This window comes from Thalassophryne amazonica, chromosome 6, assembly GCF_902500255.1.
Source record: "Thalassophryne amazonica chromosome 6, fThaAma1.1, whole genome shotgun sequence".
Lineage (NCBI taxonomy): Eukaryota > Metazoa > Chordata > Actinopteri > Batrachoidiformes > Batrachoididae > Thalassophryne > Thalassophryne amazonica.
Window position 1 is genome coordinate 20,697,791 of NC_047108.1, and position 72,089 is coordinate 20,769,879.

At 43.3% G+C, this 72,089-nt stretch overlaps 1 protein-coding gene and 1 long non-coding RNA gene across 2 annotated transcripts; both read right to left on the minus strand.

Annotated features, from left to right (window-relative positions):
• Positions 1–1,866: 1,866 nt before the first annotated feature.
• Positions 1,867–3,126, minus strand: LOC117511583. The gene is made up of 3 exons (XR_004560976.1): positions 3,111–3,126; positions 2,959–2,965; positions 1,867–2,538 (listed from the first exon to the last, which is right to left on the minus strand). It is a non-coding gene; the product is annotated as an uncharacterized LOC117511583 (long non-coding RNA).
• Positions 3,127–10,501: 7,375 nt separating this feature from the next.
• On the minus strand, positions 10,502–42,357 carry LOC117511424 (G-protein coupled receptor 37-like 1). Its single transcript, XM_034171452.1, is given in 5 exon segments — positions 10,502–10,669; positions 10,672–10,687; positions 36,682–37,047; positions 37,125–37,433; positions 41,716–42,357. Coding segments are annotated over 5 exon segments (1,479 nt in total). The 3' UTR covers positions 10,502–10,523.
• Between the last annotated feature and the right edge of the window lie 29,732 nt (positions 42,358–72,089).

The window sequence follows — 72,089 nt, forward strand, 5'->3', positions numbered from 1 at the left end:
ACACCCATTGTGCCATGATACTTGCTTTGTTTTGTTGTTTTTTGTTTTGTTTTTTGCAAAATTCCAAAATATGCCAAATAGGCTGACGTGAACTAGTCTGAATTTTTGAGACAGAAAGGCCAGATTGGTGTCAAAATGTTCTCTGCTTCATGACTGAAAAACGTTTTCGCTCTGTTTTCAAGTTTTTGTTCTTTGACTTTGACCATGTTCACAGCTGTTTCCTTTATGATGGTTTTTTTTTTTTTAATTAACGTGATAACTGAATAGAAAGACATTTGGTAGATGTATGGGTGGCCTCTGTTAGAACCACAGTGCCATAGACATTTGGTGGAACTGTGCCAGTACATGGCGCTGCAAAGCATTTTTTTTTTCATGAATTTCAGCACTATAACATGTTCCAGAATTCATTCATTCATTCTTAGTCTTACCAGTCTTATCCATTGTCCAAGCTTGGGGCAGGCCTGGATTCATGGTGGCGCCAGGGGTGCTTGGACCCTTACTGTTTGTTTGCAAATCTAGTTTATATTTTAATTTTTGCAGAAGCCTAAACAAGTGAGACTGAGATGGTTTGGACATGTGCAGAGGAGGGACTCAGGGTATATAGGGAGAAGGATGCTGAGGATGGAGCTGCCAGGCAGGAGGAGAAGAGGGAGGACAAAGAGGGGGTTTATTGATGAGATGGAGACAGTGGACTTGCTGTAGCGCCCCCTAACAGGAGCAGCTGAAAGAAGACGAATTATGTCCAGAATTGAATTTATTGCCAAGTAAATTCTCAAATACAAGGAGTTGGATTCTGGTGTCATTTGTGCAGAACAATACAAAGAAAAAAAAGAAGCCTTTGTAAGAAGCAAAGAAGTCAAATAGACAAATGGGCAAAGCTACGTTTACTGCCAGATAGATATGGTGGAATGGGGCTGTGCAGACAAGCAGATGAACAGGTGATCAGCCTGTACTGGGGTAGGGTAAATGGGGTCTCTGGCATTATTTATAGGTCTAGTTCCTGATTTGGCACATTTACGCCGGATTCCCTTCCTGATGCAACTCCAACATTACATGGAGAAATGTGACGGGGTGGGCGTTGAAACCGTGGTTTCTGCACTGAAACAAGTGCACTAACCACTTGGCCACCACCCCTGCTTCTAGTCTAATTCCTACGTTTTGGAGGTGGTTCTGTTCAACGTAAACATTCAGGCTCGTGCTCAGTCACAGTTTTGTCACCTGCTAACGTGAATAAAACCAGAACCAGGTTCACGTCCAGCACGTCCTTTGACAGTGTCTCTGTCCACCTCCCGGAGATTGTGAGTTCACACCCCGTGTGGAGCGAGTGGGAGGAGTCAAAAACACAAATCGTTGAACTGCGCCATTCACACGTCGACACTGTCAACGCCGACTGACATGTGGACACCATCAGTGTATTTAAAAAATAAAGTCTGAGCGACGATGGCTACACTGATGGTGCCGAAAGAAGACACACGATTTCTTCAGAATGCAAAAACTTGCCTGGCGCTGGCATTAGTGCATGGAAAGTGAAGGTCAGTGTGTGAAAAAGTAAGGACACTGCCTGATGAGAACATCCCCATCTTGAACCGCTTATCTGGGATCGGGTCGTGGGGGCAACAGCTCCAGCAGGGGACACCAGACTTCCCTTTCCCAGAGATCCTGAGGCATTCCCAGGCCAATGTGGAGACATAATCTCTCCACTTAGTCCTGGGTCTTCCCTGGGGTCTCCTCCCAGGTGGACGTGCCTGGAACACTTCCCTAGGGAGGCACCCAGGGGACATCCTTACCAGATGCTCAAACCACCTCAGCTGGCTCCTTTCAACGTCAAGGAGCAGCGGCTCTACTCCGAGCTCCCCACGGATGGCAGAGCTTCTCACCCTGTCTCTAAGGGAGACACCAGCCACCCTCCTGAGGAAGCCCATTTCAGCCGCTTGTACCTGTGATCAAGTTCTTTCAGTCACAGAGAACACTTTGAACTTTAATGAGCGTCACATGAGGATCTGGCTTGTTATTGAAATCATGATGTGGGAGGCAGAACCTTTCAGCCAGCGCTCATGACAAGAAGTCGTCAACTTTTCAAACTGAAAGTCAGACTGTTTCCATTGTGTGGCGTTTCATGGTGCAGTTACAGGCAGGAAGACGGCAGAGTTTGGGGAATGTCTGCAGCACGCCGTCCACAAACACCAGGTGTGTGTGCACAAAGCAGACAAATGAGGGAAGCCACCAGGGTGGGAGGATTAACCTGTTTGTCTGTGTGACTTCACTGATCACAGCTTTATGTTTAAATTAAAATCAGAAGTCATACGGCTGTTTGTGTAAATGATCTGTGCCACATGAGGCTGTGAGCAGTTGGACTCAGGACACTCTTACAGGACAAGAGTGGGGTTTGAACCTGTGACCTTTGAGTTGCGTAAGAGTTGGTTGGTGTCCCAGCTGAAACATTGTCTGTTTGTTCATTAGTGAACACAGACGGTTTGTTCACAGCGCTGAGCTCTCGGTACTACTAATGAGGACAACATGACCACCCAGAACCCCCCACTCACCCCATCCTACCCGCCTGAACCACCACAAAGTCTCTGAACCACCACAAACCCCAGAGCTACTACATCCCTGAACCACCACAAAACTGTAGAACCACCACAAAACCTCTGCACCACCAAAAAGCCCGTGAACCTCCACAAAACCCATGAACCTCCAGAAAACCCCAGAACCACCACAAACCCCAGAGCTACTACATCCCTGAACCACCACAAAATCCCTGAACCACCACAAAACTGCAGAACCACCACAAAACCTCTGCACCACCACAAAGCCCGTGAACCTCCACAAAACCCATGAACCTCCAGAAAACCCCAGAACCACCACACAACCCAGAAACACCACAAAGCTCCAGAACCACCAAAAAAAAAAAAAAAAAACAACCACCACAAAGCTCCAGAACCACCAAAAAAAAAAAACCCAGGACCTCCACAAAACTCCAGAACTGCCACAAAACCCCTGAACCACCACAAAACCTCACAATCACCACAAATCCCCAGAACCACCACAAAACCCAGAAACACCACAAAGCTCCAGAACCACCAAAAAAAAAACCAGGACCTCCACAAAACCCCAGAACCACCACAAAACCTCACAATCACCACAAATCCCCAGAACAACCACAAAACCTCTGAACAATCACAAAACCCCAGAGCACCACAAAGCCCCTCAACCACCACAAAGCCCCACAACCACCACAAAACCCTGAGGGTGAGGTTGTGATGTCACATAAGTTGTTAAATGTTATTTTTGTGCTTGGAGGTTTGAAGCTGTCAGCCAATGCCATTAAATGCATGTAGTTAATTTTCACCTCACCGAGGTCACGCTCACATTTCACCTCACTGAGGACATGCTCACGTTTCAGGTGTGACCTTGACTTCATAAGATCTTCTCAGGTGTCTCTGCATCTCAAAGACCATGGACCCAGAGACATGAACGTCGCTGCTTAGATCAGTGAATGTCTCCACAAGTTCAACACTTTGACCACATACAGAGTCACTTCTGATTGATGAGTCCAGGTGGTGACCGAAAGCCTGGATCTTGGTCTGTCCTGGATCTTAGTCTGGATCCAGGACCGTTACAAACCCAGACACTCTGGTTCTTCCATAATTTTATACTCTGTGTTGATCCTTGATATTAAAGGACTTTATCAAATTTTAAAATGATTTTGTTCTTTTTGTCACTTTTTAACTCATGACTGTCGTGTTTTCTTAATTTTTTCTTGTCATTTGTTTCTTTTCTAGCTGTTTGACAGAAAACAGAATCTTGTCTCCTTGAAATTTGTGAGGCCTCCACACAGGTTGCCGGGGGCAACCAGACCAAGGTGGGGGAGCGGTGGGCCGGCTTTGATGGGACTCTGTGGTTGGTGAATTTGTTCACGTATCCCGTGACGACGGCTCGTTGATATTCAGAGCAGCGTAACAAACACTTTTAGCTTCTTTTTCTTCTGTGAGTCAAACAGGATTTAACATCAGCTGGGCTTTAAACTGCTGTGAGGGGCGTGGCTTCCTGGAGAACCACAGTGATTGGCAGCTGGACACGCCCCTGTGTTCACCTGCTGTCAGACGAGCCTCCAAATGTACTTATTAAAGACATTTAAATTGTCAGTATAAGAAAATAAAACTGATCAGTTCTGCAGACGAACGTGATGAGAAAATCTTTAGTCACTATGGAAGTGGGCGGAGCCAGAGCACCCAGAGGGAACCCACACGGACAGGGGGGGAACACGCAAAGTTCACATAGAAAGAACCAGGCAGGAAGAGAACCTGGAACCTTCAGCAGTGCTAACTGCTTATACACCGTGCCGGGTCAAAGGATTTCAGACCAAAAGCGTCTGAAACGAGCAGTCCGAGATTTCTGACATCCACCAATCTGGATCTGGTGTCGCCAACCGAACAGTCCCTCCCTAAAAATCGGCCCGTCCTGCCTTCACTGCGCATGCGTCATCAGCCGCAGTTCACTGATTATCACCTCATTTCTGCTTCAAACTGCCTCCAGTCATCATCTGTCTCAGCCACAGAAGCTTTTGTACAACAATCATTTCCACATAAATTCAGCATTATTTCATCATAAGAGACAGAGGAAGCGATCAGACCGCCAAAGATACACAAACTGCTAGTTGATGCATTCACTGCCCATCGGTCATTTCAAGGCATCAGTTTCGCCGAGTTTCTGCTTCAAACTTTTCTGGGGGGGACTGTTCGGTTTGCGACAGTGGATTTCTCCAAAATTTGGCCTAATATCTATTTGTGGTGAAAATTTGGTGAGAATCAGTGAAGTAGTTTTGATGTAATCCTGCTAAAAGACAGACAAATGAACGCTGATGATAGTATGTTTTTGACAGGTGTAAGAAGAAGAAAAAAACTGAATTTTCCCATCAGCTGTTTTATTCACTTTATCTACACATGAAACCTTTTAGTGACACAAAGATGCACAATTAGTTTAACAAACGCCTTAACAAGGAAAACAGTTTGTGCACAAAAAGGAGCTTCGGTCTTTATACAAACCGATCAATCAATCAGTTCTCTGTCAGTAACGTCAGAGTTTAAAAAAGAAGCAGGAAGTCGTGTTTGAACCATAAAATTTACAGCATTTCTCTTACAAGCATGAAAATGTAGCAAATACATTTCAACAAACTGCCAGGTGGTGGCGCTATACACAGTCAACCTCAGATAGAGGACAGCTAGAGTTGGAATCTAAATTCTGTCAAATATTAACTAATGTTTAGGTGCACTTACAGCAAACTGCCAGGTGGTGGTGATCAACAGAAAAATACCCAAAGTTAGTGACTGTACTGATCTTCATACATCCAGCAGGAAGCAGTAAATCTCATCCTCAGGTTGCCTTTGTAAAATTTAATGGCCATAATTGGACAGTTTGTTTACGTTATGATATCACAGCATAAACGATTCAAAAATTCTCCGACTGTTTGCTGACATGCGTCTGGACAGATGGATTCTCTGTCATTGTGCTCATAAAGACTCCGTCCCATCCAAACCCCCTGGTGGTGGCCGTTACCACCAGATTCATTCATGTGTATCAGATTCTACAACTCCCCCTGGAGATGAGGATGACCCATCACCAGCTGGATAGACCGAGGCAAAGGGGATGAAGTGTCTGACTGGAAATCGAACCCAGGTCTACAGTCCAGCTCCTGATCCCGCTGAGCTAGCTGCTGCTCCACGCAAAGAATATTTGTCTTCAACGTTCCTTTTCTTCATGCCTTTTTCACACGTGACCAAATCAGAATTTTTTTTCTTTAAGTTGTACACTTTAATGGCAAACAAAATGAAATGAAAATCTGCAAACTGCGATTTTTCTTTTTCTTCATGTGTTTAGCTGCTCACTTGTGACGTTTTTAAAGGCACATAATTTGAGAAGCAGTTACATTACCGAACGGTGTTTTAACTCTAACTCATTTGTTGCACAGTTCATGTTTTTTATCTTAAGCAGGAAACATTAAAGGACCTGTCGCATGTTTTTTAACATCCCCGTTAGCAACACGTCAAAGTATTATTCATGATTGTAGGTCTCTCCGCGCACATGTGCTCATAATGAGTGATTGCTGATGGTTTTTATTGCTCTCCCTGAGTTAACAGGTGCCTCTCCGGAAAACGTCTCACTCTGAATTTTTCGGCGTGTGACGTACATTTTAGAATGAACACAAACATCTGATGGCTGACAGAGTGAAACGAATGCAGTTTTGTCCTATAACAAAACTTGAAAGCTTTTATGTGAAAGCGATGGCTCGGATTTACAGAGGAGATGACACACTTCACCCCAAAACTCAACTTTTTCAGAGTCTTTTGGATTTTGGAACCTAATTGTGGTGACACTGCTGTTTGTGTCACAGGATGCTGGTTTACTGCCGCCATAATCACCTGTTTCCACCAACCTGTTTTTACAGGCTGCCTGGACACGCAAATGTCTCATATTGGAAAAACTCAGAAGACACTATTTTCAGGAGGTAATGGACTCAATATCTAACATGCCACAATCGTGACAGAAGTTGAGCTGAGGGCACAGCTACGACTGGCGATCATGTGTGTGTGCTCGCGATGCATGTGTGGGGGTTTCTTTGATGTTGTGGACTTTTTATTTGGAAATTTTTACAACTAGGTGAGTAACACATAAACATTATTTTTTTTTTCTTCTTTTGCTTTGTGTTCCTTTCAATGGAGCTTTCAGTGAAAGTAAAATTTTATTTTTACTTTGAGAGTCTGTGGGAATTTGGACAAGGATGTGTGTGCAGCACGCTGTTTTAATGCACAGCTCAGCTGTTCATTGCTGCTTTCTACAACCCCTGGCAAAAATAATGGAATCACCGGCCTCGGCGGATGTTCATTCAGTTGTTTAATTTTGTAGAAAAAAAGCAGATCACAGACATGACACAAAACTAAAGTCATTTCAAATGGCAACTTTCTGGCATTAAGAAACTATAAGAAATCAGGAAACAAATTGTGGCAGTCAGTAACGGTTACTTTTTTAGACCAAGCAGAGGGAAAAAAATATGGACTCACTCAATTCTGAGGAATAAATTATGGAATCACCCTGTAAATTTTCATCCCCAAAACTAACACCTGCATCAAATCAGATCTGCTCGTTAGTCTGCATCTTAAAAGGAGTGATCACACCTTGGAGAGCTGTTGCACCAAGTGGACTGACATGAATCATGGCTCCAACACGAGAGATGTCAATTGAAACAAAGGAGAGGATTATCAAACTCTTAAAAGAGGGTAAATCATCACGCAATGTTGCAAAAGATATTGGTTGTTCACAGTCAGCTGTGTCTAAACTCTGGACCAAATACAAACAACATGGGAAGGTTGTTAAAGGCAAACATACTGGTAGACCAAGGAAGACATCAAAGCGTCAAGACAGAAAACTTAAAGCAATATGTCTCAAAAATCGAAAATGCACAACAAAACAAATGAGGAACGAATGCAAGGAAACTGGAGTCAATGTCTGTGACCGAACTGTAAGAAACCGCCTAAAGGAAATGGGATTTACATACAGAAAAGCTAAACAAAAGCCATCATTAACACCTAAACAGAAAAAAACAAGGTTACAATGGGCTAAGGAAAAGCAATCGTGGACTGTGGATGACCGGATGAAAGTCATATTCAGTGATGAATCTCGAATCTGCATTGGGCAAGGTGATGATGCTGGAACTTTTGTTTGGTGCCGTTCCAATGAGATTTATAAAGATGACTGCCTGAAGAGAACATGTAAATTTCCACAGTCATTGATGATATGGGGCTGCATGTCAGGTAAAGGCACTGGGGAGATGGCTGTCATTACATCATCAATAAATGCACAAGTTTACGTTGATATTTTGGACACTTTTCTTATCCCATCAATTGAAAGGATGTTTGGGGATGATGAAATCATTTTTCAAGATGATAATGCATCTTGCCATAGAGCAAAAACTGTGAAAACATTCCTTGCAAAAAGACACATAGGGTCAATGTCATGGCCTGCAAATAGTCCGGATCTTAATCCAACTGAAAATCTTTGGTGGAAGTTGAAGAAAATGGTCCATGACAAGGCTCCAACCTGCAAAGCTGATCTGGCAACAGCAATCACAGAAAGTTGGAGCCAGATTGATGAAGAGTACTGTTTGTCACTCATTAAGTCCATGCCTCAGAGACTGCAAGCTGTTATAAAAGCCAGAGGTGGTGCAATAAAATACTAGTGATGTGTTGGAGTGTTCTTTTGTTTTTCATGATTCCATAATTTATTCCTCAGAATTGAGTGATTCCATATTTTTTTCCCTCTGCTTGGTCTAAAAAAGTAACCATTACTGACTGCCACAATTTTTTTTTCCTGATTTCTTATAGTGTTTCTTAAAGCCAGAAAGTTGCCATTTGAAATGACTTTAGTTTTGTGTCATGTCTGTGATCTGCTTTTTTCTACAAAATTAAACAACTGAATGAACATCCTCCGAGGCCGGTGATTCCATAATTTTTGCCAGGGGTTGTACATGGACGTGAAATGTTTCCATGACATTGTTTGTCACAGGTAACATGATGACACAGCTATTTGTCTTTCTTTATTACATTTTTCAGTTTTATAAGCATTTTGTTTTGATTTTAACAGGCTGCGTTTCTGACTCGTGGCCGTGCAGGTACACTAAACCTCGCAGCTGCTGCTTTTACTGTGACTGCATCAAAATGAACAGTTATCACTTAAAAACGAGTCGTCAGAACATGACATCACACTTATGTCAACTTTGGAATTAATCTGTGCCTCAGTTCTTAATGTTAGCAGCTACACTCCATTCAATCGCACGCTGGGACACTTCCAATAGTCACCGCTGTCGGAAACATACAAGTACTTTGTTTTCGGAAGTCTCCGTAGTTGTTTGCTAAGAACGCCGTACACTTTGAAATCGGTCACGGAAGTGCACAAAGTAATCCCGCTGAATCATCGGATGGTCACGAACAGCCTAACTCTTAATTGCTATAATTTTGGTGGGACATGTCCTTTAAAAATCTCCCGTGAGGCCACCCCCTGTTGTCCTCTCACATGTTTTACATAATAACCACTTTGGCTTTGACTTAAATGCCTCATCTTCATTTGTCCACCGAAACTAACAAGCTAGAAAATTAGTAGTAAACTCTGAGGACATCGGGTGCAAAAGTCAGCATGGTATGTTGCCAGGGGAGACCGTGGGACACAGGAAGTCCACCCTTAAGTCTGGCCTCCTAAAAAGTTAATGTTATTAGATTTGGGTTGTGTCTAACGTGACGTACAAACAAGGATGATGAAAAGCTGATGACAAAAACGTTGCAGCAGATACGCTACACGAAAACTGCAGGAGGGCGGGACCCAGCAGAACTACCAGGGCAAGGGGAGGAGTCCAGATCACATCACATGCCTGGCTGTTAATGACTCCGCCTCCTGCCTACCGATTGGTTTTGTCTTTTCAGTTTTTTTGAAACAGATTAAAATATTCAGAATGGATAGTGTGTGTGTGTGTGTATATATACAAGGTCTGTTAGAAAAGTATCTGACCTTTTTATTTTTTTTCAAAAACCATATGGAGTGCTCCAGCTGGTTTAAAGACCGCCCACAGCTGCTGAGAGCGCGCTGCGCTCCGAGCAACGATCGACAGGCTGAAACAACCAGATCATTTCCAACGTGAAGGCTTTGTTTGTCACTCCTTAATCTGTGTAATCCCCATAAAATCATCCCTCAAAGCCATTTGAATTTTCCAAATGGTGTCCACCTGGAGATCTCTCACAGTTTCTGGAAAAAAATGATGCAGCAAAGCTCCAAATCGTTCAGACATTTATTCGCAATAAAAATCCGACGAGAGGGGTGGACCACTGCTCACACAAAGCCTGCTCGCAGGCGAATGACGCAACCGACAGACGTGAAAAAACTCACGCATGCGCACGAAGGTTCAAGCTTGGTCGTAAAAAGAGTTGACAGAACATAAAGTGATTCCAGCTTGGCACTGTCTGGACCAAAACATGTTCTAGATCTGAACAGGATATCTGCTGACCTTAAACCTGACTTACTGGTGGATAATGCTGATCCAGAACACAGGATGGAGGTGACCTTTGATCTGACCTGTCCCTGAAGGATGGATTGATCCTGTCCACATCACATGTCAAAATGCATGTTAGCATTGTGCTAATGCTAGTTAGCATGGATGCTAACTGACCTCGAGTTAAGCATTTTTCTGTCACCACCAGATGTTTTTCTTTTATTTGAAGTGTAAAATGTTTGAATGTTGATGTTGGTCTTCGTTGATTTGAAACACAGAGAACTTGTTTGGTTTTCTGGCTTCCTGCAGTGGAGCATCATGGGAGTCTGAATCAAAATGTGTTTTTTTACATGTTAACTTGTTAGAATTAAGCGTGTGAGGGACACAAACATCCATCGGTCCTCTGATGACTGAGAAATGACAAGAAAACAAGTTGATGGTGAAACAAAGAAAAAAAGATGAGCTGATGTCAGGATGAGAAGAAGAGGCTCTAGCTGGAGATGGCTGACGTGTCCTTCGCCTTGTCAAAGTTGATGGTCGTCTCATTGGCTGGTCTGCGGCATGGTGTAGGTGGAGTCCGCTGAGTGGACAGTCCGGGTTGACTGACACTCCTGCAGCAGCAGCAGCAGCAGTCACAAAGGTTTGACGCAAAGCCTGAAACACAAGAGACAACTGACATTGTCACTGTTATGCAGCACCGCCAAAAACTATCCACCATCCAAAACTGACTGCCATCCACAACCAACCTCCGTCCAAAACTACCCACCGTTCAAAACCATGGATCGTCCAAAACCATGCACCTCCCAAACTATCCACCATCCAAAACTATCCACCGTCCAAAACCATCCACCGTCCAAAACCATGCACCGTCCAAAACCAACTGCCATCCAAAACTATCCACCGCCCAAAACCATGTCCAAAACCGACTGCCATCCAAAACCGTGCACCGTCCAAAACTATCCACCGTCCAAAACCATGCACTATCCAAAACCGACCGCCATCCAAAACTATCCACCGTCCAAAACCATGCACTGTCTAAACCGACCGCCATCCAGAACTATCCACCGCCCAAAACATGCACTGTCCAAAACCGATTGCCATCCAAAACCGGTGCACCATCCAAAACTATCCACCGTCCAAAAACCATGCACTGGCCAAAACTGACCACCATCCAAAACTATCCACCATCCAAACCATGGCACTGTCTAAAACCGACTGTCATCCAAAACCATCCACCGCCCAAAACTATCCACCATCCAAAACCATGCACCGTCCAAAACTATCCACCGCCCAAAACCATCCACCTTCCAAAATCATGTACTATCCAAAACCATCCATAGTGGGGCGGCATAGCAAAACAATTGTTCATTTTGTGATTAAAAACATGGAATTTGGCACACATACTCTAAATTAACTGATGTTTATTTTCAGATATGGGAGCCATCCTGGAGCTGAACTCGAATGAGCTACAGGGGTCAAAATAAAAGAAAAAAAAATGCTCCAATCATGTTGAGAAACTATACCACATTGTCTGATCATAATGATTCCAAAAAGGTACAACTTGGACTATCTGTGACTAAATGTTATGGGGTAAAATGGCAAAAATGGTGACAAAGGTCAATTTCAGTTGTACAGGGGTCAAAGTTAAAGTTGCGCTGCATTTTGGTTTGTGGATTACAAATGGTAAAAAGAATGGTCCAAAATATCTTCAACCAGAATCCAGACTCTCATTGGAAGCTATAGGAAGCGTTTAGAGGCAGAGGATCTACTAAATATTGATGTATTTTTTTTTCTGTTGGGGGTGCCCAGATTTATGCACCTGCCTAATTTAGTTTAAAGAATTATTGCACAGTTTCTGTAAATCTTATCAACTTCATTTCATTTCTCAAATATCAGTGTGTTCATCTACTATATGATATATTTAACTGAAATTGCTGATCCAAACCACCAATGATTTATAAAGGAAAATCATGAAAATCATCAGAGGTGCCCAAACTTTTACATACAACTGTATATCAAATTGTGATTGTGTGTATGCATTTCTTAATTTTATAGTATAAGGGGTGGGTATTTATGGCAAGGGTGGTGGCCAAGTGGTTAATGCGCTTGGTTTCAGTGCAGAAGGTTCCGGGTTCAAATCCCATCCCTGCCACATTTCTCCATTCATGTGGAGTTGCATCAGTAAGGGCATCCGGGTAAAACCTAAGCCAATTCAGATGTAGATCCACCTTGGATGTTGCTGTGGTGACCCTGAGTGCAAGCAGGGAGTAGCCGAGGGACTTACCTAAGGGTGTGAGTATTTATCAGATTTGTTTGCTGTTTGTTATTGAATTTTTTTTTTATATTGTTGATTGTGTGTGCCAATTAAATTCATTCATACACCACCATCCAAAAGCCACGTGCCATCCAAACTAGTGCCCCACCATCCCAAACCATGTGCCATCCAAAACCATGCACCACCATCCAAAACATGCACCATCCAAAACCATGTGCCATCTGAAAGCTTAAACCATCTAAAGGCCGTGTCACACCTTAACGATTAACCAGCGTATGCTGACAGCCCTGTTTCCACAGAGTGGTTCGGGTCGGTACTACATGGTGTAGTGCGGGTCAGAAACAGAGTAATTTAACATTATTTTATTTTTATCTTGGTGAAATATTTTCACTGTGTACAGAATGCTGATGAGTTGAGTGGCTGTGGGAAACATTGAGGTGAATGAATGGAACGCTGTGACTCTTTAAATGTTTAAAGCGCCGGTTGTTTTCTGATCAGGTCTGTCTGATCAGATCTGAATAAAGTGATCTAGTGATCTGGTCAGTGTGATCACAATGACAGATCACACAGACAATTGACGGCACTTTAAAGTTTAAATCATCGCAGCACTTCTGTGTGTTCAGAGCACGACACCGACATCATCTGAGAGATGTGCACCTGGAGCAGAAAAACCACAGAGGGACTTGCTTTAAATGTTATGTTATTCAGCCACGACCGTAAGTATTTTTAGACATTTTCGAAAATCAGGAGCTTTTATGTGGATACATGATGGATCAGGCTGAAACGAACAGGTCAGACTTGGTAGTTTACTCCGTGTATGAATGAAAAGTCCTGTCCACATGAGGACTGCAGCTTTCAGCCAATCAGTGGCCGTGGCCAGCATTAATGGACAGGTTTAGACTATGAGGTCTGTGAGAAAAGTATCGACCTTTAGTTTTATGCAAAATATATATGGATTTGATCATATGTTTTTACGTCAGCCAAGCTTGACTTCGTGCGGCATGCGTGAGTTTTTCACGCCTGTCGGTTGCGTCATTCGCCTGTGGGCAGGCTTTGAGTGAGCACTGGTCCACCCCTCTCGTCGTTTTTTCATTGTTAGGAAATGGCGGAATGATTTGGGCTTTGTTCCATCATAGAATTTTTTTCAGAAACTGTTAGAAACAGGCAACTGGAAACCATTTGGAACAATTCACATGCGCTTTCGGTGAAAATTTTATGGGCTTCACAGAGATAACGAGTGTTACTACCGCTTTGGCCTCCCTTCATTGGCTTCCTGTTAATTGCTAGATAGAATTTAAAATTCTTCTTCTTACTTATAAGGTTTGAATAATCAGGTCCCATCTTATCTTAGGACCTCGTAGTACCATATACCACCATTAGAGCGCTTCGCTCTCAGACTGCGGGCTACTTGTAGTTCCTAGGGTTTGTAAGAGTAGAATGGGAGGCAGAGCCTTCAGCTTTCAGGCTCCTCTCCTGTGGAACCAGCTCCCAATTCAGATCAGGGAGACAGATACCCTCTCTACTTTTAAGATTAGGCTTAAAACTTTCCTTTTCGCTAAGGCTTATAGTTAGGGCTGGATCGGGTGACCCTGGACCATCCTTGGTTATGTTGCTTTAGACGTAGGACTGTGGGGGGGTTCCCATGATGCACTGTTTCTTTCTCTTTTTGCTCCGTATGCATCACTCTGCATTTAATCATTAGTGATCGATCTCTTTTTCCTGGTTTCTTTCCCTCAGCCCCAACCAGTCTCAGCAGAAGACTGCCCCCTCCCTGAGCCTGGTTCTGCTGGAGGTTTCTTCCTGTTAAAAGGGAGTTTTTTTCCTTCCCACTGTGGCCAAGTGCTTGCTCATAGGGGGTCGTTTGGACCGTTGGGGTTTTTCATAATTATTGTATGGCCTTGCCTTGCAATGTGGAGCGCCTTGGGGCAACTGTTTGTTGTGATTTGGCGCTATAATAAGAAAAAGTTGATTGGTTGAGTTGATTGATTTAAGGACGGCTCACAATGGCGCACGGCGCGCCGCGCTCCGAGCCACAATCGACAGGCAGAAACCACCATTTAATTCTAAACGGATGGCTGTGTCGATCCGGGGACCGTTGTGTGCAATTTCTCTGGTTATCACAAGAGCTGGACATCAGCCATTTTCCGGCAGATTTCACTTTTAACAAGAGATTTTGTCATGGAAAGCCGCGCGGAGGCTTCGCGCGTCACGACGGAGCCGCTGATGGAGCGAGACAAAGAACACCTCCGTTTTGGAGTGTTAGAGGACAAGTTGGAACATGCCTATCTCGGCTTTCAGTGGCTTACCAGTCGAGTGAGTATAAGAGAAATTGTGGAGAGCTGGGCATGTCCCAACTTGTCCTCTGACCTCCAAAATAGAGGTGTTCTTTGTCTCGCTCCATCAGCGAATCGGTCCGTGACGCGCGAAGCCTCCGCGCGGCTTTCCATGACAAAATCTCTTGTTAAAAGTGAAATCTGCCGGAAAATGGCTGATGTCCAGCTCTTGTGATAACCAGAGAAATTGCACACGACGGTCCCGGATCGACACAGCGATCCGTTTAGAAATGATGTGGTGGTTTCTGCCTGTCGATCGCGGCTCGGAGTGCGGCACACCGTGCGCCATTGTGGGCCATCCTTAAAGCGGTAGTAACACTTGTTAATCTCTGTGAAGCCCATAAAATTTTCACCGAAAGCCATGTGAATTTTCCGAATGGTTTCCAGCTGCCTGTCTCTAACAGTTTCTGAAAAAATTCTGATGGAACAAAGCCCAAATCATTCCACCATTTCCTGACAATGAAAAAACAACGAGAGGGGTGGACCAGTGCTCACTCAAAGCCTGCCCACAGGCGAATGACGCAACTGACAGGCGTGAAAAAACTCACGAATGCTCACAAAGGTTCAAGCTTAGCTGACGTAAAAACATATGAATCAAATCCATATATTTTTTGCATAAAATAAAATGGTCGGATACTTTTCTCACAGACACTCGTTGAAAATTTTCAGCATGCCCAAAAATTTTTAAGTAGCTCAGTGTATTAGGACGTACATCAATGTGCTTCAGCGTGCTCTTAACTTACAAAAAACGTAAGGGCCTTTCACACCGGAGGCATCAGCCTGACGCGTCAATGCCTCTCAACGCGTCATAAGGTCAGATGCTTCGCTTCGGAAGCAGCAAGGGGGACAGAGATTGCTACATCACACTCTGGTTGGTTCCACAACCTGAAGAAATCCACCATCTTGGATTTGCGCCTGTAGAACCATAAGTTGGTTCCACTCCTCCAGCCAAGGCAAAGGAGTCGGTATCGGGTTATTTGGTCATGTGACTTTTAGTCAGGATTCTGACATTTTGCTGATTGGCTGAGACACGCCGCTCTCTGATTGGCTGCAGCCTTTGTTTACAACGTTTCAAACCTCCAAATGTTTTCTGTTGCCGTGCGAATTCCAGACACACAAAGCAAATACCTGGTTTCCATTTTTGGTTTGACAGGGGTGAGATAACTCCCACCCCTGACATCTGCGACATTTTGCAATAGTTTGTCTCACTTTTCAAGTCTTTCGGTTTGTTTTTCACATTTTCAGCGGTTACGCCACAGCTAATCACAGAATGTGGCATGATAGCCAATAGTGGCCGATGTATCAGATGGACCAATCACAGCCATGTTTTCAAAAACACGCTACCAGTCTCTTTGTACAAGAAACTGTGGTACCAGTACTAGTAGAACCACAAAAAAAGCTTTTAAAAACAGCAGTAGAACGATTTTCCCATCACCCGGCTGGGAGAAGTTTTTTTTTCAGCTACTTTTCAGAGTGACGCCGACCGAGGGAGGACTGATGACTTGAGGGGATATCCGTTGAACCGCAATAGCGGGCCGACCCGCACAGACAAGCCGGGGTTCAAGCATCATCAATGGGCAGACAGAGGCAGGCAGCCGGGGTGACGGAGCAAACCCACTCAGTCTGAAATCTCCCACTTTTTGGATATATGCAAAGTCCAGTTTGACCAACAGAGTTTAGTTCTGCAGCTTTATCATGTTGAGAATAATATAATAATAAAACGTGATGTTTACTGCACTGCTGTGAAGGTTTAATGATATGCTAACATTAGCTTAGCCTTTTAGCACAGTTGATCTGAGTGAATGCTTTAATTTGTAAATGGTTCAGTTTTTTCTTTTTTCTTATTTTTTTTTACCAAATAAAGCTACAGCTTTTTTCGGAGACCATAAAAGCTCAACTTTAAAACTTAGTTTTTTTTCAGGCGTTTTATTCCGTAGTTTTTTCCATTTTGTTTTTTATATATATATATATATATATATATATATATATATATATATATATATATATATATAACGACCTAAATACAGAAGAAGACATCTCTGCTCTTCAAAATAGGAGAAAAGTGTCTTCAGCAACACCACCAGAGGTCAAAGCTGCAGAAGAGACCTTCATCTGGTCCTGAGAATCCAGCATAACATCACCTCCTTCTAAATAAAAGGCTCTTTAAACAGCAACTATTTTATTATTTTTTAAAAAGCTGTTTTTTTTTATAGTTTAACAATAAATAAATATATCCAAAAAGTGAGATTTCGGACTAAGTGGGTCAACCCCGCTCTCCTCATTTCTTTTATTATACCATTCTAAAACTTCTGATAGTTTTTCAAGTGTAACTGCCATGAATTTTAGCTCATTATTTTACTCTTGTGTGAATCTTAGGAGTTTTTTTTTTTCTACCCTCCCTGTTTCTTTTATTACTGTTTCTACCAGCCCTGCAGGAAGTCTGGGGTCCCCTGCTAGAGCTATTGCCCCCGCGACCCGATCCCGGTGTAGCAGTTTATCTTCCCCCCTGGATAACTTCCCTCTTCCCCCCACCATGGCTACTCTCCCCCCAATATCCTGCCAAGATATGTTTGTCAGTATGTACGTTTGTTTTTTTGTTTGTAATCATTGCATTTTTCACCTTTAACTCACTGTGCAACACACAGCTTACATTGCAGACTCTTGCAACTTCACATATAGCAGCCCTAGTAAGGCACATTTCAGGACACACAAGTATCAAGGTCAAAGGTCAAGGTCACAGGAAGATCAAACATTAAATTCAACTAAACTTTCCTGTTTGCAATCTTTGAAATTTTGCCTCCAAATTTGGCATGCACATAGTAATAGGCCTTACCCATTACCTGGGATAAGTGATTGATCTAGACCTTCAGCATTTCACTTGAGGTCAAATGTCACCTAAATTAGGTCAAACTTCAGATTACAGTAAAACATGTCATGTAATACGTCAAATTAATAATATTTTAATACATTAGAACAAGCACAGTATACGAGGTCTATTAGAAAAGTATCCGACCTTATTATTTTTTTCAAAAACCATATGGATTTGAATCACGTGTGATTACATCAGACATGCTTGAACCCTCGTGGGCATGCGAGAGTTTTTTCACGCCTGTCGGTTACGTCATTCGCCTGTGGGCAGTCTTTGAGTGAGGAGTCGCCCACCCTCTCGTCGTTTTTTCATTGTTTAGGAATGGCTCAGAGACTGCTGCTTTGTTTGATCAAAATTTTTTCAAAACTGTAAGGCACAACTGAGTGGACACCATTCGATAAATTCAGCTGGTTTTCGGTAAAAATTTTAACGGCTGATGAGAGATTTTGGTCTGGTAGTGTCGCTTTAAGGACGGCCCACGGCGCCTGACGGCGATCTGCACTTCGAGGCGGCAGCGTCTCGCTGTTTCAAGTTGAAAACTTCCACATTTCAGGCTCTGTTGACCCAGGAAGTCGTCAGAGAACAGAGAACTTTCAGAAGAAGTCGGCATGAGGAGTTTATTCGGACATTCCATTGTTAACGGACATTTTGTAATGAAAGAACGTGCGGGCAGAGTCGCATGTCGGGTCGGACCCGACCGCGGGGGGTCGCGACAGGAAAAACACCTCCGTTGGAAACCTTAATGGGCAAGTTGGAACATGCCCAAGCTGTTAAACAATTTCTCAGTTACTCACTTGTTGAAAGCCATCAAAAGCCGCCTGAATTTTACAAATGGTTTTCAACACGGAGGTGTTTTTCCTGTCGCGGTGCACACAGATTCACCGAGTCGTCACGGAAACGACTCGGCGAATTTGCGCGGACATCTTTCATTAAAAAATGTCCTTAAACAGTGGAATGTCCGCATAAAGTCCTCATGCCGGCCTCTTCTGAATCTTCTCTGTTCTCTCAAGACGTCCTGGGTGAATTAAGCCTTAACGTCCCGCTCCGTGGGAAGTCCTTACACCGACAGAAACACCCCATAATCTCTCATCAGCCGTTAAACTTTTCACCGAAAACCAGCTTAATTTCTTGAATAGTGTCCACTCGGATATTCCTCACAGGTCCAGAAAAAAGTTTGATAAAGCAACGCGCGCTGCCTCGAGCAGCGTGTGAAACAAAGGAATTCAGCCGAGAGGGCGGGACCACATCTCACTCAAGGCCTGCCCACAGGGAAATGACGTCACCAACACGCGTGAAAAAACTCACGCATGCGCACGAGGGTTCAAGCATGATTGGTGTAATCGCACGTCATTCAAATCCATATAGTTAAAAAAATAAATAAATAAATAACAGGGTCGGTTTATTATCTAATAGACCTCGTAGTTATATGATTACAAATAGATAAAACTTTAATTATAAGTAAAATGTTCATTACAGCAAACTATTGCTATTATATTGGGTGTTGAAAACTAACATAAATGAAATAACTGATTTTTGCAGGGTAGAGAAGGGTCTAGTCCAGGGATGTCATTCTTTTGAATACATTTGATCTTCAGTTATTGTGGGGTCATGCAGTTGCTGTGTAGTTCAACACCAGTTGGGACTCATTCATGCTACTAAAACTTGAAACCGCTTTGCTGTAATATTTACTGGATAAAAATAATTTGAACACGTCTTTATTCATTCTTCACCTGCCAAGCTGCTCGTTCATTGAGAATCACACTGTTTCAAATAATCAGATTTGTCCATTTCATGCTACAGTTATATTATTCTGTTGATTCCTATCTGACACTCTTTATATTTATGACCTAGTTTGTACAAAAGAGATTTGAGAAAGGTGGCAGACATTATAGGGCTACTATCAACATTAACACTTGTCCGATTGTCCGGGACATATGTAAAATGTGATCGGACAAGCAATAGCTCTAAATCGTTGTCTGACCGGACAAGTTGTTTTCTTATTTACATCACGTCTTGTCTCGCACCTCGCAAGAAAGCATCTTCGGCTTTTCCCGCCACTCTCCACGCAGCGGACAATCGGAAAACATGATACCACAGGGTTCTCCCCAGACAATGGAACAACGGCGCCGCACCATCAGTGTTATGACCTTATGCGTAGCCAGGGGTGGGCCTGGATAGGCCTGGGCCCGCCCACTTGTCAGCCAGGCCCACCCCATCCAATGAGAAGGCTGAGTCGACACTCGACAGTCACCTGTTGTTGCCTCATTGTATTCCTATGATATGGTATTGCATTAGCACTGAGCGACAATTAATAAATTTTGTCAAAAAAATCTGGTTCACCTTCTGTGATTTTTATTCATTCATTTTCAGAGTACAGTGGTCCCTCGCTATAACGCGGTTTACCTTTCGCGGCCTCGCAGTTTCGCGGATTTCTTTTAGTGCAATTTTGCATGCTTTTTTTTTTAAAAAGCATGCACTGTGTTCTGCGTCCTTATCAGGCGGGCCAGTCACAGCACCGGTCGGCATCACCGTGATTGCTCTCACTGCCTCCGATGCGCTTTCTGCGCGCTCGGTAAACGCAACAGCGGGCCACTCACACCGCCCTCCTGTCTGCTGTGCGGAATTGCGCCAAATCTGGCAACAGGTCCAGAGACTATGCTAAAGTGTATAAAGTGTGTAGTGAGGGGTTTTACAGCCTTAAAACGTCTATAATAATCGCAAAAAATAGCGCTGACTATTTCGCGGATTTCGTTTATCGCGGGTTATTTTTAGAACATAACTTTATCATTCATAATTCATTTTGTTGTGTGAAATAGTATATACATAGTATAATAAAAGCACACATCAGTACATTAAAATACAATGATAAGCACCCATAAAAACATTAATTTAAAATCCCATCAATATTATGAGGTTAAAAAGAAGCACACATCAAGCCTCAAATAATCTTGATATTAAAATACATTCTTTTTATACCATTTAAACTTAAACTGAGGTGGTATAATATCTGTCATAATTAATTTTAAAAGAATTTACATCAGGTGAGAGTACAATGTGTTCAGGGAGGCTGATAGACAAACATATAACTCTATTACTAAAATTAAACTTTCTAATATTAAGACGTGGTCTTTTCACTTCCACAGTGAGTTCATGGCCTCTAAGGCCAAGATACCTACGTCTAGTAAATAAAATATTGGGGTCTATTGCCTCAAAACCATGTAAAATTTTATACATTTCAATTAGGTCACCCCAAACTCTTCTATCCTCAAGTGTTGTTAAACCTAATTCACTTAATCTTTCCTCATAACTCAAATTTTGCAACCCAGGTTGTGGTCCCGCGATAAATGAGGGACCACATTTTTCCTCAAATAAATAGTCTTCTGCGGGCCCTCATCACAATGCCAATAACAACATGCACTGTCGAACGGCTGTTTTCTACTGTTAATCGGATAAAAACATCCATGTTGACTCACAGACTGAATGCGCTCTCCGTGCTTTCCCTTGAAAGAGAACTGACTATGATGACGTGATAAGAGAGTTCAACAAAAAACCCTGTCGTCTCCTGCTGTAGCATGCATTAAAAGGATTCGTCAAATGTAAGTGTGAGACCATTAATTACTTTTTTCTTCTAAATAGGCCTAATTGTTAATATTATATTGCAACTGCCATGAATCATGTTGGTGTCCATTCTGATGGTTTTTAATTTGGCCGCTGAGCCATGGTTTCCATTGTTTATCAATTTCATAATTTGGACGCCGAGCCAATCTGTTTTCATGTTGCGGATATATTTTGAATTTTTATTTACAGGACTAAGCGTTGCGTTTCTGCTTGCATTGTCCATGGGGTGCTTGTGTCTGACACTTTCATCTGTGTAACTGCACACAGCATCTGTGCAGTTGGCTGAGATGTGTTCCTCATTAAACTTGGAATTCATTTTTGAAACAATGCCTTATTTAAATACCTACTGACGTCTTGGGTTTAGGCCGAGTCAAATAGGCTGCCAGACTTGCACTGAATGTGTGTGTGTGTGTGGGGGGGGGGGGGGGGGGGGGGGGGGGCGCTGCACTGTAGCTTGCATTATCCATGAAGAGTACTTGTGTCTGACGTGTCGCGTCTGTGTGCTCACTTTGCCAGTGCTGTAGGCTAAGTGATAACGTTGCTTGCGATGTCCAAACGAGGCATACGTTTTCAAACGCTGTATTATAATACCTACACCTTACCTACAACCCCCAAGGTTGGGCTCGTCTGATTTTTTCTGGGCCCACCCGTTTTATGATTTCTGCCTACGCCCCTGGTTATGACAGCACCGTCACACTCTACCCTGCTGTCAGGTAGTTTTTTAAAATACAGCCAGGCTGTTTGTGCTGAACTGCCCGCTCCCCTCTCCCCCGCTGGCAGGCTGCAACTCAGAGAGCCGAGCAGCGCTGCAGCGGGAAAAAAAAACTCCGTCATCTTCAGATAAAAAGAGCTCCTTCTGCTTGCATAGCTCCAGAAATTCATTTATAGGCTTTATTTTACAGTTGAAAGCCTTCATGTTTCCAAAGTTTGCTCAAATACGGTGTGAGAGTGAAGAGTCTCGTTCCCTCACAGAGAGAGAGGAGGAAAGAGTGTTAGCGGACGCTACAACTGTAAAAAAGCAGCAAAACAATTTTAATCAACAATCATCTTCACCACACAGCCTCAGTGAAACAGTAAAGTGTGAAAAACTGATTCAGAAAGTTTTTTTCATCCAGGATTCATCTTTAAAAGAGCAGATTTACTCCTTTACTTCTTCCAGAATAATTTTTTTTCATTTTCTTTTTATTATTGTTGTTTATGCATCAGTGACACCAGATCAAATTACTTGTATGTGAGAACTTACTTGGCAATAAATTTGATTCTGATTTGACAATCAAATCAGTTCAGATTTAGCTCTTGTTCAAACAAGACAATTAGGGGTTATATTGGTTTTTTTTTTTAAATAAGTATGCAATTCCAGAGAGGTTCCGGGAACCACGTGACCAAGATGGCAGCTTAGCGCTGTGGCTCCGACACCGTGTCCTTGTTTTTATGAACAAAACCCTTATTAACTGCCCACTTTCACTTTACACGCTGCGTGGGGGTCATGTCAAAGACAACGTCCATGAAACACTGCGATCTTTTCACCCGCGGACGCAAAACGAGTACCAGAATGACCCCGACAAAGCTCCAGGATAGCACGGATGCTAATGCTACTACTAACATGGAGAGTGCTAATATGGCTAGCATCGAAGATGTACTGTCGGAACTAAAGTCAATGCGCACAGACTTTGGAGGAAGACTCGATGGTATTGACCAAAGATTGAGCAACATGTCATCCGCCCTCACAACGTTAGAGAGTAACCTAACACAGACAATACAAGACGTCTCTGCAAACACGACTCGCATTGAGCAGGCCGAAGCCCGCATAGCCGCATCCGAAACTAAACAGGCGGAAGCCGACACAACTCTACAAACCACTCTTAAGCTCATTGCTTCCCTGGAGGCTAAATTGGAGGATGTGGAAAATCGTGGAAGAGGTAAAAATCTCCGCGTGTTTGGAATATTCTACAGCTAGCCAGGCCCCTGTAGTCGGTGCGGACCAAGGTAGCTTAGCCGCCGTTAGTTCCCCCCTGGCAGATCCCAAGCAGCCGGGAAAGCAGGCCGACTGGGTGACTGTGAGGAGGAAGCGTAGCCCTAAACAGAACCCCCGTGTACACCGCCAACCCGTTCACATCTCTAACCGTTTTTCCCCACTCGACGACACACCCGCCGAGGATCAAACTCTGGTTATTGGCGACTCTGTTTTGAGAAATGTGAAGTTAGCGACACCAGCAACCATAGTCAATTGTCTTCCGGAGGCCAGAGCAGGCGACATTGAAGGAAATTTGAAACTGCTGGCTAAGGCTAAGCGTAAATTTGGTAAGATTGTAATTCACGTCGGCAGTAATGACACCCGGTTACGCCAATCGGAGGTCACTAAAATTAACATTAAATCGGTGTGTAACTTTGCAAAAACAATGTCGGACTCTGTAGTTTTCTCTGGGCCCCTCCCCAATCGGACCGGAAGTGACATGTTTAGCCGCATGTTCTCCTTGAATTGCTGGCTGTCTGAGTGGTGTCCAAAAAATGAGGTGGGCTTCATAGATAATTGGTAAAGCTTCTGGGGAAAACCTGGTCTTGTTAGGAGAGACGGCATCCATCGTACTTTGGATGGAGCAGCTCTCATTTCTAGAAATCTGGCCAATTTTCTTAAATCCTCCAAACCGTGACTATCCAGGGTTGGGACCAGGATGCAGAGTTGTAGTCTTACACACCTCTCTGCAGCTTCTCTCCCCCTGCCATCCCCTCATTACCCCATCCCCGTAGAGACGGTGCCTGCTCCCAGACTACCAATAACCAGCAAAAATCTATTTAAGCATAAAAATTCAAAAAGAAAAAATAATATAGCACCTTCAACTGCACCACAGACTAAAACAGTTAAATGTGGTCTGTTAAACATTAGGTCTCTCTCTTCTAAGTCCCTGTTAGTAAATGATATAATAATTGATCAACATATTGATTTATTCTGCCTTACAGAAACCTGGTTACAGCAGGATGAATATGTTAGTCAACACCCCCGAGTCACACTAACTGTCAGAATGCTCGTAGCACGGGCCGAGGCGGAGGATTAGCAGCAATCTTCCATTCCAGCTTATTAATTAATCAAAAACCCAGACAGAGCTTTAATTCATTTGAAAGCTTGTCTCTTAGTCTTGTCCATCCAAATTGGAAGTCCCAAAAACCAGTTTTATTTGTTATTATCTATCGTCCACCTGGTCGTTACTGTGAGTTTCTCTGAATTTTCAGACCTTTTGTCTGACTTAGTGCTTAGCTCAGATAAGATAATTATAGTGGGCGATTTTAACATCCACACAGATGCTGAGAATGACAGCCTCAACACTGCATTTAATCTATTATTAGACTCTATTGGCTTTGCTCAAAAAGTAAATGAGTCCACCCACCACTTTAATCATATCTTAGATCTTGTTCTGACTTATGGTATGGAAATAGAAGACTTAACAGTATTCCCTGAAAACTCCCTTCTGTCTGATCATTTCTTAATAACATTTACATTTACTCTGATGGACTACCCAGCAGTGGGGAATAAGTTTCATTACACTAGAAGTCTTTCAGAAAGCGCTGTAACTAGGTTTAAGGATATGATTCCTTCTTTATGTTCTCTAATGCCATATACCAACACAGTGCAGAGTAGCTACCTAAACTCTGTAAGGGAGATAGAGTATCTCGTCAATAGTTTTACATCCTCATTGAAGACAACTTTGGATGCTGTAGCTCCTCTGAAAAAGAGAGCTTTAAATCAGAAGTGTCTGACTCCGTGGTATAACTCACAAACTCGTAGCTTAAAGCAGTTAACCCGTAAGTTGGAGAGGAAATGGCGTCTCACTAATTTAGAAGATCTTCACTTAGCCTGGAAAAAGAGTCCGTTGCTCTATAAAAAAGCCCTCCGTAAAGCTAGGACATCTTTCTACTCATCACTAATTGAAGAAAATAAGCACTGTAGCCAGGCACTGTAGCCAGGCTGACAAAGAGTCAGAGCTCTATTGAGCTGAGTATTCCATTAACTTTAACTAGTAATGACTTCATGACTTTCTTTGCTAACAAAATTTTAACTATTAGAGAAAAAATTACTCATAACCATCCCAAAGACGTATCGTTATCTTTGGCTGCTTTCAGTGATGCCGGTATTTGGTTAGACTCTTTCTCTCCGATTGTTCTGTCTGAGTTATTTTCATTAGTTACTTCATCCAAACCATCAACATGTTTATTAGACCCCATTCCTACCAGGCTGCTCAAGGAAGCCCTACCATTATTTAATGCTTCGATCTTAATATGATCAATCTATCTTTGTTAGTTGGCTATGTACCACAGGCTTTTAAGGTGGCAGTAATTAAACCATTACTTAAAAAGCCATCACTTGACCCAGCTATCTTAGCTAATTATAGGCCAATCTCCAACCTTCCTTTTCTCTCAAAATTCTTGAAAGGGTAGTTGTAAAACAGCTAACTGATCATCTGCAGAGGAATGGTCTATTTGAAGAGTTTCAGTCAGGTTTTAGAATTCATCATAGTACAGAAACAGCATTAGTGAAGGTTACAAATGATCTTCTTATGGCCTCGGACAGTGGACTCATCTCTGTGCTTGTTCTGTTAGACCTCAGTGCTGCTTTTGATACTGTTGACCATAAAATGTTATTACAGAGATTAGAGCATGCCATAGGTATTAAAGGCACTGCGCTGCGGTGGTTTGAATCATATTTGTCTAATAGATTACAATTTGTTCATGTAAATGGGGAATCTTCTTCACAGACTAAAGTTAATTATGGAGTTCCACAAGGTTCTGTGCTAGGACCAATTTTATTCACTTTATACATGCTTCCCTTAGGCAGTATTATTAGACGGTATTGCTTAAATTTTCATTGTTACGCAGATGATACCCAGCTTTATCTATCCATGAAGCCAGAGGACACACACCAATTAGCTAAACTGCAGGATTGTCTTACAGACATAAAGACATGGATGACCTCTAATTTCCTGCTTTTAAACTCAGATAAAACTGAAGTTATTGTACTTGGCCCCACAAATCTTAGAAACATGGTGTCTAACCAGATCCTTACTCTGGATGGCATTACCCTGACCTCTAGTAATACTGTGAGAAATCTTGGAGTCATTTTTGATCAGGATATGTCATTCAAAGCGCATATTAAACAAATATGTAGGACTGCTTTTTTGCATTTACGCAATATCTCTAAAATCAGAAAGGTCTTGTCTCAGAGTGATGCTGAAAAACTAATTCATGCATTTATTTCCTCTAGGCTGGACTATTGTAATTCATTATTATCAGGTTGTCCTAAAAGTTCCCTAAAAAGCCTTCAGTTAATTCAAAATGCTGCAGCTAGAGTACTGACGGGGACTAGAAGGAGAGAGCATATCTCACCCATATTGGCCTCTCTTCATTGGCTTCCTGTTAATTCTAGAATAGAATTTAAAATTCTTCTTCTTACTTATAAGGTTTTGAATAATCAGGTCCCATCTTATCTTAGGGACCTCGTAGTACCATATCACCCCAATAGAGCGCTTCGCTCTCAGACTGCAGGCTTACTTGTAGTTCCTAGGGTTTGTAAGAGTAGAATGGGAGGCAGAGCCTTCAGCTTTCAGGCTCCTCTCCTGTGGAACCAGCTCCCAATTCAGATCAGGGAGACAGACACCCTCTCTACTTTTAAGATTAGGCTTAAAACTTTCCTTTTTGCTAAAGCTTATAGTTAGGGCTGGATCAGGTGACCCTGAACCATCCCTTAGTTATGCTGCTATAGACGTAGACTGCTGGGGGGTTCCCATGATGCACTGTTTCTTTCTCTTTTTGCTCTGTATGCACCACTCTGCATTTAATCATTAGTGATCGATCTCTGCTCTCTTCCACAGCATGTCTTTTTCCTGGTTCTCTCCCTCAGCCCCAACCAGTCCCAGCAGAAGACTGCCCCTCCCTGAGCCTGGTTCTGCTGGAGGTTTCTTCCTGTTAAAAGGGAGTTTTTCCTTCCCACTGTAGCCAAGTGCTTGCTCACAGGGGGTCGTTTTGACCGTTGGGGTTTTACATAATTATTGTATGGCCTTGCCTTACAATATAAAGCGCCTTGGGGCAACTGTTTGTTGTGATTTGGCGCTATATAAAAAAATTGATTGATTGATTGATTGAATAGCAGACTTATCGACTATATTACTGAGATGCTACCGAAATGGCTGGGCCTGGCGCACCGTTCATTTACATTGGAACGAGCCCACCGTACATTAGCAACAGCCAGACCGGGCCAGAACAGAGCCGTCCTGATGCGGTTTCTAAACTTCCAAGAGAGAGAGTTTGTTTACCGAGAAGCAAGAAAGCAACAAATTTTGCACGATGGTCAGAGGATCACGTTTGCACAAGACTTCTCGACCGAAACAGCCCGGACAAGAAAGAACTTTCAACCCGTCATCAAGAACTTCATCGACATTAATGCTTTCCGTGGGTTTCAATACAATCCATGTAGGATCAGAATTCTTCATGACAGCAAGAGCCACCTTTTTTCCCACACCTAAGGATGCAGAGGAATTCTACAGGCGGCTCCAAGGTTCCACAAGGTCACCGGTGACGTTTGAATTTAAACGTGTGGTAATATGTGGATCAAGAATTTCTTGATATAAAACAAACATTTCTAAGCCGGTGATACCTGATAAATACAGGGTTTGTTTTTGTTTTGTTTTTTTCTTATGCCTATATTTTCACTTAAAACATTTTTTGTTTATTTACCAAGCTAAGCTTCAGTAACTCAAGTTTATAGTTGGCAGTTATAATTTGGATATCAACAACAATATATACAGTATACTGTTATTTTTACTTCTTTCATTGTTATACTTATTTCAAGGGGGTTAAGAGACATTAAAACTAACATGGTGTTGGGGTGCCGATGTTGGAACAAGGGAGAAAGGTCATGTTGGTTAGCTTCTCCCCAGTATTGTGGATCGGCATCCTGGGGAACTTCAGTGTTCAAAGGGATGGGGTTCTCATTCCACTGGATGGAATACCAGGGGTGGGTAAGGGGAAGTTTAAAATATGTTCTGGGTTCAATGTGTGTGTATGTGTATGAATGTGTATGATTGTGTAAATGTGCACTTTATCAAGGAAAGAGGTATGGTGATTTTTGGTCCTAATCTTGTTTATCATAAATCACTAAATGGGAAGTAAAAAAGTAAATTTCGATGTTCTTATTACAAGCTGGAATGTCAGGGGAATGAGAAAATTAATTAAAGTGAAAAAAATATTCAATAGAATAAAGTTGTTTAAATCTAAAATTATTTACCTACAAGAATCACACCTGACTACGTAAGATATCAAAATACTAACCAAAAGATGGCCTGGCCAAGTGTTTCATGCCTGCTTCACTAGTCATGCCAGAGGGGTCTTAATTTTGATTCATAAATCAATACCATTTCGGAAATCCAAGATTATTATTGATCCAGGAGGAAGATATATTATATTACAAGGTACTATATTCTCTCAAAAGATAAATCTTATAAATATATATGGCCCCAACTATGACTCCCCATCTTTTTTTTGAAAATCTTTTTCTTAATATTTATACTTTAGATGGAATGTGTATCATGGGGGGAGACTTTAATTGCACTCTCAACCCAGTCTTAGACCGTTCATCCCAAAGTGATAGCACACATATGAAAACCAGGAAGATACTCCATAACTATATGAAAGATCTAAAACTACATGATATATGGAGGATTAGCAATCCAAATAATATTTAATATTCTTGTTTTTCAGGCAGCTTATATACGAGGTGAAATTATAAGCTTCATAGGGACTAGAAATAAAAAGTATAACAGGGAGATTAAATTAATGGAACAACAAATTAAAACTTTACAAAATGAATTTTATAACACTAATGACCCAGACAAATAGCAAAACTTAAGAATTATGAGAGCTAAATATGATAAACTAACAACTGAAAAAGTAGCAAAAAATTTAATGTGGACAAAGCAAGCATATTACAACCAGGGAGAAAAAGCAAGTAAACTGTTAGCCTGGAGGATAAAAAAATCCAATCAGACAGAGCAATTCTTAGTATAAAAACGAATTTGGATGATCTAACTTGTGACCCTCTAGAAATAAACGATAGTTTTAGGACATTTTATGAACATTTGTATAAATCAGAATGTAACGTGAACGAAGAAATCCAAAACAACTTCCTGGATAAATTACAATTTCCAAAACTGTCAGAGGAAGATAATGAAATACTGGACAAGACATTGACAATTACTGATATAAAAGAAGCAATACGAACTTTGAACAGCGGCAGAGCACCGGGGCCAGATGGGCTACCAGTAGAATTTTATAAGATGTTCAAAGATAAAGTAGCCCAGCCACTCTTAGACATGTTTAAAGAATCATACAAAATTGGGACCCTCCCAGACACCCTAAGATTAGCAACTATCACCTTCATTTTGAAACCTAACAAACCACAAACAGACTGCATCATATAGGGGAATAAGTCTCATGGGATGTGATTTGAAAATATTGTGCAAAGTGCTCTCCAAAAGACTAGAAAGGTGTATACCCAAATTGATATTGGATGACCTACAAGGATTCGTTCAACAGAGACAAGGCTATAATAATATCAGACGTGTGTTATAAATGTATTATATGAGAAACATAATGCTCGTGATACAGCAATATTGTCAGTAGATGCGCATCAAGTGTTTGATAGGATAGAATGGCATTACCTGTTGAAACTACTCCCAAGATATGGAATGGGGGAAAACTTCATCAAATGGATTAAATTGTTATATACAAACCCCACTGCCCAAGTTTTAACTAACAATAACCTCTCCAGACCATTTCATTTACAACGTTCCACAAGACAAGGGTGCCCCTTGTCACCAATTCTTTTCATACTAGCTATGGAACCCCTGGCTATAGCGGTGAGAGCCCAGGTAGGACTCTCGGGAGTCAACATTGGTGGTAGAAATCATTTGATATCCTTATTTGCGGATGACATAATATTCTTCTTAACAGACTTAAAGAACACTATTCCTAACCTGATGAACCTGCTTGAGAAATTTGGCGAATTTTCCGGATATAAAATCAATAATAGTAAATCAGTACTACTATTAATGACGAGGACAGGAAATCCCCTCCAATAAAAACCAAATTCACTATCACTACAGATGGGTTCAAATATCTGGGAGTCCAAATCACCCCAGATATAGATAAAATTGTCACTATAAATTACGATCCCCTGGTAAATGAGGTCACAGAAACACTTGGTCGCTGGTCAAGTTTACCTATTTCTATGATAGGACGCATTAATATAATAAAGATGTCAATTTTACCCAAATTTTTATATTATTTTCAAACACTTCCTTTGCCGCTACCTCGATCATTTTTTGATAACTTGAACAAAATATTCAATGAATTCATATGGAACAAGAGGAAAGCAAGACTTCGGTTCAAGCTACTTTATTTACCTTATGAAAGAGGGGGCCTTCAATTTCCAAACCTTCAATGGTAGTATATGGCAGCACAATTAACATCAGCATTACACTATTTTAGTACAGACACTCCTCCAGCTTGGGTATCCATCGAGCAACAATCAATCCCAAATTTACTAATAAATAACTATCTATATTCATCTGATATAAAACTACTCAAAAAACAAACAAAAAATCAATTTTTAAAAAACACAATAACAGTGTGGCACAATGCCCATAAACTTGTCAAAAACCCTATAACAATATCTCGTTTCTCACCTATATGGAACAATAACCAGTTCATACCAGGTAGGATGGATGGAGGATTCAAATTATGGAAAGACAAAGGCATTCAGACAATTAAGGACCTATATGTAGACGGAAAACTGCTTACATTTAATGAATTGTGTGAAAAATTCCATATCCCCAAAAAGCACTTTTTTAAATATTTACAATTAAGAAATTTCGTATCACCAAAATATGGAGAAAGTACGAACCTCCCCTGTCTATCAACAATTGAAGAAATTACTCTAAAACACCAGAAAGGGAAAGGTCTATTATCAAAATTTTACAACCTGCTCATGGTCCATTCTAAAGATTCAACATTAGATAAATTGAACGCTTGGAGGAATGACTTGCATGAAAATATAACTGAAACTGAATGGAACGAAGCATGTTTAAGAGCACAGAAACAAACAATAAATACAAGACTTAAACTACTTCAATACAAATGGCTAACAAGGACATATATAACTCCTGAAATACTTCACCATATCTCTAATAATATTCCCGACACTTGTAATAAATGTGGTAACTTTAAAGGAACTCTTGTACACTGTCTTTGGGAATGTGTGACAATTCAATTTTTTTTGGAAAAATGTAATTCAATGCTTAATGGAAATATTTAATATAAAGATTCCACTTTGTGCAAAATTATGTATATTAGGAATATATCCTGATGGCCTACTGCAAAAAAAACAAAAAAAACAAGTGAAACTATTGGATTTTGGACTTTTACAAGCTAGAAGAGTTATTGCTCTGAATTGGAAGAATATTGAAGCCCCTTCCCCAAGACAGTGGATTAAGGAACTTTCAGAATGTATAGGTCTCGAAAGACTGAAGTATATAGTCAAGGGTAAATGAAAAGATTTTGTTAAATTGTGGGAACCATATTTGAATATTATATATATGAAATAGGAAATACAGAAGTCATCTCTACATTATTATTATGCATTTTCCTTTTTGTTACTGCTGAATAGTGATATTTGAGTGGATCGTGATAAATTGAGCAATGTAAGGCTTATATGTGCACAAGTATGGATGTGTGTGTGTGCGTGTGTGTGTGAAATGTACTGTTCTTCTTGTATATTGACATGTTCATATTGTCAATTTTCCATATTGTTATATCTTTGCAAGAAAATTTAATAAAAATACTGGGAAAAAAAGTATGCAATTCCACTCAAAAATGTTGAAAAAAAAGCTAAACTGTCAACATGACAGAAAAACTTCTTTCTTTTTTTTTAAAGAAGAGAGCAAATGTTATGTCCATCAAATATTAATGTGTTTTTAAACTTTTCATTCATTTATTTTCTTAGCATAGACAGAAAAATACAAAAAAGAACTTTGATATTACAACATAAGTGTAATTTTTTTTGTTTATTATTCTTGCTTTCGATGCATCTAAAACCAGTCAAAATGACTCGCAACGCGCGCCGCGTCGGGCGATAATTGCCAACAGCACCGCTATACTAAAAATTTCTGGGGAGAACCCTGTATCATGTGTGCACGAGACCGCTGTATGGAGTGTGCGTTCGTAGCATCTTCTTGCAAGATGCTGTGGCTGGAAACATTAGATAACGAACATCGCATCGATTAACACACCTTTTGAAGAATATATTGAACAGAATGTCTTTTCTAAAACCTCCGAAACCAGGCCAGATACCAGGGAAAACACCAGTCAAACGCAAAGCATCAACTCCTGCAAGTGTAGAACCTTCAAAGAAGAGCTATGAAGAGAAAGGAAGAGAGAGGAAGTTTGTGAGTAGCTGGACACAGGATTATCCGTGGCTGGGGCACAAGGAAGAGGACAACACAATATACTGTCATGTCTGTCGGGATTTTCCTTCAATTGCGGACCAGTAAGTCATTTTTAAATGTTGAAATAAAAGAATTTGATTTGCTTTATCAAAAAACATACTGGCAAATGATCAAGCATTGAACAGTGATGAATTCAGAAAACACACAGAAGACAAGCAGATGCATATTGACATTTACCAATTATTTAAATTTTTTCCCCAATTATGAACAAATGCAGGAGAGAAACATTATGAGCTATGTCTTGGTTAACAGATTAAAAGGCTAGAGGCTATGCATGCAATATGTAATAAAATTTATTTTTTGGAAATTCAATTTTACCACCCACACAGGAGAGAAGCAATTTATGAAAAGTGTAATTTCAGTACTTCCACAGTAGCATGCTCCCAGACACCCCTAGGTGACACACGCCATTGGCGTATGTATCGCGTGCCTTTGGCACGCTTCACGCGGCTTGCGCCTGCGGCACTCGCTTGTCCGGACAACCAGCTTTTCCTATAGGACAAGTAAACCACCAGGGTTACTTGTCCTATGGACAAGTACACTAAAAAGCTTAATGTCAGTGCCTGTAGGGCCCTTATTTTCATTATGTTTCTTAAACATATGTTTCTTTGCAATCAAACTCCTTCATCTGGAACCATAAAACATCCATGAAATATAGAGTTTAAAGGTTGCTCTATCCTGATTGGGCCTTATCAAGGTTTGGGTTAATCAGTGCTGCCCTGTAGGAATGTTGCATGTCAAGGGTGGGAGGGATATCTTCCCACCTGGTGGAGAAGAAATCAGGGGGGAAGATATACTGTTACATCGGATAAGCGGTTGAAGATGAGTGAGTGATGAGTGTTTCTGCCAGTCTAATAGCTGTTAGTGGTTAGCATATTTGTTAGCGGTTAGCTCACGCCAACTTGGCTATACTCTTGAATTTTCTGGTCCACAAAGTACACTACTAGTACACTTTACAGAAATCCTGCGTGATGCTGGCAGATAGGGTGGCTCTTCTAGCGAGCCATGTCCATAAGCTAGAACAGCTTCTTAGCTCAGCGGAGATAGATGTTACGGGCACTCCAGACGAGGTTAGTGTTGGGCCAGCTAGCATGCCCATAAGCATCAGCCTAAAAACGCCGGCTCTGGAGGATGGCTTTTGGACTATCGTTAGGCGGAAGAAGTTACGTAGGGCTATTATCTATTATTATTACATTATAAGGACATGGTGCCCATTTGTGGTACCCTGATAACACTCACCACTGCAAACTGTGAACCAGTTTTCTTCCTTGGATATGCCTGATGTGAGTTCTTTGAGCCCACAGGCGACTTCTACTCGTATCTCCAGGCCGAAAAGCTGGGATTTAGTGATAGGGGATTCTATCACCCGCAAACTCAGGTTACAGACGCCAGCTGACGTCAAATGTATTCCTGGGGCCAGAGCTCCCGACATTGCCTCCCATCTTAGGCTGCTGACACTGCAGAAGGAAAGACAGACAAAGAAACATGACACCAGATACTGTCACATAGTTATTCACATCGGTGCCAATGATGTCAGGATGAAGCACTCAGAGGTCACAAAAATAGAGATAGAGAGGACTTGTGACCTTGCCAGAAAGATGTCGGCATCAATTAATAGTCTCTGGTCCCCTTCCCTCAGAGGGTAATGATGAGGGATTTAGCAGGCTGACATCATCAAATAGGTGGCTGGTGCAATTTTGTTGACAGCAAGGCTTTAGTTTTATTGATAACTGGCCTTTGTTCTGGGGCTGTTGTGACCTGCTAATGCCAGACGGCCTTCACCCTACCAGAGAAAGTGCCGCCATCTTGTCTGCGAACATAGATAGAGCTCTACAGGGAGGGTAACATTAGGATTTTACAGCAGGCCACGGAGCAGGTTATTAGAGACCCTGCAGGGCTTATGACAGATGTGGATGTGGAATCCATTAGCTTAGCAGGGAAATTAGTGCAGTGTATCTGCCAGGGAGGGAAATTCATCAAGTTGAGACTGTGGCCTGTTTCCGTAGACATGTCCATAAAAATCACAGGGGTATATGCTTTGAAAACTTAATAGCCATTACTACTTTGGATGATGTTGAAATTGAGGATGGTCTGTTGGCTGTTCCAGCAATAACAAATATTTTGTGTCTGCTACCTATAACCCGCATGGAATGTCTCAAACCTAAACCTACTTCCAGGCATCTCATATATGCTACTCTGGAACCACCCCTAAATCCAAACAGTCCAACTGTCAACCCCACTGAGGTCCTTAGTCTGGGTCTCATTAACATAAGATCACTATCCTCAAAATCGTTGCTGATTAATGATCTAATTATGGATCATCACTTAGATATGATTGGGTTATGTGAAACCTGGCTTAAACCTACAGCTGTCCTCCCCTTAAATGAGGCCTGCCCACCGGCGTACACATTTAGTCACGTCCCTTGTGGTGTGAAGCAAGGTGGGGGTGTTGCTCTTATTTATAAATCGAGGTTTAGTCTATTAGCTGTTGGTCACAAATACAACTCGTTTGAACATCTGTGTTAAGGATTTTATATATATATATATATATATATATGTTATCACTGTTAAACATTTGTACCTTCGTCTTCTTTCTTATGAAAACGGTGTTGTGCTGTTTGCACCTAACCCCGAGAATGTATGTGTTATTCAACCTTGTTTTAGCACTCTGGGGTCAATCTGAGCTGGGAATGAAGGGCTGGATGTACTTATTATTATAATATAACTTTGTTTTCGCAGCCTCTAACGACTGGGAGTAAGAGAACGTTTTGACTGTTGTGATGTGGTGCTTAGTGTGAAGGAGTGTGAAGGACAGGACACTTCAGGCAGATGCAGAACAGCTGATAACTGCAACAGACGAACGAGATGTGCTGACCTGTGTAAAAGAAAGTGTTCTTCCTTACAGCTGCACTTATTGACGTATGCGTTTATGTTACGGGAAGAAACTTGTCTTGCGTCATCACCCCCACCCTTAGGACAAGTTTTGTTTATGTGATGAGGGCGTCTCTTAATAAAAAGAGCGGAAAAGCAGGCCAGACTTTAGTGTAGCCTTGGTGTACAGCCTGACTGCACTCCGCGCGTAAAATTTGACTTTCTGTCTCACTGGTGTTTCTTGACTCTGTTTGTCTTGTTAAAGGTTTTAAAAATGTTTGGAGGAGAAAATACCCAACAATCTGATTCTCCGCTCTGCCCACAATGCTATATATTGACAAGGTCAGAAGAATAAAAATCAGCCATATTAACTTGTCACTGTATATAGGCCCACTGGCTCATACTCTGAATTCTTAGATGAATTTGGTGCGTTCATCTCTAACGTCAACAAGTGCAGATCACATTCTGATTATTGTTGACTTTAACATCCATATAAATAAGCCTTCTGATCTCCTCTGCAAATCATTTATGGAAATTGTGGATGCAGTAGGATTTCAGCAATGCATTTGGGACTCGACGCACATTAGTGGAAATACTCTGGATTTGGTTCTTGCATGTGGTATTGCTGTCACGAATATTGACATCAAGCCTCTTGCTTCGGTGGTCTCTGATCACTCACTTATTAAGTTTACAGTTTCGCTGCCGTGTTTAGTGGAACAACAACCTTATTTATCACTGCGGCAATGCATCAACTCCTCAACTACAACTGAACTTGAAGCTCGACTGCCTGATATCTTAGCTTCACATTTGGAAAAGCTCCATTCAGTAGACAGTCTTGTGGATCATTTAAACTCAGCGCTCAAAACACTCGACATGATTGTGCCACCTCTATTAAAACCACGCCCCCCTCAAGCATAAGGCTAGAGGTCTAGAATGGAAATGGCATTGTTTGAATGAACCAGAAGACAACTTAAAGATCAGAACCATGGGACACGGCAATGAACAAACTAACAGGCAGCCACAGGGGGCGACAGACCCCTGGATGGTTAGTTCAGCCAGAACATTGACTTCGCACAGACCCAGGAAAGGTTTCCTGGTGGTTGTAATATTGATTATTTATTGGCCACACCCACCTTACACAGACACAGCAGCAGCACAGGCGTCACCGCTGACTTGAGGAACAACAGGAAGTGATGTAACAGTGCCAGCATGGCTGCAGTGTCTTTGGAGACGGTGATGTTTGTATATGCCAGTGTGATGTTGGTGGCATGTTCTGGCAGAGCGCAGACAGCGTACACCACGGCTAGCATTAGCAGCGTGCTGTTCAGCTGTCGCTCCATTGCCTGCTGCCTTTTGTGGTTGGTGGAGTGGTCATCATGGCTACGGTGTTTTTGGGGGGAGTTGGCATCACTGTTGACGTTACGGGTGGCCATCTGAGACAGGATGGTGAAGAGGACGGGTAGGCAGAAGTAGCAGCCAAAACACCACCAGATACGGCCCTGAAAGAGGCGGAGTCAAAAAAGAGCATTAGCATGCATGGCTGAGCGCAGTACCACACAGAAGGGCGGAGTCTCACCTGGTGATATCTCAGCAGCAGCGAGTGGAGGGAGTCCGGCAGGTACACAGACAGAGGAGACGAGGGCGTGATGGTGCAGGAGTCCTCCAGCCGGCCGCTGGATGGCGACGTGGTCCGGCTCAGCTGCCACAGGAAGATTTCAGGGCTGGACAGCAGCAGCGCAGCGAGCCACACCAGCAGCAGCTTCAGCAGCACCACGCGGCAGCGCTCCACCGGCCGCGCCTTCGGCTGCGAGGAGCTGGTGGCGGCGTGGAATCGATCGATTCCCAGAGCGCACAGAGTGAAGGAGGTGATGCCCAGAGACACAACCTGTAGAGGAGGTGGAGCATGATGACCTCACTGCCAGAATCACATCCTGTTCCACTTTAAAATAGTCCCCATGGGCTTTTTAGGGAATGAGAAAGTTCCTGGGCCTGTACAGTGGTACTGATATTTTTTTAAAAGGACTTTTCCCACTCAGGCAGCCACACAAAGCATTTTACAGCGACATCACATTCCCGCAGAATGTCTTCATGATGGTAATGCAAGTGGAGTTCTGTTCTGTTCACCCAGCATTTTCCAGTATGGCCTTGAACCTATTCCCTTCTGGTGTCTTCTGTAACTTTCTGGTCCTAGCAGTGAGACCTGGACTCTGAAGCCCCTTTCTCACTTTCACAGATGTGTCTGAAAGTGAGAAACACTTCCCAGGGTCTGGTAATGTGTCCATGTAGGTTTTAACCACGGTGGGATTTCAAAATGTATGAAATGTTCTTCATTACATTGTGAATTTAGAGTTGGGATTAAGTTCAGAGTTGGAGTTAGGGTTGGGGTTAGGTTTCGGGTTGGAGTTGTCCTTTCCCAGTTTTGAATGTCTTTCATTTAAGATGGGTTAGACTAATCCCATTCTCTGTGCTCTTGTCTGTCACCCTCCCAAGTATAAAAAGAATTTTATTAATGACTTTTCAGTCTTTTTAGCTGAGATCATGCCTAATTATGATTTTAATTATTGTTATTAATTATTATTTTAATTATTGGAGATTTTTATATTCATGTGTGTTGTTCTGATCATTTGGTTCAGTCTGTAATTGGTCTCACACACAATTGTGGCCACATACTGGATCTGGTTCTTCCTGCGGTCTGTCGGTAACTGATCGGGAAATTTGTGATTTTGGATTCTCAGATCACTTTCCTGTTTTATTTTCTGTCGATGTGGTACAGGCTGCAGTGCAGCCCTGTGCCCGCCCTCAGCGTCGTCGGGTTATGAACTCCTCTACTGCTGCTCAGTTTTCTGCTGCCTTTCAGCAGTTATGCGCTTCTTTTGAAGTTTGTGATGAGCTTGTCTCCTGGTTGTATTCGTCATGTCAAACCATCTTGGATTCAGTGGCTCCGTTTAAGACTCGGTGACTCATGGCTAATTCTAAGCCTTGGTTAAATGACAGAACTCATGATGTTGCTGAGTGGAAGTGGAAAAAGGACAGACTCCCCAGATACATGCAGCAAGTTTCAGTTTTTGTTTTGTTTTTTTCATGGAAAAAGTTAATATTAAGGCTTGTGTTATAGTTCCTGCTTCTGACCCTTTGACTTTGGTTTCTTGTCCTGTCACTTTATTCAGTTTGAACCTGTGACCTTTTCATTTTTAGAGGATGTAGTAGGGCACATCAAATCTGGTTCTTTTTACGATCCTGTCCCTCCACGATTTTTTAAAGAAATCTTGTGTATCGGGCAACTGGTGGTGGCAATTATAAATCATAGTTTGTCTTCCGGGGTGGTTCCAGCAAAATTTAAATATGCTGTGCTCTAGCCGTTGCTTAAAATATGCAGTCAGGTTTTAAGTAATTTCACTGCAGAGTTTGCGGTACTTAAGGTTTTTACCAACATTTTTCTTGCATGTGACGCTGGGAATTCTTTTATCTTGGTTTTGCTTGATTTAACGGCTTCCTTCGATACAATTGATCACAGTATTATCCCACAGTATTATTATTATCCCAGCTACATCACTTGGTAGGCATTGGTGGTACTGTGCTTGAGTGGTTCCGGTCCTATCTGACAGACAGGATGTTTTCTGTGAATGTCGGTGGCTTTGAATCTTTTGTAGCCTTTGTCATGTAGTGTTCCATGGGGCTCTGTCTTAGGGCCTTTGTTGTTCTCTTTATATTTATTGCCTCTGCATGGGGACTATTTTTAGAAGACATGGGATTTTATTCCACTGCTATGCAGATGATTGCCAGATTTATTTGCCTGTGACTCAGAGGGATGGTCAGTCGTTGAAACGGTTCCTAGCATGTTTAGAAGATGTTAAAGCCTGGCTTGCCTTGAAGTTTGCAAGTTTTAATGAAAAGAAAATAGAGGTGGCGGTTTTTGGACCTAGTAGTGTTTGTGAGTCCTCCTCTGTCGATTTAGGACCCCTGGAAGCATATTTTAAACCGGTTATTCTTAATCTTGGTTTTAAAATGGATAGTGATCTTAAAATGGATAATCTAATTGCAGCAGTGGTGAAATCTAATTTTTATCATTTGAGCTGTTTGGCGACATTGAAACCTTTTCTTTCCAGGCATCATTTCGAGTTGGTCGTTCATGTTTTTGTGTCATCTTGTGTGGATTACTGCATTTCGCTCCATGTGGGAGTAAATCAGTCGCTTCTCTCCCGTGTACAGTTGGTCCAGAATGCAAGGTGCAGCATATGACAGGGGAGCATATGACTCCTGTCCTGGCCGCATTTCACTGGTTGCCCATTCATTTTAGGGTTCATTGTAAAATTGTTATGTTCGTTTTTAAGTCCCTCCATGGTCTAGCTCTGTTGTACCTCTCTGGGCTTCTTCAGCCTTATGTACCTAGTCGGTGTTTCAGGTCAGTTGACCAGCTGCTCCTGCTAGTTCCTAGGTCGAAGTTGGGGTTAGGATTGAAGGTGTAGTTTGTGTTAGGGTTGAAGTTGGGGCTAGGGATGAAGGTGTGGTTTGTGTTAGGGTTGAAGTTGGGGCTAGGGATGAAGGTGTGGTTTGGGTTAAGATAGAAGTTGGGGTTAAGATAGAAGGTGTAGTTTGTGTTAGGATAGAAGTTGGGGTTAGGGTTGAAGGTAGGGTTTGGGTTAGGCTTGAAGTTGGGGATAGGCTTGAAGGTGTAGTTTGCTTTAGGATAGAAGTTGGGGTCAGGTATGAAGTTGGGGTTTAAGTTGAAGTTGGGTTTGGATTAGGGTTGAAGTTGGAGTTTGGGTTGAAGTTGGGGTCTGAGGACCTCAGGAGCACATGGAGGCCCAGGAGGAGAGGATTCATAAAGACAAAGTTGGCGCACAGTTCTTCAGAATTTCAGTTTCAATTTATTTTCATTTATATCGCGCCAAATCACAACAGAGTTGCCTCAAGGCGCTTCACACAGGTAAGGTCTAACCTTACCAACCCCAGAGCAACAGTGGTAAGGAAAAACTCCCTCTGAGGAAGAAACCTCAAGCAGACCAGACTCAAAGGGGTGACCCTCTGCTTGGGCCATGCTACAAACATAAATTACAGAACAGTTGAGAACCGAAGCGGTTCCATGAGGTGTCCGATGCTGTACTTTAAAAATGTGCTGAGATGTGATCATTATTCAGTACTGGAGCAGAAATACCAAAAAATACAAAATAAACAAACCAATACAATAACTTTGTTTTTATCATTTTGTCTTCTGGACTTCGTTGTCCAGGTAACAGCTGCTGAGTGAAACGGATGTTTTCTCATGTTGACCAGTGCCTTGGACCGACTAACCTTGGGTCGACTGATTATCAGTGGCAATCAATAATATATTTATTAGAGATTGACCGATTTGTGTTGGATTTGTTTCGCCCCTAAAGTTTTTCACGGACATACATCCAGTTAGCGACCTCTAGTGGCAACCAGAGACCTGCGATGAGCAACAAGCGTAACCTGCATGTCTTAATTTTCTGGTCATTGTGAAAGCTGAGAGGTTCCACTGCGGCCTGAAGCAGTGGGAGGTTCAGTGATCCTCAGCGGGATCCATCAGGACCTGAAAGCTTCCTGGTTTTTACCGACTGTCCAGGATAAAAATGTGACCCACATCTGCTTTGTCTTTTTTGTTGTTGTTGTTTATCTTTATTTTTCTTTGTTGGGTGTTTTAAGTTAGACTAACGCACTTTCAGCCAATCACAAAGGCAGCAGATGATGAGTTTCCATGGCAACGCTGTGCATCTGTCACAGCAAGGCATGATTAAAAAGCAGGGGGCGGAGCCCAATAATGATCCCAGCTCAGTGGTATGAGGTAAGAATGGTTGGCCCCTGTCCTTTCTATAGCACCACCATCAGGACATAAAATATCACAGCCTGAAGTAGAAAATATTCATTATTTTGGATTTATGTTTAAGTTTGGATAATTAGTTTTTATCTTTCTTGTGACTTCATTCGTGTTTCAAGGTGATGAAGTGATCTGATCCAGATTGTTGTTGGTTCTCATGTTTGCTGTCGTGGGCGGGGGGTGGATTAACGCAGTCATTCCCATCCACCAGGGGTCGCCACTGCAGATCAGACATGAATAAACATGTTAAGTAGACACAGGTTTTATGCCGGATTCTCTTCCTGGTGGGAACATCTCAGACTTACCCACTTACAACATGAGCTCCACCCACCTCCATATAAGGCTCGATGCAGCAGGTGATGTCACCAAAGATCCTCCTATGGGAGAACTGGTTGAGCACTACTACAGGCAGGCAGAACACCAGAACCAAGAAGTCCCAGAATGCCATACTAGCCAGCAGGTAGTTCCAGGCAGACCTCATGTAGTAATTGTTCCAAACGATGCACATAACCGCCATGTTTCCCACCACGCCCGTCGCAAGCAGCACACTGGCCAGCAACAGGATGGCATAGGCCACATATGAGCCCTCCGCCAGCGGGTTGAAGGGGCTGGCGAGTCCGGGACCAGACAAGTTCTGCTGTTGGTGTTTGATTTTGTTGTCATGGTCGCTGCTTCCTGCTGAGACTGTGACAGTGCTGTCGGACTCGGTGGGTTGTGGTGTTGTTAGCGACTCGGTTTCATACGACTGAGCAAAGGTCGACTGTTGCTCCTCCTCGGCACCACGGCCCTGACGACGGTGCCGGTCCTGGACAAGTGGTTCCACGGGCAGTGCAGCGTGGTCCTGGGGAGTCCACAGAGGCTCCGGTTCTACAGCAGCAGGCTTTCTGCTGGGAATGACATGCTGCCTGTTGGACGTGCTGACGCCACTTACGAACGTGAAGAGACAGAACCATGAACCCACAGACATCGCCATGAGGACACTGATCCTGAAGCACGATTCTTTTTGTCAGATCGAACTCTGGAGCACCACAGCTTTCCAATGGGATTCCACCAGGGAATTCTCAGTCCAGGACTTTTCAAGAAAACTCTGCTTAACTTCCAGTTTGACAGAAAGTTATGGATGACCTCAAAATCCAACAAGTTCCAGCAACAAGTGATGAACAAAGGCTGGATGAAGTTCTTGTCTTTTCAAGCTTTGCCATCCATGAGGAGTGCGATCGGTGTCCAGCAGAGACCTGGAGTCCTGGACGTCTGAGGGTCCCTGGGAACAAAACGCCCTCCGGACTCTGGACTCTGAGGGAGCCTTTGTCAGACACACATGAAGCAGACGGCTGAGCAGGACACACACACACACACACACATATGCTACTCTGCTGCCCCCTAGTGGTGGTTTGTGTGGGCTATCCCTGATCTGCCTCAGATGAGACTGTTCTTGTGGCTGCCTTTAAATGTTGGGGCCCCCGTGGGCCCTCTCTGTGGGGTCACAGGGTCACACCTCAGTTTGAGGGCCGTGTGGCTTTCAGGTAGCTGGTTAACGATCACACTTCTGTTTTTGTCTTTGTAATGTCTGAAAGTGAATCAGGATCTTCATGAGAATGAAGCAGAAAATTCAGATTAGAAGAAAAATCATAAAACAATATGACAGGAATTTAATTCAAAGAACGTGTTGTCTGAAACATATGATAGCAGCAGGGGTGGAGCCAGAAATATTTGGTGGGGCGGGGGGGGGTCTGATACTTCACAACCGGGCAAACCACTTAATTCAATATCTTTTGTTTATACAGCACCAAATCACAATAAAGGTGCTTCACATGAGTAAGGTCTAAATATCACCAAACCCCCTGAAAAACACCACAGGAAACTGTGGTAAAGAAAAACTCCGATATTGAGGAAGAAATCTAAAGCAGACCAGACAGAGTGGTTAGGTCATTCTAACAGTTATAAGTTTTTTACAAAGTTTAACAAAACAGAAGAAACAGAAAAACCAGAACAGCATCAAACAAAGTGGATTGCTGAGGTGAGCACGCGGTCGGGCCATGACATCAGTCCGGCGCCCGGCGGTGCAGGACAGCGTCCAACCATCACCTACTTAGTTTCACTCTCGTAAAGGCTCCTGGAATGACAACGTATTATTGTTACTGAATAAAAAAAAAAAAAATTACACTCGTATTAATCAGCTCTTTTCCATTATGAATACTAACATTAAAAAAAAGTCGTATTTGGATGTAAAATATTTTTTATTGTAAACCAAAAAGTGATTTGGCACAATATGACCCATTTAATAATTATCTCATTGAATAAAGATAATTTCATTTTTAAACTGATCATTAAAATCTGGATGAAAAACATCACAAATCAACATTTGTAGATGGTCTTAAACCTGGAAGAGCTCAGCGTGGTTCTTAAGCAGCTCAACAAACTTAAAAACCCACTCTTGTTTTATTTTCCCTTTTTTTCCATACCTTTTTCTTTGCATCTTCAGTTTTTTTGCCTGGTGGGGGGGGGGGATAGCTTTATTTGTAAATCAAACGTTCCTGTTAAGAACTGATCTGAACTTCTGGTCAGTTCATGTTCAGGTTTTAAACCAAACAGCATCAAGTCCCAGTTTACCAGAAACATTTTTCAAAGGTTAAGAGGTTGCAGAACTTTAAAGGTGCCAGTGAATGAAAAGCTTGTCCTCGGCCCCTGTGACTTATGTCACGGCAAACAGCAGCTCTCACACTCTGTCCTACCGCTCAGCTATAAGTGCTTTAAAGGGGACCTGGTAAGGCTGGGGAAGCGGGTTTGGAAACAGAGGTTGGTGTAACCAGTGGGTATCGACCCTGCTTTGTGGTGCGGATCATTTGGAAGAGGCGCTCACTGTTTAATGGCCTGGTTCTCTGCTAACACGTAAAAACAAAAAAGAGGTTGTTTTGAGTTCAAGTCCATCCTGGACCAACTCTCTTCCCATGAGGGTCAGGGTCACCAAACCACAGAGGAAAAGGCAGTCTGATCCTCCTGGGTTTATAGTGCTGGCACCTGAAGAAGAAAAGGCACTAATCAATGAGAGGGCGGAGGACTGACTAAAATACAGAGCAATACACAAAACAATACCAGGTAACAAGGAAAAAGCAAAAGAGCAAACCAGTAACAATTTGCAGGGAATTAACAGCCCTTTGAACCCTGTTACACCGCCCCAAGTCCTGGTAAACTGGGGCAGACAGGCCTTAAGGTGTGTCACAGAGAGTAAAACCGTGTCAGAAACTGAGCAGCCAGCCACTCGGACAGCAGGGATATGATGGACACCGTGTCCATCCATCCTGGGTGAGCAGGACAAAACAAATCACAGTACCTCATCTGGGTACTAGATCACAGACCTGAAGTCATCAACGAGCAGGTGACGGGCCCTCATCCGGAGGGGTCATGGCTGCTCGCTGGGAGAACATGGTCTGGCTGCTAGCTGACAGGACATGGTCCGGCTGCTCGCTGGAAGGACATGGTCCGGCTGCTCGCTGGGAGAACATGGTCCGGCTGCTCGCTGACAGGACATGGTCCGGCTGCTCATGGCAGTGTGCATGGCTAGTTGCATTTGATAGATGCTGAAGTTAATCATGTTGTGGATGTACATACATACTTTGTTCTTACCGGAGTCACTGGTCCTGTCATTGCTGCTACGCTAACTCGATAGCCGAGTTTGGGATGGATGAGTGTAGCCAGGTTTCAGTAATGACCAAGACACAGCAGTCTGTGGTGAAGTTATCCGAAGCCACCTGCAGTCTCAATTCGTCCATGTAATTGGTGAGGGAAATTACTGGAGCACATTTGGACGCCACAAAGTCACCACGATACCACAGCTCTCTGTGGGTTTCTCTTACTGAGAAGCATGTGACCGGGGCTGCATTAGTTCAGATCCCTTCAAAATACTGTAAAGGATGCATAAAATATATAATAATAAATATATTGACAAAACTAAAACAAGCTGTCTTACATGTCTGATTCATCACAGTCAGCACATTAACTTTGTGTGCACACACACACACAAGTAAAAATACACCTTATATTCATTTTATACAAATCACAGAGGGAATGTCCCATAATGCTATGTGGCATCTGGTGCAACTTGACACGAGCGGTGGTGAAGTAATGTCAAAACACTTTACTGCTTTACGCATCTTACATAACTTCAAAATATCATTACAATCATGGCGGGCGCTGCAGGTGCAGTCGGTGTTGCTCCGGCGTTTAAAAGGTCTCAATCAAAACCAGAGATGTATAAGATGATTGATGGCAGGGTAACTGTGGAGGATGAACTACTTAATTTCCTAGCTGTCAAGATTAAGACTTGGCAACAAACACGTTTGATTCCAAGACTATCGAAGCCTCCAAGAAAGTTTTGTTTGAGCTCTGCCCCACTACTACGCAGTGTTGCATTGTTCATAAAGGACAGTTCAAAGATTCAAAGTACTTAATGAATGTGGGGAGAATATCCCTAGATTCGTTTCTCATTACCTGGATGAACTGCCACCAGTAACCTTCTTCAGCTTGGATGTATCCTGTTTGCTACGGAGAATGGATGTGGAAATTTTACCCGTCATGTTTCAGAGTCTCAAAAGCTTTTCCTCAGTCATCACTCCACTCAGCGGGAGTGTGTCGCACTAAACCCTTCTTAAACTTACAGAGTTCCAGCCCCTTCTCTTGGAAGTAGTTGGCTTTGACACGAGGGCAAAAAAGGATCTAGCCTTAGCTGAACATCCTGCAATGAAGTGGTGCTAATACAGGATCATACCTAAGAAGGATCTTATTTACTTAGCACTGGAAGTTACGCCATTGGACTCCATAAGGTCAGACTTTGGACTTTACTCAGATCAGATTTAATGCCTTCTTCACAGACAATGTGACCTAGAAACCCAGGAAGAAATAACACTTTTTAGGAGAAACTTAAGTTTGTTGGCAGCCAAACATAAAAAAAACATTTCAAATTGCTCTAACGCGACCTGTTCAGAGGGCGCGTCCACTATCAGGTCGTTTGGGTAGCACAATAAACAGGTAAAGTTCTCATTGCCAAAAATCGACATCATCATGCACAGAAATGTAGCGGGACTGCTGGTTAGCTCTTGTGGCATCCTGTTCTACTCGTGGAGGCCAAACGGGGAGGAGAACGCTGTGTACCTTTTGTCTTCTTCATGCAACTGGACATTATAAAACCCTGAGGTGAGGTCAGTGATGGAAAAGAACACGTTGCCACCGAGTGCAACAAGCACATCTGTCTGGTGAGGTAATGGTTGCGCATCGTTAACAGCCCTTGCACTGAGTCATCAGAAATCATTACAAATGCCCAAATCACCACTGGGCTTCACAACAAGGACGAGGGAGGACAAGTGCTCAGTTTGAGACTTTAATAATTGTTCCCAACTCCTCCATGTCATTTAGAGCAGCTGAGTTTCTCATAATGACACAGAAGGACACGCCTGGAGGGGAATTTGAACGGTTTGTAGTCCACAAACCGTATCCTGTGGACAAAGTCCTTTGACACCCCCCCCCCCCCCCCCGACACACACACACACACACACACACACACACACACACACACACACACACTCCATTTTGTACCTTAAAAAGGTGGAGTTGTACTGTTCAATGGTGGAGAGAAGCGCTGGAAGTTCCCACTGTGCACAGCGGCGAGGCGACAGTAGCTTCCTGTGGAGAAGCGACAGAAATGCAAGCCCAGTCCAAAGGCGACGGGTCACGGCACCACCGACGGTTATCAACCCTATGTTGTGTTGTGTTACGGCTGGTGTGGTGCAGATGGACACACAGGACACAAGGATCATCTGGAGGAGGAGGAGGAGGCGCTCACTCCAGTTAATGGTCTGTTCTCTGGTAACATGTTTAAGTAAAAACGGGCTCTTGTTAGTTCAGGTCTCGGCCCAACTCTTGCACACACACACACGCGCCTGCCCACACACACACACACGCGCACACACAAACGCATGCACACACCCCACACACACATGCATGCACGCGTGTACACACACACGGCCATGCACACACCACACACATGCATGCACGCACACACAAATGCCCACACACACACGTATTCCTTTAACTAGTAATGATTTCATGACTTTCTTTGCTAATAAAATTTAACTATTAGAGAAAAATTACTCATAACCATCCCAAAGACATATTGTTGTCTTTGGTGCTTTCAGTGATGACGGTATTTGGTTAGACTCTCTCTCAGATTGTTCTGTCTGAGTATTTCATTAGTTACTTCATCCAAACCATCCACATGTCTATTAGACCACCATTCCTACCAGGCTGCTCAAGGAAGCCCTACCATTATTTAATGCTTCGATCTTAAATATGATCAATCTATCTTTATTAGTTGGCTATGTACCACAGGCTTTTAAGGTGGCAGTAATTAAACTATTACTTAAAAAGCCATCACTTGACCCAGCTATCTTAGCTAATTATAGGCCAATCTCCAACCTTCCTTTTCTCTCAAAAATTCTTGAAAGGGTAGTTGTAAAACAGCTAACTGATCATCTGCAGAGGAATGGTCTATTTGAAGAGTTTCATTCAGGTTTTAGAATTCATCATAGTACAAAAACAGCATTAGTGAAGGTTACAAATGATCTTCTTATGGCCTCAGACAGTGGACTCATCTCTGTGCTTGTTCTGTTAGACCTCAGTGCTGCTTTTGATACTGTTGACTATAAAATTTTATTACAGAGATTAGAGCATGCCATAGGTATTAAAGGCACTGCGCTGCGGTGGTTTGAATCATATTTATCTAATAGATTACAATTTGTTCATGTAAATGGGGAATCTTCTTCACAGGACTAAGGTTAATATGGAGTTCCACAAGGTTCTGTGCTAGGACCAATTTTATTCACTTTATACATGCTTCCCTTAGGCAGTATTATTAGACAGCATTGCTTAAATTTTCATTGTTACGCAGATGATACCCAGCTTTATCTATCCATGAAGCCAGAGGACACACACCAATTAGCTAAACTGCAGGATTGTCTTACAGACATAAGACATGGATGACCTCTAATTTCCCTGCTTTTAAACTCAGATAAAACTGAAGTTATTGTACTTGGCCCCACAAATCTTAGAAACATGGTGTCTAACCAGATCCTTACTCTGGATGGCATTACCCTGACCTCTAGTAATACTGTGAGAAATCTTGGAGTCATTTTGATCAGGATATGTCATTCAAAGCGCGTATTAAACAAATATGTAGGACTGCTTTTTTGCATTTACGCAATATCTCTAAAATTAGAAAGGTCTTGTCTCAGAGTGATGCTGAAAAACTAATTCATGCATTTATTTCATCTAGGCTGGACTATTGTAATTCATTATTATCAGGTTGTCCTAAAAGTTCCCTGAAAAGCCTTCAGTTAATTCAAAATGCTGCAGCTAGAGTACTAACGGGGACTAGAAGGAGAGAGCATATCTCACCCATATTGGCCTCTCTTCATTGGCTTCCTGTTAATTCTAGAATAGAATTTAAAATTCTTCTTCTTACTTATAAGGTTTTGAATAATCAGGTACCATCTTATCTTAGGGACCTCATAGTAGTACCATATCACCCCAATAGAGCGCTTCGCTCTCAGACTGCAGGCTTACTTGTATCCTAGGGTTTGTAAGAGTAGAATGGGAGGCAGAGCCTTCAGCTTTCAGGCTCCTCTCCTGTGGAACCAGCTCCCAATTCAGATCAGGGAGACAGACACCCTCTCTACTTTTAAGATTAGGCTTAAAACTTTCCTTTTTGCTAAAGCTTATAGTTAGGGCTGGATCAGGTGACCCTGAACCTTCCCTTAGTTATGCTGCTATAGACTTAGACTGCTGGGGGGTTCCCATGATGCACTGAGTGTTTATTTCTCTTTTTGCTCTGTATGCACCACTCTGCATTTAATCATTAGTGTGGGATCTCTGCTCCCCTCCACAGCATGTCTTTTTCCTGGTTGTCTCCCTCAGCCCCAACCAGTCCCAGCAGAAGACTGCCCCTCGCTGAGCCTGGTTCTGCTGGAGGTTTCTTCCTGTTAAAAGGGAGTTTTTCCTTCCCACTGTCGCCAAGTGCTTGCTCACAGGGGGTCGTTTTGACCATTGGGGTTTTTACGTAATTATTGTATGGCCTTGCCTTACAATATAAAGCGCCTTGGGGCAACTGTTTGTTGTGATTTGGCGCTATATAAATTGATTGACTATTGACACGCATGCATGCACGCACCCTCACGCATGCACGCACACGTACGCAGGCACACACACATATACATATATATATATATATATATACACACACACACCCATGATGGCAAATACCAAAAAAGTGTGCAAAATTAGTCAATGAACCGAAATTTACAAAATAGAACCAAACAATGGCACACAACACACAAGCCCAAAAGCAACAACAAAATCAATAAACCTAAGTCTTCAAACTATAGCAAACAATTATATTATTCTTGTAATGTATTTTGAAGCCTACTAAAGTACCAAGTACTTAGATATTGTCAGGACAGTTATTCCATATGTTAACACCTTTAACACAAACAATAACTTTTTGCAGTTGTTCGGATCCTTAATTTCTCAAAAAATAAAATTCCTCTCAAATTTACAATTGGAGTCCTTCAGTTTAAACAGATCCTAGACATTCTGTGGCAGCAGTTATTTTGAATTTTATATATAATTTGTATTGTGATGTAATCAACCAAGTCCAAGAATTTTAGAATATGTAACAGGCAAATAATGGATTTGTTGGCTCACAATATGAGTTGTTACAGATAATTCTTATACAACCCCTGGCAAAAATTATGGAATCAACCGGCCTCGGAGGATGTTCATTCAGTTGTTTAATTTTGTAGAAAAAAAGCAGATCACAGACATGACATAAAACTAAAGTTATTTCAAATGGCAACTTTCTGGCTTTAAGAAACACTATGAGAAATCAGGAAAAAAAAAAAATTGTGGAATCACCCTGTAAATTTTCATCCCCAAAACTAACACCTGCATCATATCAGATCTGCTCGTTAGTCTGCACCTAAAAAGGAGTGATCACACCTTGGAGAGCTGTTGCACCAAGTGGACTGACATGAATCATGGCTCCAACACGAGAGATGTCAATTGAAACAAAGGAGAGGATTATCAAACTCTTAAAAGAGGATAAATTATCACGCAATGTTGCAAAAGATGTTGGTTGTTCACAGTCAGCTGTGTCTAAACTCTGGACCAAATACAAACAACATGGGAAGGTTGTTAAAGGCAAACATACTGGTAGACCAAGGAAGACATCAAAGCGTCAAGACAGAAAAATTAAAGCAATATGTCTCAAAAATCAAAAATGCACAACAAAACAAATGAGGAACGAATGGGAGGAAAATGGAGTCAATGTCTGTGACTGAACTGTAAGAAACCGCCTAAAGGAAATGGGATTTACATACAGAAAAGCTAAACGAAAGCCATCATTAACACTTAAACAGAAAAAAACAAGGTTACAATGGGCTAAGGAAAAGCAATCGTGGACTGTGGATGAAAGTCATATTCAGTGATGAATCTCGAATCTGCATTGGGCAAGGTGATGAAGCTGGAACTTTTGTTTGGTGCCATTCCAATGAGATTTATAAAGATGACTGCCTGAAGAGAACATGTAAATTTCCACAGTCATTGATGATATGGGGCTGCATGTCAGGTAAAGGCACTGGGGAGATGGCTGTCATTACATCATCAATAAATGCACAAGTTTACGTTGATATTTTGGACACTTTTCTTAAGCCATCAATTGAAAGGATGTTTGGGGATGATGAAATCATTTTTTTCAAGATGATAATACATCTTGCCATAGAGCAAAAACTGTGAAAACATTCCTTGCAAAAAGACACATAGGGTTAATGTCATGGCCTGCAAATAGTCCGGATCTTAATCCAATTGAAAATCTTTGGTGGAAGTTGAAGAAAATGGTCCATGACAAGGCTCCAACCTTCAAAGCTGATCTGGCAACAGCAATCAGAGAAAGTTGGAGCCAGATTGATGAAGAGTACTGTTTGTCACTCATTAAGTCCATGCCTCAGAGACTGCAAGCTGTTATAAAAGCCAGAGGTGGTGCAACAAAATACTAGTGATGTGTTGGAGCGTTCTTTTGTTTTTCATGATTCCATAATTTTTTCCTCAGAATTGAGTGATTCCATATTTTTTCCCTCTGCTTGGTCTAAAAAAGTATCTGTTACTGACTGCCACAATTTTTTTTTCTTGATTTCTTATAGTGTTTCTTAAAGCCAGAAAGTTGCCATTTGAAATGACTTTAGTTTTGTGTCATGTCTGTGATCTGTTTTTTTTCTACAAAATTAAACTGAATGAACATCCTCCGAGGCCGGTGATTCCATAATTTTTGCCAGGGGTTGTAGAAGTCCTTATGTTTCAAGTGTAGGGTACCATAGACAGTATGCACACACTATGCAAATGAAACATTATGCAAGGGACACAATTTTTTATATAAGAAATTCTGAAACTTTATATCAGCAATAAATAAATATGTTTATTGAGTAACAGGGCCTGTAAATTATTTCTTTTAAAGAAGGAAAGTTAGCATATACAACTTCATTAGTGACAGATTTTACTCTATTTTCAAATTATATCCCAAATAGAACAGAGTATTTCCTGCAAGAAATGTTTGAATATTTTGCTTGCTGAACATGAATTTTAGAATCTACTGGCACAAGACACTATACAATCTTATTTAACCATTATAGTATAAACCTCGGGATAATCGGGCTGATGTGAATCAACTGCAGGCAGACACTCAACCCACTGATCAGATGGAGGATTCACTGATTCAACAGCTCTTATGGCAGCCGACATGGTTGCTGTTGGGGGAAAACAACAGCAAAACAACAAATTATCACAAGCTTATCTTCATAAAGTCTCTTTCTGGGCACTGACATTACTTAAACTTCAATTGTATCAACACCTAATAAAAGAAAGTATATATTTTACTCATGTTTTAGTCAAAATATTAATTAGGCCTGTGACTCTCTGTGGCTAACGTTAGCTCCGTGCTAGCCAAAAATGTGTTGGTTTGGTTCCCATTAATCTATGGCTGGCATAATCAAGCTTCAAGCAAGTTTTGTTATTTCTGGCTAAAACGAATTTGTGCTCACATCAGGATCCGTTACCTTCTTTTGATATTCACAGCGTCGATATCACGGCACAAAGGCCCAGCCATTTGAAGCTAGCTGCTACCTCATGGGTAGCTATGTGGCGGTTCTTTGTGAGGAATCCCAGTCGACGAGCGTCCAGCGTTAGTCTCCTCTTCTGCTCTCAGTGGTCTCTTAATCATAATATAGAGACTGAACAGGTGAATTAACTTGTGGAACTTTTATTTGCTAAAACAGAACGGACTTGAGCTAAGTCTTCTTCTTCTGCTCTGTTAAACAGCGGGTTTTAACCCAACTCGGTGCACTACTGCCACCAACTGGTTCGTGAGCAGCACTGCAAGCAACTGTGAAGCAGCAAGCATATTGTTAACAAAATAATTTAATAGTAAACAGATCTATGTACAAAAACTACTTTAAATAAAATGAATTCATTTGAATTGTATCCTCTGATAATGTTGGTCAAACCTGTTTTAAAATAAAGCACTATAGTGTTTCAGACGTTCTGACCCAATTATTACAGTAGTTTTGGGAGACAGCATTTCTCTGAGCTGATAAACCTGCTCTGGCTTTACCTTTAACCACGAAGGAACCAAACACTTATGCTAGAAATTTGTTAACTTAATTGGCAATACTTGAATGTATAATGTGATTACAGGAAATTATACACAATGATCACTGTTGCTTTATTATTATTATTATTATTATTTTTACCAGAATGAGTATGTTGCATTTTACATACAGAAATGATTGTATCCAGGTCTTACAATTATATTGTGTACAATGTACATGTTTTACCCTGGATAATTATAATATCATGCCTCACTGCAAACATGAATTAAGCAGCTGAAATTAAAGGAATCAGAAAGCAAGAAATATGTTGTAACAATTATTTGGTAACAATTCCCACCAAACACTGTTCGACTGTGACATGAAGTCATCCTCAAATGAGGCCTGAGCGAAACACTAAACCCTGGACAAATGTTCATTCTGGAAATGTGAAATCTAGTTGATTTCTGCCACTGTAACGTGTGTAACTGCTATATTCATCTCATGTTCAGCATGTTTGTTCAAAAACATGTTTGAACTGCAAGTTGTGAAGTGACCAGTAAAAAATATTATTTGTCTATGAGATGTTTTATTTAAATGTCAATGCTTCCTGCTCATGTATGTTGAAAACATTATTTTGTAAATCAATTTTTAATAACTTTAATGTATTTTTCCTTATTTACAAAAATGCTAAAGATAGGCTTTTTTAAATTTGGCAAAATGTATGTAACTCAGGTCTGTGGGACGTCTGGATAATAAGCTGCCATTGCAATCTGTTTCCATAAAAAACATATTTTGGTAGCTGACAACCACAGTCTGTAGTGATGTAAATTATTTTGCAAAAATTAATATTCCAATTAACAGAGTGCATGTTTATGCAAGTTGCACAAAGACATGTTTCGGAGTTAGCTCTGTCAGTTTATTACAGTAATCTTGAAATTATACAGTATATTCAGTAGGCCTGAATAAATCATAAATCGACAAATTCTTGGTTACCATGGTAGAGTGCTTAAATTATTTCCTATTGTTCATTCTACCTATGTTTGCACACATAATTTAAGTGGAGTCCAACATTAACTTTCTGTATGCCGTAAATTATATTTAATGTTTTCCTATAATGTGAAATTTTATATATATATATATATATATATATATATATATATATATATATATATATACACACACTTTTATTTAGAGGCAAGCTTTACACATACAACATGAACATTAAGCATACATTCTATGAACACTTGAATGATTTTTGCAAATGTTTCCTTACATGTTTGTCTGTTTGCTTCTATGCAAACATTAGACAAACATCACAAACATTAAATGAACGTTCGCAAACTTGCTGAACAGTAAATGAACATTCTATGAACGTTCGGTTGATGTTCTCAAATTTTCGCCTCCATGCAAACATTAGACAAACATCACAAACATTACATGAACGTTCACAAACTTGCCGAACAGTAAACAAACATTCTATGAACATTTGTTTGATGTTTGCAAATGGTCGCTTCCGGGTGGGAAGTTCTACCTTAGCCCACCGAGCAGTAACTGCAACATCCCACAGTGAAGGGCCTGTCCCGATGTTTAGCCACCACTGGGCCTGGTCGAGGCCCGGAGTTTTGCTGGCAGGCTGGCTGGTTAGCTGCTGCTGGAGGCCCGTCTCAGCCCAATGTTGGCTGGCTGGCTATCGTTGGAAAAAGAAATCAGCAGGCCACAAGACTTTCTCTGTCTGCCCAGAGTGATTCTGTTCTTTAAATCCAGACTTAGAGCTCTCTTTATGTTAGGATTAGCTCTTGTTCTTGTTATCCTAATGGTTTCTGGATGTCAGACATAAGAGTGGATCAACAATGGACTCTCTCACTGACGAGCTCCTGAAAATGGTTTCGTTCTTTCCAGTGAACTTTCTCAAACGCTGTTCCTTCATCCTTCTTCTCGGTGTGACCTTTTGTCCAGTGTGAGACTCCTCAAGCCGTGGTTTCAGAATGTGACCATTCTTGTTCAGTGTGTTGCTCCTCGGGCCGTGGTGTGAGAATGTGGACTTGTCTGTCTTCTCGTCGGTCCTGCCTTCTCTCACTGTGAGATCTTGAAGCTCTGTTTCTGTTTTTGCTGTATTCTACAATTGATGTTTGTTCTGGGCGACATAAAAATCCACACTGAGATTGTATGATTTGTGTTTTTGTTCATTTGACAGGTAGACAAGTGCTGTTGTCTCTGGGTCAGACAGATAAGACCACAGGCTGGAGAGTTTGTGCTGCGCTTCGTCTGTGTCATCAGTGAGTCCAAAGACATGGACCAGGACCTTATAAGGAGGGTGGTTGGTGAAAATTCCTCTTTAAAGCCGGACTAAAGTGGTCTGATGGTTCCCTCTCAGTCATCACAGGTCCACAGACAAAGTTCACCTCCTTCACCACAGGATGAAGGTTTTTGGACAAAATCAGACATTTGAAGGTATCACTTTGAAATTGAACACAGTCCCAGATCCTGCATCTCGATTTGATCTGGATCATGTGGTGTTCCAGATGAAGACTCTGAAATGGCTCAATAAGAAGATTCTACATCGTTCTCCTGAAGATTTCCTTGAATTCTCCATCTCCTCTCTCCTCCTGTCTCCTCCAGTCTCCTGCCTCCTCCTCCTGTCTTCTCCTGACCCTCTTTCTCCTCTCTCGTCCTCTTCACTGGATGTAATCTTCTTTTTGCTATCAGATGGATAGTCTCTCCTTTTTAAGCCCCCTCTCCCCATCGCTCTCTAAATCTGTCCGTCTGTTGTCCTGCCAACAAATCATCAAAACATCTGACACAAGTATGTCAGCGTGCATGTGCACATGCACAGCAGGAAACTCCAATGATGCACCAAAATGATCTGAAAACAAACAACAAAAATTAATTAGAACTGATTAAAAATCTCAATCAAATGATTTTCTGACAAAAAAGACATAAACACAAATACACACACACTGTCACACACATGCTAGTCGGGGTTTAAAGAGACTCTGGCACAAGTTTCCTTGACTGACTTTCATTGATGGACGGTTGTGTAGAGTTGTGTGGCTGTCTGATATGGGGCAGACAAAACAAATTGTGATCCCTCCCATGGAACACCTTTGACTGCTCACCTTGCCTATGAACAGGTTTTGGCATGTGCCAGAAGTGTATGTTATTGGCACATGATATACAGTGACATTAAAACTTGGTGTGATCAGTGTTATGCATGTCAGAGGAGGAAGTCCCCAGTTCCCCGACATCATTCCCCTATGCGAACCCTGCAGGTGGAGGGGCCTTTCCGTAAGTTGCCAGTTACATCTAAGGGCAACCAATATGTTTAAGTTGTGGAGGACTATTTCACTACATTTGTTAACTTGTATGCCATCTCTGATCAAAAAGCCACCACAGTTGCTGAGTGTCTCTTCCAGAATTACATTTTGGAACATAGTGTGATGGAAACACTGCACACAGATATGGGGAGACAGTTTGAATCAGATGTGGTGAAGCATTTGTGCATGATGTTGGGAGTGAGGAAAACCCATACTACTCCATACAATCCGAAGTCTGATGGGATGGTTTAAAGATTTAACAGGACTGTCATCGATCAGTTGGCTAAAATGCTCCTGTCACATGGGGGTGGGGGGTCTTTTCTGCTGCAGGTTACTTTTGCTAATAATACCAGTGTACACTCCAGCACCAGATTCACACCTTACTTCCTCAAACATGGCCAGGAGGCCCGGACACCAGTGGATGTGATGTTGGGCCACTGGTGCAAGGAAGGTCAGTCCATGGACCTCCTGAGCACGTTGCTGATTCTCTCCTCAGCTGTCTGGATACTGCTTTTAGGCAGACAAATGACAATAACAGTGTGGCGAGCAGAAGGCAAAAGACTTGATGATAACAGACTAAGACTTCATGATAACAGATTGAGGCACGAACCTTACGAGGTTGGGGACCTTGTGTGGTTGAATGACCCCACAGAGAGCCGCCGGAAATTGGCTTCCCACTGGAAGAAGCCTTACTTGGTGCAAAGGTGTATGGACAGGGATGATGAGGTGGGTGTCACTTACCAGATTTATAGCATTTTTGGAGAGACGCCCCCTCTTTAGACCGTCCACTACGACAGGCTGCGGCACTACGATCTGCCAGTGGTTTTTCCCTCAGAGAGCTGGTCAAGAGCCCTCCTCTACTCTTCCCCACCCACTACACTACAGTAGAATGTTGCTGAGCCTGGTAGCCCTGCAGGTGTGTTTCTTTCTGGCGAGGATTTGGACTACATCCTTGGGCTGGGGCAGGTTCTGGTGGTGCCCCTGTACAGGCAGGTGCCCCCACCTAGGTTCACCCAGGTTGTTAGGTTATCACAGCCCCCTGCCCACTTTAGGGACTATGTGATGGAATAATTGTGTTGTGAAAGTGTAGTGACATGGACCCACAACAGGGGGCGGTAATGAACGGACAATGGATAAAGCCAAAAGTAACAATTTAATGTTGTGAATTGCACAACGGAATACAGACAATGCAATGTCTGTTTCAGGCCTCCGGTCAGCAGGAGGAGGTGCTGCAGCAGCGCCCTGAGCATGCGCTTCCACCTGGGCGGTGAGAGCCTCCATCCTCCGATTGAGAATAACATTCTGCTCAGTGACTAAGTCCAACCGAGCAGTGAAAGCGGTTAAGATTTGCTGCAGCTCACCTAACACGCCTCCTGCTGACGCCTGTTCACCTCGCTCTTCCATTGGCTGTTCAAGCGATGGTTGACACCCCTCAGGATCCATGACGCTGGCCGAGAAATCCTGTTGTGAAAGTGTAGTGACATGGACCCACAACAGGGGGCGGTAATGAACGGACAATGGATAAAGCCAAAAGTAACAATTTAATGTTGTGAATTGCACAACGGAATACAGACAATTGCAGTTGAGGAGTACAGTTAACCATACACAAGGTGACGTGTGGGCAGGCTCGAGGATAGAAGACGTCTGTCCAGAGAAGAGCCGGATCCCACACGGCTTCCACCGCCAACGGATCTGAAGAACACCGAGCTGCCAAGTCCTGGGTCCCAGGTGGCCACTGTCTCCAGCTGTCAGACATGGTACTGCTGGCAGAAACAGAAACAGTTAATGGTGGGTGCGTGGATACACACCCAGTAATCTCTCCGTACTCAGTTCCTCTGGGAGGGAGAACCTCCACCTCCAGAAACAGGTTCACCCGTGCAGCTCCTGTCAGTCTCTTCCCTGGAAGGAGTGAGAGGCAAAAAACGTCGCACTCCCACTATCCGCCAGTCCAGCTTCAGACTGAGTCCACAGGAACACGGCTGCACACAGAACAATGTTTAGATACAACAATAATCACTGCAGAGAAGGTTACCTAAGTGGTAGCTGATGACGAGCGACAGCTGTCACTCCCGGTTGCTATGACGCCCTCTCGTGCTTGAAGCCCGCACTTCAAGCAGGGCGCCATCTGGTGGTGGTGGGCCAGCAGTACCTCCTCTTCAGCGGCCCACACAACAGGACCCCCCCCTCAACGGGCGCCTCCTGGCGCCCGACCAGGCTTGTCCGGGTGCCGCCGGTAGAAGTCGGCCAGGAGGGCCGGGTCCAGGATGAAGCTCCTCTTCACCCAGGAGCGTTCTTCGGGTCCATACCCCTCCCACTCCACCAAATACTGGAACCCCCGGCCCTTCCGACGGACGTCCAGGAGCCGGCGCACAGTCCAAGCCGGCTCCCCGTCGATGATCCGGGCAGGAGGCGGCACCGGTCCGGGGGTACAGAGGGGTGAAACGTGGTGAGGTTTGATGCGTGACACATGAAAAACCGGGTGGATCCGCAGCGAAGCTGGCAGCTTCAGCTTCACTGCGGCTGGACTGAGGATTTTGAGTATGGTGAAAGGTCCAATGTATTTGTCTTTTAACTTCTGGGATTCCACTTGCAGGGGAATGTCTTTTGTGGAAAGCCAAACCACCTGCCCAGGCTGATACGTAGGGGCCGGGGCACGCCGGCGGTCTGCATGGTTCTTGGCCCTCGTCCGGGCTTTGAGCAGGGCAGAGCGGGCGGTACGCCACACCCGACGGCACCTTCTCAGATGGGCCTGGACCGAGGGCACCCCGACCTCTCACTCCACCAGCGGGAACAATGGGGGCTGGTACCCCAAACACACCTAAAACGGGGAGAGGCCGGTAGCAGACGATACTTGGCTATTATGAGCGTACTCGATCCAGGCCAGATGGTTACTCCAGGCCGTCGGGTGCGTGGAGGTCACGCAGCGGAGGGCCTGCTCCAATTCCTGGTTCGCCCGCTCTGCCTGTCCGTTCGTCTGAGGATCGTACCCGGACGAGAGACTCACGGTGGACCCCAGTTCCCCGCAGAAACTCCTCCAGACCTGAGAGGAGAACTGAGGACCACGGTCTGAGACAATATCCGACGGAATCCCATGCATACGCACGACGTGGTGGACCAGGCGGTCTGCAGTCTCCTGGGCCGTCGGGAGCTTCGGGAGGGCCACAAAGTGGGCTGCCTTGGAGAACCAGTCTACTATCGTTAGGATGGTAGTCATGCCCTGGGACGGCGGGAGGCCCGTGACAAAGTCCAGGCCGATGTGAGACCAGGGGCGATGAGGCACAGGCAGAGGCTGGAGGAGGCCTTGGGCCTTGTGGTGGTCGGCTTTGCCCCTGGCACAGGTGGTGCAGGCCTGGACATACTCCCGGACGTCGGCTTCCATAGACGCCCACCAGAAGCACTGCTGGACCATTTCCACGGTCCTTCGCACCCCTGGATGACAGGAGAGCTTGGAACCGTGACAGAAGTCTAGGACCGCAGCCCTGGCCTTGTCCTTCAGACCTGTCCCCGGGTCCAGGCTCCGTGTCAGGGCCTCCCGGCCGGTCTTCTCCACGTCCCAGGTGAGGGTGGCCACGACAGTGGACTCGGGGATGATGGTTTCCGTCGGGTCTGACAGCTCGGTCTTGACCTCCTCTTCGTGCACCCGGGACAGGGCGTCAGATCGTTGGTTCTTCGTCCCGGGGCGGTAGGTGATCCGAAAGTCAAAACGCTCGAAGAACAGTGACCAGCGGGCTTGCCTGGGGTTCAGACGCCTGGCGGTCTGAATGTACTCCAGGTTCCGATGGTCCGTGAAAACCGTAAATGGTACCGATGCTCCCTCCAACAGGTGTCTCCACTCCTCAAGAGCCTCCTTCCCCGCAAGAAGTTCCCGATTGCCGACGTCATAGTTCCTTTCAGCCGGGGTCAACCTGCGGGAAAAGTAGGCACATGGATGGAGAACCTTGTCGGACTCCCCGCTCTGGGATAGCACGGCTCCTGTCCCTGAGTCAGAGGCGTCCACTTCAACTATAAACTGGCGATTGGGATCGGGCTGCACCAGAACTGGTGCAGTCGAGAACCGGCGTTTCAACTCCCTAAATGCGGCTTTGCACCGATCAGACCAGGTGAAGGGGACTTTTGTGGAGGTCAGGGCTGTCAGGGGGCTAACTACCTGACTGTAGCCCTTGATGAACTTCCGGTAGAAATTTGCAAAACCGAGGAACTGTTGCAGTTTCCTACTGTTTGTTGGTTGGGGCCAATCTCTCACTGCCGCAACCTTGGCCAGATCAGGGCGACGGAGTTGGAGGAGATTATGAACCCCAGGAAGGACAAAGAAGTGCGGTGGAACTCGCACTTCTCGCCCTTCACAAACAGCCGGTTCTCCAACAACCGCTGCAGGACCTGACGTACATACTTGACATGGGTCTCAGGATCCGGAGAAAAGATGAGTATATCGTCCAGATATACGAAGACAAACCGATGCAGGAAGTGCCGCAAGACATCATTAACCAACGCTTGGAATGTCGCGGGCGCATTGGTGAGGCCGAACGGCATGACCAGATACTCAAAGTGACCTAACGGGGTGTTAAATGCTGTCTTCCACTCGTCTCCCTCCCGGATCCAAACCAGGTGATAAGCATTCCTAAGATCCAATTTTGTGAAAATTTGGGCTCCATGCAAGGGCGTGAACACTGAATCCAACAGAGATAACGGGTATCGGTTGCGAACCGTGATCTCGTTCAGCCCTCTGTAATCAATGCATGGACGGAGTCCGCCGTCCTTCTTGCCCACAAAAAAGAAACCAGCACCCATCAGGGAGGTGGAGTTCCGGATCAACCCGGCAGCTAACGAGTCCCGGATGTAGGTCTCCATTGATTCGTGTTCCGGATGTGAGAGGTTGTACAGCCTGCTGGATGGGTACTCAGCGCCCGGTATCAAATCAATGGCACAACCGTACGGACGGTGCGGGGGCAGCGTGAGTGCCAGATCCTTGCTGAAGACGTCAGCAAGGTCATGGTACTCGGCTGGCACCGCCGCCAGATTGGGGGGGGGGGGGGGGGCTAAAACCTCCACCTTAGCCGTCACACCGGGTGGAACCGAGGATCCTAAAGGTGGCAGGTTTTGCTCCACTGCGTCACAACCCCAGATGGCCAATCAATCCGGGGATTGTGCTGTAACACCCATGGAAAACCCAAAATCACTCGGGAGGTAGAAGGTGTTACATAAAACACAATCTCCTCCCTGTGATTTCCAGATACAACCATTGTCACTAGCTGTCTCTGATGTGTGATTAATGGAAGAAGGGTGCCATCTAGTGCCTGTACCGACAATGGTGACGGTAGGGCCACTAGAAGGAGCCCAACCTCCTTTGCCCATCTGCTATCCAGCAGATTCCCCTCTGACCCCGTGTCCACCAGTGCTGGGGCGTGAAGGGTTAGATCCCCACTCAGGATCGTAACTGGGATGCGTGCAGATCGTCGGGGTTTCCCCGCGTGAGTATTATGACCCACCCTTAGCCCAGTCTCTAAGGACATGTGCTGCTGTTTTGACCGTTTGGGGCAGTTTTTCTGCGTGTGCTCGGTTGAGCTGCAGAGAAAACACTCCCCACGGACCAGCCTCCTTTGTCTCTGATCTGATCTTATTTTGGTCCTGCTTGTTTCCCTAACAACGGCAGCAGGGGGAGCTGTCGTCACGTGGAGTACCCTGGCTGTGGAGCGTGGGGAAGACGGCTCCGTTTCGGACCCGGGTGGAAGAGGGACGGCTTGTGCCTGATCATGCCCTTCGTATCGCTCCCGTCGGTGTTCTGTTAATCGGTTGTCTAACCGTATAACCAGGTCGATAAGCCCGTCTAAATCCTGCGGCTCGTCCTTCGCCACCAGGTGCTCCTTAAGGACCAGAGACAGTCCATTTACAAAGGCGGCGCGGAGCGCAACAGCATTCCAGCCGGCTCGCGCTGCCGCGATGCAGAAGTCGACTGCATACTTAGCTGCGCTCTGGCACCCCTGTCTTATCGACAGCAGCACGCTTGAAGCAGTCTCGCCTCTATGAGGGTGGTCGAACACCTGTCTGAACTCCCTCACAAACCCAATATATGTCATTAGGAGCCGTGAATTCTGCTCCCAGAGCACTGTAGCCCAGGTGCGTGCCTCTCCTCGAAGCAAATTTATTACGTAGCCACCTGGCTGCCGTCTGACTCGTACATGACGGGACGCTGTGAAAAGACGATCGAGCACTGCATTAAGAAGTCCGCGCACGTCTCGACACAGCCTCCGTACGGCTCCGGAGGGCTTATGTAAGCTTCAGGGGATGGTGGAGGGGGTCGTTGAACGACCAGCGGAATGTCTGTTTCAGGCCTCCGGTCAGCAGGAGGAGGTGCTGCAGCAGCGCCCTGACCATGCGCTTCCACCTGGGCGGTGACAGCCTCCATCCTCCGATTGAGAATAACATTCTGCTCAGTGACTAAGTCCAACCGAGCAGTGAAAGCGATTAAGATTTGCTGCAGCTCACCTAACACACCTCCTGCTGACGCCTGTTCACCTCGCTCTTCCATTGGCTGTTCAAGCGATGGTTGACACCCCTCGGGATCCATGACGCTGGCCGAGAAATCCTGTTGTGAAAGTGTAGTGACACGGACCCACAACAGGGGGCGGTAATGAACGGACAATGGATAAAGCCAAAAGTAACAATTTAATGTTGTGAATTGCACAATGGAATACAGACAATTGCAGTTGAGGAGTACAGTTAATCATACACAAGGTGACGTGTGGGCAGGCTCGAGGATAGAAGACGTCTGTCCAGAGAAGAGCCGGATCCCACACGGCTTCCACCGCCAACGGATCTGAAGAACACCAGAGCCGCCAAGTCCTGGGTCCCAGGTGGCCACCGTCTCCAGCTGTCAGACCTGGTACTGCTGGCAGAAACAGAAACAGTTAATGGTGGGTGTGTGGATACACACTCAGTAATCTCTCCATACTCAGTTCCTCCAGGAGGGAGAACCTCCACCTCCAGAAACAGGTTCACCCGTGCAGCTCCTGTCAGTCTCTTCCCTGGAAGGAGTGAGAGGCGAAAAACGTCCCACTCTCACTAGCCGCCAATCCAGCTTCAGACTGAGTCCACAGGAACACGGCTGCACACAGAACAATGTTTAGATACAACAATAATCACTGCAGAGAAGGTTACCTAAGTGGTAGCTGATGATGAGTGACAGCTGTCACTCCCGGTTGCTATGACGCCCTCTCGTGCTTGAAGTCCGCACTTCAAGCAGGGCGCCATCTGGTGGTGGTGGGCCAGCAGTACCTCCTCTTCAGCGGCCCACACAACAAATTGTTTTGTACATGCTTGGGTTTACTGGTTCCATGTGTTGGTGGGAGTTGGCATGTATCATGGGTGATTATCGTTGTGTATCCTTGCTTCTGCTCACCCCTTTTTGGTCACACATGTCACTGTGGAATTGTCTTGTATATCAGTCTTTATTATTGACGAATTGTGTGCCAAATAAATAAGTTCAAGTTCAAGTTCAACTGTTTTTTTTTTTGTTTGTTTGTTTTTTGGGTGTTTTTTCTCTTGCACTTTGTATTGTCTGCTGGTTGTGGGTTACACAGACAGGGATTTACAGTTGTGGTTGTTGACTATTTGCCTTTTGTCTTGTTTGGGCTGTGTGTGTTGTGTTACATGCACAAACTATTTTTTCCTCATGAAGGTTCTGATTTAATGGTTGCATTTATCCTTGTGTTTTATTTTCCATTTTGTTTTCCTTAGTGTCTCTGAAATGGGGACATTTCTTTGTGTTGGGGGGGGGGGGATGCATGTAAGAGTTGGAAATAATTGTAAGAGTTGAACCTAATTGTAAGAGTTGGATCCATCATAAGTGGGCGGAGCATGCGCAGAGAAGGGCGGATGTGGAAGGAAAGAAAATAAATGGATATTGTGTTCCTCTCCAAAGAAGAGTACATGTTCCTGAGTTTTTGTCCAGCAGAAGAGTGACTCATTGTGAAGCCCCTGCAGCTCACATGCTACACTCTCAACAAGCGTGGCCAAGGCTGAAAAACAGTTCAAAGTTCGCAGTGGTGACTGTGATCTGGGTACAACAAGTGGGCACTAAGCCCTAAATGACTTCTTCCACCTAACAACAGTCTGAAAGCCATTGTCTTTAGCCGACGTTGCTATCTAGTGCTAACAGACATGCTAGCTGACACTAAGCTTATCCAGAGTGCCCATAACATCTAACTCCACTGAACTAAGAAACGGCTCTAACATATGGACACGGCACTTTATAAGAGCCACTCTTTTTGTCAGCATCACACAAGATCAATGTAGAGAGTAATGTAATGTAGTTCATACACCAACAAAAATCTAGGCTTGTAGCCAAGCTAGCACAAGCTAAATGCCACCCTGCTCAGTGTGCCGCTCTCGCTGGAGCAACAACATACAGAATGTGTCTCTTCCCAGATAGATCTCTTTCACTGCAATTTCTTGTTCTGATGTTAACACAAAGTTAACACCCAAGTCTTTCATCGCCAACTGTAAATGATAATCAAAACATTCCAATCATATCTTTCTGAACTCTTCCACATCAAACTCCACTGTGTCAATGTTTACAATGTGCTTCAGCGATAACAGGTGAAGTTGCTTATAAACTTTAAGTTTCTTAAATATTTATTACAGCCACTCTTAAAACTTCAGTTATCTTTATAAATGTTATTACTGGCAAATTTTAGAATTAATTTAGATGAGATATACTCATTATCTCACAGGAATATATTACAATTATATGGGAACTACTTTTTGCACAGGAATTCATCAAGCATGCTGGCCTCGGGTGCGTACTAACACAGAATACCCAGAAACTGGATCGTTGTTCTGCCAAAACGAGAGCGTCCACTTTTAGCTTGCCATAAGCTAAACTAGTGGCGCTCGTGAGAGTAAGAGCAAGCATTTATGAAGTGGCTGTGAATACATACGCACCACATTTCAAACTGATTTGAAAATATTTCATTGGTCAAAACATCAGTATTCAGTTGTTTTGGGTCTGATGCTGATCTCAGTTTTTGGGACTAATCTGTATGTACATTTGTATGCTTTCAGCTGACCTTCACTGGCCTGTTGCAGCTAAAGGTGCCCTGACACTTGCGCGATTTTTATCCGTGCACTTGCACGCACTTCGTCATATGATCCCATGCGTTGTGTTCCCAGCTGGATGCCTTGCTTTGTTCCGCTGCACGCTGCGCTTTAGTACGCTGGATGCTGCTTATATAACATAATTATTTCATGGCGGATTATTCATTTTTTGTCAGAGTTGGCTGTTGAAAACAACTCTAATTTCTTCCGGAATCACAGAGGACTGTTGCAGCTTGACCTTTTTTTCTCTCACTGTTGTCCGCTCCATGAGGTGGAGGACATATTGGAACCGTCTAAAAAGTATTTGGAATATTTATATTGTAATGGCTTGGTAAAACAGTTGCATGTTCTTTCCTTCTTATGGGTAGCTGTAAAATTATGTTCATGACAGATTTAACGTCTCATTATAATCGTTCAGATGAGCTGCACTGTGTGCACTGATGCAATCACTCACACTCACATGCAGAGTTTTTTAATTGTTTGCGCAATGTTCACGTGAAGTTCAAGTTATTAATGCGTGATGGAGATTTTGAACATTTCAAAATGTTCTTTGCGTACTTGAAGCCACGTACAGTTTACAATGGTTTACAATGAGTTGAGACGAATTTACTCTCCTGCACGGCAGAGTGCGTGCAAGTGTGCGGATCAAAGTCGCGCAGGTGTCAGGGGGCCTTAACTGCACTTTTCCATGTGACTGTGCTGGCAGCTGACGTACCTTCCTGGTGGTTTCAGCTGATGCTGGATTGATGGTGCCAGAGCTAGTTAATACTGTTCTTTAAGTAGCATAGTGAATTGTGAGACAGCAGCCAAACTATTCAAGTTAGTGGACCCTACTGAGCCTGGAATGTCATATACACCGTGGCTGACCACAAACTGGAATAAATGTGTTCTGTGTCAGGAAGTCAGAGATGAGATACTGAAATGTCCAGCTAATTCAACACGTGGCAGAGATGGAGCAGGATACCAGACGGTCCAGACCATAGCTGAACTTCTTGTATCACCAGAAGCTACCAGGGCCTGTCGTGAACTCCTCTGCTGTGGATGCAAGAAGGGATAAAAGTCTAAATGTTTCAAGGCAGAGCTTAAGTGCACTGTGTTTTGCCTCTGTGGTGGCTCATGTTTTCAGAACTAGCATTGCATTTAACTAACTGTGGCCTCTTTTTTGTTGTCACTATGCCACTGCCGTTGTGTTTTCAGAGCTAGCGTTGCATTTCAGCATTCACTGTGACTGTGTGACCTCTTTTTTGTTGTCATTAAAAACAAACAAACAAAAACTGATTAGATTCCATTGATTTACATTAATACATTACATTAATACATTAAATACATTAATTTGTAATACATTACAAATACATTAATCCTAATTCAATTGTTTGACCTAATGGTGGCGCTAGAGGGAAGGTCCTAGGGTCACCAAAATCAATAGACTTCATCCTCAGAGGGCCATGAATGTTTCTAGATAATTTGAAAAGAATCGGATGAAAGCTCTTGGAGTTAACATACTAATGTGAAAACCCTGCAGTGGCGGACACGGTGGCAGTCCACAAAAAACCATAATATCCCTGACTCATCACTTGGGGATATAAATAGTACCACTGCATTCCTCATCCTTAAAAACGTAGGATTAGGCACCAGGATCAAGACCCTTGGTAGTCTAGTGCCTTAGCTGCTAATAAACCAACAATGCATGGTGGCCATCTTGGAAAATGGCCACTTCTGCGATGCCCCTATAGCTAAAAATTATCTTTAGGGTATGCTCGAACTCTGTGCCAAATGTCATGCTTTTATCGTCAAAGTCACGATTCATCTGCATATCTGCTCCACTATAAAGCCCAGTTTCCAGCGAGTGGTCTGGGCCGCTGCGTCATGCTATTTTGTACTTTTCCACATCCAGATTTTGGAACAGATACCAAAATAATCGACCCGTACTGTACCATTTTTCGGTACCCTTCAGCTAGGGTCCAAAAACTATGGACCAGTTCCAAAAGGGAGGTGCTAACCTTTCCTTCTTTCTTTATTGTTTATTTGATGAGGACAATGCACATTAATGAGCACTTTGTATATTGTCATGCCTTAGTGTAAATATGCCAGATTTAGCTAAAAGCTACTTTTCATCTGTAGTCCTCAGACACACAACAACAAACAATAATTACAATAAATAAATTAAAACAAAACATGAGATTATGTACAATATGTGCATTGATTGGCTGAAAGCTGCAGTCCTCATGTGAACAGTTCAGACTGTGTGAAATATTAAAACCACTCAGACACATGAAGTCTTAATCTGACCTGTTGGTTTCAGTCTGATTCATCATCACAGCCTGATGAAAGGATATCCACATAAAATGTCCTGATTTTGGAAAACAACATCTGAAGATACTTTAGTTCTTTGTTGTGGCTGAAGAAACGTAGCATTTTAAAAGAAGTCCCTCTGTGTTTTGTGCGTTTTTTAGCCTGAACCAGAGAACGCTGGTGTCGCCGACTGAACGGTCCCCGTCCCCCCAAAAAATCGGTCTGCCCTGCTTTCACTGCATATGCCTCATTAGCCACAGTTCACCGATTATCACCTCGTTTCTGTTTCAACTGCCTCTAGTCATCATTTATCTCAGCGACAGATATCTGAAGCTTTTGTACAACAATCATTTCCACATAAATTGAGCATTATTTCATCATAACAGACAGAGGAAGCGATCACAGCGCGACAGCAGCACACCTGAGTCTGATGTGCTGCTGTCGCGCCTACGTCATTGAGGAGTGTCAATAACGATTCACCAATTATTGCCTCGTTTCTGCTTCAAACTGACTTTAGAGTGATTTAAGAGATTTTACGTTGTCATCTGATGGTTACTAATCACATTATTCTCTATAATCGGTTTGGGTGTAGAGAGTCAGACTCAGAGAGTCAGACTCAGATGCATGTGCAGTGAAGGCAGAGTGGACCAATTTTTAGAGGTGACTGTTCGATCTGCGACACCAGCACTTTATGCCACAACAAAAACACTAACTAATTAACTAAGTAACAGACGCCCAGATTTGAGCCATAGAAAATTATGTTTAGATTTCACTTTATGTTAAATCAATCAAAGTTTTGACAGTTTGTGCCCCCCCCCCCCCCCCATTTTTTTTATCGTTTTGGTCTGAACTCAGTGTTTCATTTGAGACACAGAAGATCAAAGGTCAGGGTCACTTCCTAGGTTTTTAAGAATCCTGCCAGAAAAGAAAGTGAAATAAGTCAGAGGGATTGTGACCCCTGTGATCCGGGTGTAACCTTTGACCTGTGGTGTGCTGGAACCCTCCTTAAATAAGTTCTGCAAACACTCAGACTGTGAGCACGCGCCTACCGGGCACGCGCGTGCACTCCCGGCTGTCAGTCACCTTTTTGTCTTATTCTTTTTTTTTTCTTTTTTTTTCCTTATCAGCTCGCGTGCCACTTCCTGCTTTTGAACACCGGAGACTGCGTCGGGAGTGCGCACGTGCACGAGCGCCTTCACAGTGAAAGCAGAGGGCGGGGTCAGCGGCCACACCTCCAGCACGCGCGCAGAACGGCGAGGCTGGAGCCTGGCGCGGTTCGAGACAGCTGGACTGGGTTCGAGGATCCGGATCGACATGTCGGACTCTGCGTCCAGTTTCTTGCACATCGGAGACATCGTGTCTCTGTTCGCGGAAGGTTCCGTGCACGGCTTCATCAGCACGCTGGGGTGAGTCTCACGCACGCGCCTGGACTCCAGACGCGGGGTTTCTAATAAAGTGGCCGCTGGACGCGAACAGCCAAAATATTAGGCACAGGCTTCGTGCGCGCGCTTTAAAAGTGGTTTAAACTTCGAATCGGACTCGGTTCAGCTGAAACGTTCCTCCGTGTGTTTGAGAGCAGTTTAATCCGCATTCACTTCACTTTGAAAGCTCTTCGAATCCGTTTTCACACGTGTGCAAAATACAAAGATTCAGTTTTTTTTCCTGTAAATATTCTAAATGTTGACTTCGTCACAACACGTGACATTTTTCCCTCAGTGGGTTTTTAAGGCTTTGTTTTTCTCTGACAAAATCCCCAAAATGTTGAATTTATTTGATTTTAAAAAAGAAAAGTCAGCATGAGCCTTTTAAATGATTCAAAAGTTCAATAAATGGGTTTTTGTTTACAGTCTGTCAGGCTTGTTTGTGTTTTAAATGCAGAAATATTTCAAATAATGAAATTTGTTTTCTTCCTAGCTGTTATTATATATATTTTTTTTTAAAATGGAGGCACTTTGTAGCTTCATTACTGCCACCTGGTGTTCAGATTATTTGTGGAGCTGCAGTTTATACGTTTTATCGACAACAGTCAAACGGACTCTTTCACCTGTAAAATGTCTTCTGTTTCAGCTCAAAGCAACTGAAAGTCACATTTTTATGCTTCACCACAGCAACCGCCAGGGGGTCAACCTGATTGACCTTTGACCTTTTCATGTCATCACTTCGTGTGTTTTTTTGTGGCTGCAGCAAGAGATCAAATTAAAATTCATTATGGTGTTGGCAAGCAGGTAGCGGAGTGGATCAGGAGATCGGGACAAAACACTAAATCTGCATCGTCTCCGTCCACTCGATTGGAAACGTGTCTCGGCCTCAGTTGGTGCAGTGACCCCCTCCAGGGGGAGTTGGCGTGATGCTTCAGAATGTGGAGAAGAGCAGTGACGGCCCTCAGGTCCGATGTCTCAGACTGAACGGTCCTCCCTAAAAATCGGGCCGCCTTGCGTCATTTTGGACCACAGCAGCACGTCTTTGACGGAGTCTCTTCACCCAAAGTAATCAAATGGATTATTGGGCTTATTAACCATCAGATTATAAAGGTAAAACCTCTTAAATAATTCTAAAGTCAGTTTTAAGCAGAAACTTGACGAAATTCCGTGATGCTTTGAAATGACCGACGCACAGTGAACGCATCAGCTGGCAGCTCGTTTAGCCATGGCGTTCTGATCGCTTCCACCACCTTTTGTCATGAAATAATGCTGAATTTATTTGGAAATGATTGTTGTAGAGACAGATGATGACTGGAGGCAGTTTGAAGCAGAAACAAGGTGATAATCGGTGACTGCGTTTACATGCAGCCAATAACCCTTTCATAACCGGAATATTATCTGTTATCAAGTTGTTCACCAGTGAATATGGCTTTATACACCCTGAAGAAAACCATAAGGCCTCGGGGTGTATGGTTTTCTGAAGGGTGTAAAAAGCCATATTCATTGGTAAAACAACTTGATAACGATTTTATCATATACAATGGTCCCTCGTTTATTGTGGGAGTTACATTCTAAAAATAACCCGCGATATGCGAAATACGCAAAGTAGTCAGTGTTATTTTTTTACAATTATTATAGATGTTTTAAGGCTGTAAATCCCGTCACTACACACTTTATACACTTTTCTCAAACAGGCATTAACATTTTCTCACTTTTCTCTCCTGTGTAAACACTCAAAGTTCAAACCTTAGTAGAAAAAAAATAGACCGTTTTCCTATAAATAATTATGATGGCTTTTAGAACTAACATTTAATTTTAATGATCAACCTATGAGGTTGGACACATAAGAAATTATTAATAGTGACTCACCAGTATTTCACAGTTCCTCTGACCACGCCTTCGTCGTGACGCCACTCCGCTGTCCAGATTGGCTGATTACTCGGGTGATATGAAAAATATTACCCGTCCGCAAAAAGGGTGTATTGCTATTTATTCTTTAGTGTTTTATCCAATCATATTGGCGTATCATTTATAGGTATATGATAATAGCAATAACCTGGTTGCGCACGGCCAGGTAAACACCCGCAAAAACCCGAATATGCTCATATTCCGGGTTTTAAAAATCTGAATATGACCCCTGGGTTACTCCTTTTCTAACCCGAATATCAAGTCATATAAATGCGCATCGGAATATCCCCATAGAAAGGAACATTATTTTGTGTTCTGCACATGTCCTATCCGCAAGGAATCTTGGTCTTTTGAGTACGGCAACTACTTGTATGCGGCGCGCGCAACCCACTGGACACAAAGACGCAGAGGTAAACAAGCATGGGGAAATCCAGACACGGCAGCACAGCACCACACTTTTGGAGCGAGGAGGAAACAGAGTACTTCATTAGTACTGTGAAAGGCATGAATGTCTTTTATTGATGGTAGAAAGTACTGAGATAGCGACATTTACAAGAAGGTGGCCGAAAAGTTACGCAAAGCAGTATTTGCACGAACGCCAGGCTAAATCAAGCACCGGTGGAAGACATGCGTCGCTGTTTAGATGGGGATATTCCAAATGATACCAATGACCATGTATACAGGAGTAACTCTGTCTGCTTAAGCATGTAAACGGGTTATTCCTAATGATTCAGAAACCGGAATATTGACCTTAACCCAAATAGTAACGGCATGTAAACATAGCCAAATCGCATCATTGGGGGGAACGATTTTTAGGGGGAATGTTCGGTCTGCGACACCGGATCAGGACTCATGGACACGGAAAAGAACTAAACCAGTGTGATGAGCTTTAATGTTACATTAAAGTTTGTTACATTATACTTTGTGCAAAAGTAACATTTGAAATGTAAAATTTGATTTGAATGTAGTAAAAGTCTTTTCTGTGACCTCCAC